The 67414-nt window shown below is 44.4% G+C and overlaps 1 protein-coding gene across 1 annotated transcript; it reads left to right on the top strand.

The window, feature by feature from the left end:
• Window positions 1–12926: 12926 nt before the first annotated feature.
• On the top strand, window positions 12927–65849 carry FNTB (farnesyltransferase, CAAX box, subunit beta). The gene is made up of 12 exons (XM_016223819.2): window positions 12927–13152; window positions 26069–26133; window positions 33603–33675; window positions 35218–35309; window positions 43113–43259; window positions 43359–43442; window positions 47287–47373; window positions 53124–53253; window positions 55850–55982; window positions 59900–60011; window positions 60919–61033; window positions 64387–65849. The coding sequence occupies exons 1-12, from the start codon at window positions 13009–13011 to the stop codon at window positions 64516–64518; spliced, it is 1314 nt and encodes a 437-aa protein (XP_016079305.1). The 5' UTR covers window positions 12927–13008; the 3' UTR covers window positions 64519–65849.
• Window positions 65850–67414: the final 1565 nt, after the last annotated feature.

Below are 67414 nucleotides of genomic sequence, written 5' to 3'. Positions count from 1 at the left end.
GAGTGAGCTCCCACCAGCCCACCTCTACCAAACTCGGCTTTGGGGTCTCATCTTTTCTTTCCAAATCCCGTCCCGAACCCGGGCCCTGCCAACCTGCCAACCCGGCCTTCCCCCCACCGCCAGAACCCGCCCCTGCAGAAGCCTGGAGTGGGGGTGAGGGGCGGCGAGTGGGCCCCGGGGGCTGGTCCTCGCTTGGGTTCATCCCAGGTCGGAAGGCCTTGATCAGGGTCTGGATTCAAATACTTGGACGAAGCCGGGATCTCCAGGAACACGCAAGAGCAAGAGCGTTGCTGGAATTCTCCCTCTCTGCCATCTGGCTTCCCCGTAACCCTGTGTGACTGTGTCTGCTGTCTTCTGTCTTCCCCCATCCCAGTTTTCCTTGAAACAGGGAAAAGTGCTGACCTCCTTCAGCCCAAAACATAGATGATCATAAATACATTTCCAAACCCAAAATCCTTTGGAAGTGTTGTGCAGGCAAAAGTCTCTGTTTGGGGTCTAAGCTGCTTAGGGTAGGTGCTCAGGATGCCAATACATTATTTCAAACCACTGAGTATTTCTGCTAGTGTACATAATGGCACCGAAGAATGAATGGGCCTCTTTCAAGATCTAATTTACTACTGCTGAATGTGTGAGCACTGGAGAGAGGCAAATAAATGTTCTCTGGAGTCTAGAAAATTGCCTATTCCTAAGAATGAGTATTAGGGGAGTCTGGCCCATTAGATCTTTTAAAAGTGATGAAAATGTGTGTGTGTATATGTGTGTGTGCGAGAGAGACTGTTTTCAGGCTGAGTATTAGATGGAGAATGTGTTTTTCAGGAGTAGGTCAAGGAAAGCAGTAAGTCCATTTAATGGAAGAGTTATATTTCAGGCAAAGTGTCAAAATTTATAATAAAGGGGAAAAAAACCTGAACCTGATAGCTACTTTGATTACATTAAAAGCTAAGGAAACTGATCCTGTGGATTCCATTAAGATTTCCAGGTGTGCCCCACTGGATTTTGGCTCAGTGGTTAAAGCATAGGCCCGAGGACTGAAGGGTCCTGGGTTCGATTCCGGCCAAGGGCACGTACCTCCATAGCAGGCTCAATCCCCGGCCTTGGTTGGGGTGCGTGCAGAGGCAACCAATCCATGTGTTTCTCTCACATCAATATTTCTCTCTCTCTCCCCCTTCCACTCTCTCTGAAAAGTAATGGAATAAATATCCTCGGGTGAAGATAAAAAAAAAAAAAAATAGATTTCCAGGTGTGTTTCTCTTCTCTGGATTTACACTGGGGTTTTGGTGCATGCTGAGGGCTCTGCAGTTGGGCATCCTTGGGCTTTGCCCAAGCTCCTCCTCTCACCAGCTATGCAACCTTGAGCATGTTACTGAACCCCTGTGCCTCCGTTTCCTCATCTGTGAAATTAGGATATCCTCACAGGATTGTTGGAAAGATAAAATAATTTGTGGAAAGGACTTAGTATAGTACTTGACACAGTACTCAATAAATGCCAAGGGGGGAAAAAAACCACCTTGTAATGTTTTCCCTGTGCATATGTGGGTGGTAAACATACCCCAGCTGGCCAGGACTCAGGCCTGTCCTGCTGTGATTTTCCTCCACAGGACCACACACACTACTAAGTGCAAGTTCAACTCAGCCTGAGCAAGTCTGGGCACTGCAGTGGCCTTCCCATTGATTGGCACTGTGATGGTAAATGCTCCCCACAGGCCTCCCCGTTGGGACCATCAGTGGCTCTCTGCTTGCCTCTGTCCCTGGAAACAGCAAAGAAGTAACCGGAGGTGAGTTCTTAGTCCAAGAAAGAACTTCACTTTGAAGGAAATGGCTTTCCCTGGGCAAGACAGGAAAGGAAGTGAGGTTTCCTGAACAAATCCAGGGAAATAAATGCCCAGACTCATAAAAAATGGAGGATATTTCATCATGCTGGGCTCATCTCAAATTCAGCAGCTTACACTGCTTAAGAAAGGGGGGAGGGGCACCAGGAGGGCAAGTGGAAGCTCCATGCCCTTTCCCCACACCTTGCCCCAGTGCATTTCTTCTGTCTGGCTGTTCCTGAGTTATATCCTTCTAGAATAAACCAGCGATCTGGTGTATATGTAAAGGAACAGTCTAGAAGTCCAAGCTTCTAGACTTTCCATTATCATCCTGGCTCAGCTACTTAAAAGATGGTTCTGAAGAGCCATCAGACAAAGAACTTCTCTCTTTCTCTTTCTTGTGAGTGCACGTGCACACACATCTCATCTCTGTGAGATGCTGGAACTCAGATTTTGGGACAATGTTAGCAAAAGAACCACATAAACTACTGGAGATAACAAACTTTGCTTTAACCAGGGTCTTTGCAAATGAAATGCCTAATTCCATCATCCCCTTACCTCGGTCACTCAGAGGGACATTTTGGCATCCTCCCCAGTTGAGGTCAACTTGGACTGGGGCAGATTTCAGTGGAATTAGTAGACATCTGAGCATCCAGGTTGCTGGATGTCCCTCCCATAAGAAGCCTCCAAGAATCAGTCTCCCAATTATGTTATTCTGATTCTTTTACCAGGGAGACAAGTGCCTACTTCTGCTCCCTGCCACCCCCAGCCCAGCCACACCGAGCATGCTCCCAGCAAGGGCACTGCTGTGGGATGTGCCATAGCAACAGCTGAATAACTGGAGAGATTAGACGACAGGCAGCTCACTGCTGAGACTCAACACGGTCAGACTGTGGGACTCATTAGCAAAACGCTGCGCTCTTCTAGACTCATGCCCACATTTCCTACTCCAGTGGCTGTAAGCGATGCCCTCACTTTGCAGAAAGATTTCCACCTTATCTTGGGATTATAAGAAACAGGCACTGCCTTCTCAATACAGTCCTCCCTTCACACCCCTTTTCTTCTCTAGTGTATAGAGAAAGGGGGAAAGAGACTCTGAAGTGACAAGGAAGGAGGGGAGAGGGCAAGTGGTCAGAGACTTGTGCGCATTGGGGTTGGGGACCAAAGGAGACAATCCTGATGGTAATTTGTGTTAACACAAAATGTTTCGGGTTGTCCTTGGTGTCCTGGCCACCTTCATGACTGTATTAGTTTGCTTGGGTTGCCATAACAACGTGCCATAGACTGGGTGGCTTACAAAATAGAGACTTATTTTCTCACAGTTTTGGAGGCTAGAAGTCCACAATCAAGGTGTTTGCAGGGTTGGTTTCTTATGAGTCCTCTCTCCTTGTACCTGGGCATCTTCACGGTCACATTTTCTTCATATTCAAATGTTATGTGCCTGTCTGTGTCCTAATCTCTTCTTTTCAGGACCCCAGGCACATTGGATTAGGGCCCACCCATATGATCACACTTTACCTTCATTACCTCTTTAAAGGCCCCAACTCCAAAGATACATTCAGTCACACTCTGAGGTTTTGGGGGTTAGGACTTCAACATAGGAATCTGGGGTGACGGACACAATTCAGCCTGTGACAAGGACGAAACCCAGGAGCCTCGTCAGATATTTCCTGTGCACAGGTAGTTTTTAGAATGATTTAATTCTCTTGGAACAGGAACTGAAAGTTGTGTCTTTCTTGTGGCTTCTTGATGTGTGGTCTGGACTATTGGTGTGGGGGACTTTGTGATGGGAAAGCCTCAGAAGAGAGATACTTTTCTTTATGAGACTTGAGCTGAGAGATGTGACTAGTAACCTCCAACCAAGCAATGTATGCTGTATTAAACTTTTATTGTCAAAATTATGTTTTGGGGGACAAAATAAAACCTGCAGTTAGGAGTCTTTGCACAGTGAGTCATTGTATGTGTTAGTTAAGGTAATGCTAGTTACTCTAATAGATAAAGCCCCTAAATCTCAGGGGTTCACACTGTATTTCCCTCTCATGCAAAGTCTAATGGGCAGCAAGGAGGTGGGAGTGGAGGTGGCTTTGTTCCACACCGTCATTTAGGCACCCAGGGTGGCAGAGACTCTTCAACAAGATTGACATTGTAGGACTCAACTTAAAAGCAAGACACTGATTGCTCTTCATAAGATCCGACATGCAAGAAGGAGGGAGAATGCTCGCCAACCAACAACTGGGAAACACCACACCCCAGGTCCCTTACACATCAAGATTACAGGCTTTCTCTTTTACCTAAGTTTATCCCTAAGACCCCCTCTAAGATTGGCTTGTAGACACCAGGGAGGAGGGGCTCTGTAAGGAAGATGAAACTTTGGGACACAGGACAATGGAGGGGAGAGTTGACCCTGTAGTCATGATCTAGCAAACTTTAAAAAGGAGTGGTAATAATACACATTTGAAAGAGGTCACAATATTTGTCCAGAAAATCATTTGACTCTATAAAGGGATTAAGCCATATGTCCTGTGGAACAAAACCCTGAAGATCTCTTGGTTAATTGAGATTTTTAACTTTCACATCACTGGGCATGAGGTTCTTTTGAATATGAAGGGTTGCCTTAGGCATTGACGTTTTGTTGGCAGAGAGGGGAAGAGAGGAAATAGAGGGTGGACTAGAAGGTTTTAAGGGGCCACGCCTGCATGTGCAGCACATCACTTTTGCCCATGTTCCATTGGCCAGAATTCAGTCACAAGGCCCTGCCTAAATGCAAGGGAGACTGCTGGGTGGCCAGCATTCCTGCCACAGAAATGTGTGGTGGCTCTCAACCCTACCTGTGTATCAGCATCGCTGGTGGAGTTTTGAAAAATTTGTGCGCCTGGGCCCCAGCACCAGAGAATCTGACTCAGTAGGCCTGGACTAGTGCTTGGGAAAATCTGTATTTTTAAAGGTACAGCCCGGCTTGAGAGTCATCAGTATGCTCTGAAGTGTACACTTCTGGCATTGCCTCCCAACAGTTTTAAAAACCATTTCTCAGTGTGAGCAATGCTCTTTAATTGGTTTCAATTTCATATCTGCTGGTAAAATAGCTTTCACCATGATAAACCTCAAACAGGACTAAGAGTCAATACTTTTGTACAGGTTTTCAGTAATAGTGTATATGTAAAGATTAATAATATCAATGTGATTAATTTTATATCGATATATGACATAGTAAAACAATGCATTCTGTTTAATTCATAGATAATTGATAGTTTTATGACAGAATTGTTCTTTGTGCCATTAAATCATTGCATTTGGAAAGCCTTTTTGTTTTTGAGAATTTTTATGAATTTATTTGAGCTAACACTGATGACATATACCAGGGAGCAGGATCTCAAGTGCTCCCCAGAAAGCCATTCTTTTTTTTCTTTTTCTTTTTTTTAAATTTATCTTTATTATTGAAAGTATTACAGGTATTCCATCCCCCCCCCAATTGACCCCCTCCACCTTGCTCCCACCCCCTCCCCAGGCCTTCACCCAGTCATTGTCTGTGTCCATGGGTTATGCATATATGCATATAACTTCTTTGGTTAATCTCTTCCCACCCTCCACTCCCTTCTCTCTTCCCTCTGAAATATGATGGTCTGTTACATGCATCAGTGTCTCTGGATCAATTTAGTTCATCAGATTCTTTTGTTCATTAGCTTCTTCTTAAAGAAGACCCGTCATTATTTCCTGTAGTGCTGGTTTGGTGGTGATGAACTCCTTTAGCTTTTCCTTGCCTGGAAAGCTCTTTATCTGACCTTCATTTCTAAATGACAGCTTTGCTGGGTAGAGTAATTTTGGTTGTAGTTCCATGTTTTTCATCACTTTGAATATTTCTTGCCACTCCCTCTGGCCTGCAAGGTTTCTATTGAGAAATCAGCTGACAGTCATATGGGTGCTCCCTTGTAGGTAACTAACTGCTTTTCTCTTGCTGCTTTTAAGATTCTCTCTTTGTCTTTAACCTTTGGCATTTTAATTATGATGTGTCTTGCTGTGGGCCTCTTTGGGTTCCTCTTGTTTGGGACCCTCTGTTCTTCCTGGACTTGTCTGTTTCTTTCCCCAGGTAGGGAAGTTTTCTGTCATTTTTTCAAATAGGTTTAAATTCCTTGGTGTCTTTCTTCCCCTTCTGGCATCCCAATAATATGAATGTTGGGCCTCTTGAAGTTGTCCCAGAGGCTCCTTATACTATCTTCATATTTCTGGATTCTTTTTTCTTTTTGCTCTTCTGGTTGGGTGTTTTTTGTTTCCTCATGTTCCAAATTGCTGATTTGATTCTCAGTGTACTCTGCTCTACTGTTGATTCCTTGTAAATTATTCATTTCAGTTCCTGTAGCCTTCGTTTCAAATTGGTCCTTTATTATGTCATCGATTTTCTCAATTATTTTCGTCATACTCTTACTAGTATCCTTGAGCATCCTTATAACCATTATTCTGAACTCTGTATCTGTTAGCTTGCTTGGATCTATTTCATTTAGTTCCTCTCCTAGAGATTTCTTCTGTTCTTTCCTTTGTGACATGTTTCTTTGCCTCCACATTTTGGCTGCTTCCAGGTGTTTGTTTCTATGTATTAGGTAGAGTTGCTATGTCTCCTGGAATTTGTAGAGTGGCTTTGTGTAGTAGGTGTCCTGTAGGGTCCAGTGGTTCCACCTCCCCAGTCACCTGAGCTGGGCCTTCTAGGTGCTCCCCTGTGCGGACTGTGCACACTGTCCTGGTATAGTTGAACCTTGGTTGCTGTTGCTGTCATTGGGAGGAAATGACCCCCAGGCCAATCAGCTGTGAGGACCAGCTGCAACTATAGCCAGAGAGCTGTTGTGCTGGAGACAGCCCTATGGAGCAGGGTTTACTTCAGTGGAGCTTTGGTTTTCACCAAGTGCACCCTTTGAGTGTGTCACTTGGATGTAGTAGGGTTGTAATCCAGGATGGTCGAGTCTCACCACCAGGTGCACTGTCTCTGAGGCCTCCTGGTGCCATTCTTTTTTGAGTGATTTGAAACTTTTTGTATTTCTCTTTATGTGCTATACGAAATAAGAATGAAAAAATAAATTTCGCAATTTCCAAATTTTAATTTGATCATTTCAAAATTATTACCAGAGAATATTCATCTTATTGAAAGTATTACTAAACATAAATGCTACATATTAAAAGGCCATCTTTGACCTAGCCAGTTTGGCTCAGTGGTTAGAGCATTGGTCCACGGACTGAAGGGTCCTGGGTTTGAGTCCAGAGAAGGGCATGTACCTCAGTGGCAGGCTCAGTCCCCATGTGGGAGGCAACCAATCAATGTGTCTCTCTCATATCAATGTCTCTCTCTCCCCCTTCCATTTTCTCTGAAAAAGTAATGGAAAAAATATCCTTGGGTAAAGATAAAAAATAAAAATAAAAAGCCACCTTCATTAAATAGATTGAAATTAATTAATCCTGCCCTATTCTACCACTGCATTTGTGTGTGTATTGTATTTTTTTGTTTATATTTATGCACGAATATGACTTTATATATTTATTTATTTATTTTATATATTTATTTTATATTTATGTTGTTTCTGTTTTTATTAGCTAGTGAGCTCCTGAAGGGTAAGGCTAATATTATGTTCATTATCTTCTACAGTATGTTATTCACCAGCAAGCACTCAAATGTTTATTACAATGACTGGAAACCATTCAACTTACTCAGTGCCTATTATGTATGTGCCAGAGAATGAGCAATGAACAATATAAAAAAATCTCTGCCCTGAGAGCTTACATACTGGTGGGGGGAAGACAGATAGTTAGCAATATAAATACCTAAAATATCAGGTCTGTCCACTGGTGATAAGTGCTGTGGAGAAAAACGAAGCAGGGAAGTGGAACAGAGTAGTGCTGCAGGGCGAGGGCATTTCAGTGTCGAGGAAAAGGAATTGGAATTAGACTAAAGAACCTGAGTAAAGACTATCAGAAGTGAGAAGGCAAGCCCTGCCCATAGGTGGGAACAGAGCACGAAAGAGGAAGTAATGACAAGCATAGAAGCTCTGAGGCTGGTGGGAGCCGGGAGGGTGCACAGAACAGCAAGGAGGCTTGTGGGTGGACAGAGAGTGTTAGGAGAACAGGCTCGGTGACTGGGGCCTTCTGGGCCACAGTAAGGACCTTGATTTTGACTCTGAGTGAGATGAGAAGAGGGCTTTGAGCAAAAGGGTGACTTTGCTTACATTGAAAAGGTTCCACTGGTTTTTTGTTTATATTAGGTTAATCGGGGACAAGAGTGGAAACAGCTGAGAGATGGATGTAGGAATCTAAGTAACAGGTGATGGTGACTTGGACCAGGACACCAGCAGTGGGATTGGTAGGCAGTGGTCAGATTCTCGATAAATTTTCAATAAGATGTATGGGGAGGGAGAAAAAGGGAGGCATCAAGGATGTCTCTAAGATATTTGGAGTAAGTAGAAGGATGAAGTTACCATTACTGAGAATGGAAACCAGCAGCTTTGTTGTGGTCATGCGAAGTTGGAGATGCCTATTAGAATCCAAGTGGAAATGCAAGTAGGATATTAGATACAAATTTCAGGTTGGAGAAATCAATGACGGAGTTTTTAACCTACTGGTGGTATATATGTATGTATTTCATTTTCTTTTATTTTTAGAGACTGAGGAAGGGGGAAGGGGCAAGAGAGAGAAACATCAATGTGAGAGGGAAACATTGATCAGCTGCCCCCCTGCAAGCCCCCTACAGGGGATCGGCCCACAACCCGGGCATGTGCCCTGACCGGAATCGAACCTGCAACCTTTTGGTGCATGAGATGACATCCAACCAACTGAGCCAGGGCCTACTGGTGGTATTTAAAACATTGGGACTGTCTAGGATCACAGGCAAATGGCTGTAGACAGAGTGCCCTGGGCTGCTCCAAAGTTAAGGTGTTGGAGAGCTGTAGAAACGGCAAAGGCCAGTGCTAGACACTCCAAGAAGGTATTTCGAGGGGAATGGCATGATTGACCAGGTGAAATGCTGCCAGGATGTCAAGTAAGATGAGATGAGAACCAAGAGCTGACCCTTGGATTTCGCAATATGGAGACTTGACAAGAGCTGATGGGGAAGCCAGGTTGGAACGGGCTCAAGAAACAGCTGGAGGAAAGGAATTGGAAACTAGTAGGGAGGAAATGAGATGAGTAATGGGGAGGTAGTTAGAGGAGGGGTGAAATCAAGAGGGTTAAAAATGTCTTTTTTTTTTTTTTTTTTTTTAGGGTGAAGGGAATGATCAAGTATAGGGACAATTTGATGTTTTAGGAAAGGGAAGGGAAAATTGCTGGAATAAACGCTTTGGATGGAACATGGAAGAAGCTGACCCTGTGTAAGAGCTGGGGAGTCACTGCATCCAGGGGGACAGGAAAGAAATGGACAGCAGAGTGGGAGGCGGCAGATGCTGGTGGAAGAGTAGTTGTGTGGAAGGAAATTAATTATATAGTGGGATAAGCCATTTTTCAAACTTTCCAATATATGCATTGCATTTTTTCACAAGATATTAAAAGAAACAATTCATGCTGACATACGGGCTCCTGTGAGCAAGGGGCAGAGCGGTTTTAAAGCCTACTCTAGGGTCGGAAGCGACCTCTAGTGGTTCATTTAGGCCATTAATTTTTTTCTTGTTTCCTTGCTCTTGATGGAAGTACAAAATAGCACTATCTGTATAATTTTGCATTATTTTAAAAGAAATAATTATAATTCACAATTTAGAAAAATATCAGTAATTTGAGTAAAATAAACCCAAACCATCTACAGTCCAAGCTGGAGTTGCTATGAATTATCATTACTGAGACTTTCTCCTGTAAGTGCACCATTTTCTACCATACTGCCAATATTTATGTTCATTCTGCTTTTTCTTTTTTTAATTCTCACCCAAGGATATATTTATTGATTTTAGAGAGAGAGGGAGGGGGAGAAAGAGAGAGAGGGAAACATCGATATGAATGAGAAACATTGATCAGTTGCCTCCCGTATGCCCCCGCATCCTGGGATCAAGCCCGCCACCTAGGTATGTGCCCTGATTGGGAATTGAACCCGCAGTCTTTTGGTGTTCAGTACAATGCTCCAACCAACTGAGCCACCCGGTCAGGGTTGTTCATTCTGCTTCTTGAATAAATGGTTTCATTAAACCCAGAAGAAGGACAACTGGTGGGCCACTGTCGATCCAGGACTTGAACAATCTTCTCTATGCTACATAAAGTACAAATTCCTCATATTTTCATTCCTTGTTTCACCTGAGTTTTGGTTGTCACTGGGTTTCCTCTGCCTGGGATGACCTGTCACCCTAGGTTAGTTAACTTGTTTCCTCGCGTCAGTCTTTACTGATCTTCCAGATTACCTTCGGTCTTCTCTCTTATGCAGTCTCACAACACCCTGTGCCTCTTTCTTCCTCATGCTATTTCCCTTAACGAAATAGTTCTGTAATTATTGTTTAAGGCCTATTCTTTCTGGTAAATCATGAGACCTGTAAGAGCTGAGACTGTGTCTGGCTTGTTCACCACTGTCTCCTCAGCACTTAGCTCAGTGCCCAGCACATAATGGGTACTCAATAAATATGTACTGAATGAAAAGACACTATATTGCAGGTGACTCTTGCCGTGCCCTTATTAATATCTTTCAGACCCACTGCAGAGGAGACTGCGTTTCATTAGTGGGTTTTTATTTCTTGAATACAATTTGCAATTGCTGTAGGTACACCTGTAATAGATGTAACAATTTGTTACAAAATGCTCCCAGCTACTCTTTCAATAGCTCAATTTAAATTTCTAGCCAGCAGAGCAACTCTTTACAAAGAAAGCTGAATCCTTAAATATGACCTGGACCTTTATCAGACAGTTTTTTTCTAAAACAGAACTAAGGGAAAGACAGTAAGTTGCCAATACAGAGGAAAGTATAGCGTGATCCTAACCCACAGTCTCACTTAGTCTCAGATTTAGTAACATTCTGCCACCTCCGGGACTTAACTTGGCAACAGTATCACTAAAATGGTATAGGGGTTCAGAAGGAGTCACCCCAACATATGCCTCTGTTTTATGAGGGTTATTTTGAGCTAAGATCGACTGAGACCCCGTGGGCTCAAGAGAAACTTCTGTCCCCCTCTCCCTTAACTACCTAGAAGAATTTGAATTAGGGGCCTTGCTCGTAATAAGAGATGATCTTTTTAAAAAATCTATCTATATGGCAGCAAAAACTATGAATTACTGAACATCTGCTCTTCCTATAGTCCTGCAATGGCCCTTTGAAGCCCCAATGCGCCTTACCTCATACTTTGTTCAGAATGCCATGCATGCCTCATTTTAACCGTCTCTGAATCTTATGTATGTGGGGTTCCAGGGTGTACATATGTCATTAAATTTGGTGATTTTCTCTTGTTAATGTGTCTCAACTTAATTATTAGACCAGCTGAAAAACCATGAGTAGAGGAAAGTTTCTGCCTCTTCCACAATAGACATGTGATAGTGTTATCTGCCTGAGGCCTTTAGGCCATCCAGGCCTCATCCTTAGAATCTTTCTCTGATTCTGTTTGACACCAGAGACTGAGTACGGGGTAATGGCTGGTTGTGAAATATACCACCGTTCCCTGAGTCCTAGACACGTGATTGGAAATGAGTGGGTACAGAGTAAAATGCTCTGAGCAGGAAGTTGAACTTGTGTCCAAGCCTATGTGGAAAGTCTGTTATCATCTTAGCTCCTCTCCCTCCTCCCCACCAACAACTGCCCACTGTGCTCGGAATAGTTTAGCTTCTTGGTATTACAATTTTGGTGTAATTTTGATGTGGGCCCTGAAAGATTCTCTTCTATTGTATGTCCAAAGGTAGCAGGGGTTTCCTAATATCACAACTTTGAATTGTTTTTATGGAATTGTATATGATTATCTCCACTCAATAGTTGTTTTTTTATTCTGAATACTTCCAGATTAAATATCAGAATTAATATAAACATGCATATGTATATTTATGGCATGTTCTCTCAAACTTGCTGTTTCTTCCTCTTGAGCTTGTCCCCCATATTGTTCACATGGATGGCTTCTTGTCATCCTTCAGGTCTCAGCTTACATGTCACTTACTTGAAGAGTCTTGACCTGACCACCAATCTAATTAGTCATTTCCTACTTTAATTTCCCTCATAGACCCTGTTTTCCTTAGTATCATGTACCACAAGTCTTCATATATTTACTGTGTTCATTCACTTAATTCTATCTATCCCACTAGACTGTAACGTTTCCAAGGGCAGGGACCTTATTTGTTTTGTTCATCTTTGTATTGCTAGGGCCTAGCACAGTGCCTGACATGTGTAGGTGCTCTACAAAAAACAAATAAATAGCCCTGGCCTGTGTGGCTCAGTTGGTTGGGTGTCCTCCTGTGCACCAGGAGGTTGCCAGTTCTGCAAGCCTGGGTTTCAGGCTCAGTACCCTGTAGGGGGCATGCTGGCAGCAGCCACTCATGTTGTGCTCTCACACTGATGTTTCTCTCTCTCTCTCTCCCTCCTCCCTTCCTCTCTAAAAATCAACAAACTATTCTTTAAAAAACCCCCACAAAACACCTGATAAATAAGTGAACAAATATTGCCTTGGCTGTTTCACTTATCCTTGGTTGTTCCCTCTGCACTGCAACCCCCAAGGGAATAGGAGAAATTTACAATACCCCTTGCCTTCCTCGCTGGGTGCTGAGATGGCAGTTCATTTGTTTAGAAACTGCTGGCTTCTCTTGGGCGGCTGTCACCCAAACGTACACAATAATTCTTAGTAATAATGTAACGGAGGCACTCCGAGAGCTGTCAGAAACGCTTTCAAAGTTATAATTAATGGGTTCTTGGGCATTCGAGACTATGAACTATTGCCATTACAATGAAGTGAGAATTAGCAGAATGTTGAAAAGAAGTGTGTATATTTTTTTGCATAAGGAACCAAGGCATCTTACACCATCTCTCTGAAAGGCAGTTCAGACGTCACATATCCTTTGCGCTCCAGGAAGCTGAGCCTCTTGCAGCAGCAACTCTCACCAGTGGGGGGCGGCAGCATCTCAGTGACTCACTTCCTGAAGACTTGTAGGTAGGAGGAGAGAGATTCGCGTTCAAAACCTTTTTGACTCTATCCGCTCGCCGTAGCGCCTTAAGCCGCTCGAGTTTCAATGCGCGTTGTTGTTGGACGAAGCTGAGTCCTATACACCGCCCGCTGCTCTCCTGATCATGGCTTCTCCGAGTTCCTTCACCTACTACTGCCCTCCAACTTCCTCCCCTGTCTGGTCAGAGCCGCTGTACAGTCTGAGGCCCGAGCACGCGAGGGAGCGGTTGCAGGACGACTCGGTGGAAACAGTCACGTCCAGAGAACAGGTGAGATGACAGGACTAGGCGAGGCGCCCGCGCGGGGGCTTCTGGGAGTGGGAGTCCCATCCTCCGGGCCACCCGTGTGCGGAACTTACCGCGGAACTACAATTCCCACAGTGCAGCGCGGAGCCTCCCTTCTGGGACTCTCTGGGCGCCTGGGCTGGTCTGTGGAGTGGAGCGTTTGTGGGGAGGGGTCGTTTTCAGGGCTGGGCTTGGAGAAAAAGGACAGTACCTGGGTCCCCTCGGCCTTAGGGAGCGAAAGGAGTCGTGCTCTGCGCGTGGAGGTCAGAAGCATCCCAGGCGGGTCAGACAGCCCACTGCCTTCTGCCGGGACTTCGGGAGGTTTGGGGAAGGATCGTGCCCTTTCCCCCACCCTCCGTGTACTTTTGGGACATGGAGTGGAAGAGAAGCGGCCAGAGGTCGTGCGGTTTCACGATCTGTTTAATTTCTGACCTGCAGCGCCAGGTGTGGGGCCTGCCTCGTGGCCGGGCGTTTTATAGTCGTTCAGTCATCTGAGCACAGCCGTGTGCTTGGACACAATGTTAAACGCTGAAAATACAAAGAAATAAAATAGCGCCCGACCAGGAGCATGTCACAGCCTGGTTGGAGGAGACAGGCAGGAAAACAATATAGTTTGGAAAGTGTTAACAATGAAAGTATAAATTTTGGACTATTTGCCATTCACTGACTCCTCGAAGTAGGCTGGGACCTATCGGTTTGAAACGTGTTTAAGGAATGAGTGGGGAACTGGAGTTTTATTCTTCTTTTCATCCCGCAACTGTTACCAAGTAATTGTGGAAATGTTTACCCGTCTGTCACTAGGAGAAGTGCTCAGGGCGATTCTTTTTAGCACTTACAAATAAGCGTCAGGCTGCTTACTAAAATATGACCTTTAGTAAGATCAGTCTCCAGGCTTGACCTCCGCTTTGACCTTCATATCTGAAGTTGGAAGCCTCCATTAAGGTAAAAGTAGTAGTGATAGTTATCCTATTATATATTGTGGCTACAAATACTATTATAAGTTAGTAAGAAAAAACAAAGGCTTGACTACACAGTTATACACATAGTAGCAGAGAGAATATTATACCTGGAGATTTATGCTTCATGGATTTTAGGGTAGGAAAGGAAACCCTTGTCTTTTGACTCTAGCTCCCTAGGTCAGTTTGACCACCGGAGTGTCCTTTTACAGAAGTTTTATGCAAAAGATGGCAAAGAAATCTCCCATGAGTGAAAAACCTTCAGGGTCTTTGCAGTATTCATAAGTGATGAATTTCTGAGTTGATTCAGATCAAGCCTTTTTCTTTGTATCTGACCTAAGCCTTGGGTCACCTTTTATGTAATTTACTGAACTGACCCAGCACAGAAGGCTGTGGATACAATGCGAGTAGAGAAAAGGGAATAGAAATTGGCCTATATGTTTAGAGACTGGAATTAGAGGAGTAAGTAAAAAAGAAAAAGGAACATTATCAGGAGCCTTACTGATCTGCTCTTCCTTTTTCCTATACTTCTCTTTATTTTATTTTATTTTTTTTATTTCAGTAGAGTGCCCCTGCTTAGTTCCTACCAGGAAAACACCATTTATATTCTGAGCACCTAGGCATAAAAGAGTGATGCAGAAATGGATACCATACGGTTCTGGTCTGCAAAAGGGTGGGCCAAGGCCTGGGCCGGGAGAGGAAGCCAGGCTCTGATATGGAACATTGGTATTAATGGGTGCCTTTCAAATGCAGGCCCAACTGTGGGGTATTCCAGCTCACACTTTAAAAGTCCGGGATAAACAGTTCCAGATGGTAGGAAGATAATACGGTATCTTGTTTCCGTGGCTGCCTCACTAATCGTCATAGTGCCTGAAAGGTTAAGGTCGGTGGTGCCCGGGCAGGCTAGGCAGCCATCTCAGACAGTGAATAAAGAAAAATTGAATTTATTTAAGGAAAGGAGATGGGGAGTGGGGATATCCAAAGGGAAAGGCTACATGACACTGAGTTAAAGGATATGGGTTCCATGATGGCAGCAAAAATATATGTAGGATGGTGAAACAAGGAAGAGCAGAGAAGTAACAGGAAAACCTGGGCTGGGCTGCTCTGGCTCCCTGAGGAGTCAGAGAGAGAAGGGGCCTTGGAGACAGGTTCAGGGGCAAGCCTGGGACAGCTGCCGCTGCCCATTGCTACCTTGGTTGCAAGTCTTGTGGGGTCCCCTCGGAGGGAAGAAGGGGGAAAGGGGATGGCACTGGAGTGCTGCCCTGGTGGTGAGCACAGCCTTGCTCCTTTGTCATGATCGTATTTATCTCTTTCTTGCAGATGGAAATCTTAGGGGAGGTCTCAGGAGTGTCTCAATAGAATATTCATCAGCCTTCCCGGTGTGCTCTTTCAGGGTCATGATCTCCACTGATTGGTTGGTGCCAGGGCAGGAGGTCATTAGTCACTATAGCTCGTCCTGAGGCAGCCAGCGTGTCACTTGTCTGGTTTTGCTGCTTTTCTGGGCCTGGAGCTGAAATACAGCTGAGGCCTAGATAAAGGTTGGGGGTGGGGTGGGGTCTAAACCACATGACTAATGATATGAAAAGTCAGTGGTCTGAACCGCATGACCAGTGACATGCTAGGGGAAGATAGGTTACCTGGGGGTGAGGCTCTTGTTTTCCCATTTTTCCCCCTCTGCTAGGCATCCGGTGCTTTCTCCCCTGGCGAGTTTCTGTACCTGGCCCATGGCCCTTGCTCTGCTCAAGTCTGTCTAACTACCTATATGACACATAGAGGTTTGTTCAAGTTCACTTCCCGGGGTGGGGGTTACTTATCTGGTTTCCCTGGACATTGCTTCTCAGCCTCCTTTGCTGGCCCCTCCAGAAAGCAAGACCGGTTGTGTTGTTTGTGGCTCGCTTCCTTTTTTGCACCACCCGCAGTCACTCCATTGCAAATGATCTGTGACTCAGGCCAGTAGGTTAAACTAAAACAGTTGTTTGGTGAAGGTCCTGCTCCTGTTTTTTCTTGTAGTTTGCCCATAAACAGGGGCAAAAGCATCCTCCGCCTGAAATGGCATGATGTCATTTGAAGTGACGGTGAACTCTGAGGGGCATCTAGAAGAATTGTTAGTTCTAGTCCCTGCGCTCAGAATTCTCTTCTCTTAGACGGGGAGGGGAGGGGGGATGCCTGAAGCAATCACAGAATAACTTACAAAAGCATGTAATTCAGTGCTAAATTATGACTGCATTGCATGAGGATTTCAGGGAGTGGAAGCCAGTCTGCTGCAGGCTGAGGCCATCAGGACAACTTCCTTTTGTGGGACTGGGGTTGGGTCGCAAAGGATGGAGTTGGGGGCGGGGGTTGCCATTGCAGGGGAAGAAGCCCTTGTGAAGGAAGACTTACCAGGAATGGATGGAGGGTGCATGTTGGCTGTGGTAGGAAATTGGGTCATCTGGATGGGTGGGGGTGATGGGGGCAGGGCGGGATGAGAGCCAGGCTGAGGAGCTGGTTTGAAGCGATGGGCCTTGGGCCACTGCAGTTCCTGAAGGAGGGTACAGGAAGATGCCCAACCAACTGAGCCATACTGGCCAGAGCTGTAGAAAATGAAGAGACATGGTTAGATCTGCATTTATTTATTGCTGTGACACTTAAGTCTTGAGGACTTGATGCAGTCACTTTATCTCTGGACCCTAGATTCTAATGTAGTCCATCATCAAAAAACACAAACTAACACACATATTAGTTTCTATCATGTGTATAGATGATATACACACATACTGATATATTTATGAGTTTATATTCTATATTTTAAAGACATGTGCCCATATAAGAACATAAATATAAATACAAATATATAGTAGAGTAGGAAAAAGTCTTCTACCTATCTTAGGTTCTCCAGCTGGGGCCCTGTAAATTAGTCTAACCGAAGAAGGTTAACAAGAGAAAAACAGACAGAAATTTATTAACATGTGCCTTATGTAAATACACATGGTAGCACCCATCCGTGAGTAACCCAGAGAGTGGTTAGAACATAGTTTTGTTTTGTTTTTTAAATATATTTTTATTGATTGCAGAGAGAGAGGAAGGGAAAGGGAGAGAGATAGAAACATCCATGATGAGAGTGAGTCATTGATCGGCTGTCTCCTGCACCCCTCTGCTGGGGATCGAGCCCGAAACCTGGGCATGTGCCCTGACCGGGAATCTCCTGGATCATAGGTCGATGCTCAACAGCTGAGCCATGCCTAGTACTTGGTTTTTATATTATCTTAGGCTAAAGCAAAGGAAAAGGTTTGGGGCTTCTAAAGAAGGGGAGATAAATTAGGGGAAGGGAATGGGGAAAAGTATGGTAGGTAGGAGTCCTTTGGTGAGGTTTGTTATGCTGATTTAAGTTGAGTCTTCTCCTTTGATTAGAGTTCTCTACTTCCTGGCACAGAGAGAAAGACGTTTTACAAAAGGAAATTTCCTTTACAAAAGGAGAATTAATGCCCTGTTTTTAGACCCCTTCTTGCATCTCTTGGTTATCTGTGGCCTTTACCTCAAAATAATCCATATGCCAAAGAGGTCTGTTTTGGGAAGGCATCTTCTCGAACCCCTCAATAAGTAGACCCGGACTCCAGCAAACTTAAAAACATTCTGCGTGCCTAGCCTGGGCCCTGTCAGAAGCTGGGGTCAGCTTCTAACAAACTAGTAGACTTCGGCTCTGGACCATTGTGTCCTCTCTTTGCCATGTGCTAAGTGACCCCCTAACCTCATAACTGGAGAAAATGAGAGATGGTCTGTTAGTTTTAATAGTCACGTTGTACATTAAATAGGTGTGGGTGGGCTGGCCTGGGAACCTGTTAGATATAACATTGTTTGATGGGAAAACAAATAAGGTCTAAATAACTGACTTACCAGTGAACTTTCAGAACATCCTTTCTTTGTACTTGTGGCCCACCTGTCTGTAGGATGTGGGGAAGATTGGGTGATAAGGCATCACAAAGCTAAGCACTGTCGGATCTTTTTTAAAAAAAGTTTATAGTTAACAGAAAATACAAATAATAACATAATTAACAGGCATTTTCCTATGACCCAGAATTAGCAGTTGCTAATTTTTTCTTCTGTTTATTTGTTTGAAGGAAAACAATCACAAACATAGCTAGTCTCCCTTAACCCCACCCCCAGTTCAGCTTGCCCCTCACCCCCTCTGGAAGCTGCTTCTGTCCTGAATTGAGTATATATACTTCTACCTCTTCATTTTTAATTCTTTTATGCATCCATAAGCTCTGTATTTATGCACTGTTTTTAAAAATTTACATAAATTGTCACACTGTCATTTGCCTTTTTCTATTTAATGTTTTTCATCTTTATCCAAAGGTGTTTGTACACCTAGTTCATCCTATTCATATTTGAAAGGATATGAAATTTATAAAGATAAATTTCAGAAAAAGATAAAAACCATAACTTAGCCCTAGGCAGTTTGCTCAGTGGTTAGAGCGTTGCCCGTGGACTGAAGGGTCCCGGGTTCGATTCCGGCCAAGGGTGCATACCTTGGTTTCAGGCTCGATCCCAGCCCCGGTCAGGGTGCGTGCGGGAGGCAACCAGTTGATGTGTCTCTCTCACATTGATGTTTCGCGCTCTCTCTCTCTCTCACCCTTCCACTCTCTCTGAAAAGCAATGGAAAAAATATTCTCCTGTGAGGATTAAAAAAAAAAAAAAAATCATAACTTATACAGATAAAAATCAACATGGTTTAAATTTTTATTTTACCCACATTTGAGGGAACCAGGCAGGTGTTATGACCAGTTCAAAGAAAAAGTCAAAAGGCACAAATTTCTGTGGAGTAAAAAAGCTGACTTGCAAATGGTTGCAGAACTGTTTTCTCCATAGTGGGGAAGAAAGTCAATCAAACCTAAACTTAAGGGACAACGTAGAGTTTGCCATCTTACCAGTCACCTACCGTTGACACAGAGGCCTAAAATAGTTCAGAGGCCATGAACAGGGCTAGAACCTGACAGCCTAGAAGACTGTGAGGTAGACAGTGCGTAGTTTCCACTGAAGTAGACTTTTTTCCTACGTTGTTATATACTGTGTTGGGGAAGAAAAATATATAGTTGGGGGAGGGTAATGTTTTAAAGTCCGTCTAGGTTCTTTTGGCTGGTCTAATAATTAAATTGATGTAAGACAAATTAACAGGAGGAAAACAACTTTAACTGTGTACATATTGGAGCCCTACAAAGACTTTGAGACTCAAGGGCAAATGGGGCAATCGAGGCTGGTATTTCCTCCCGAGCTGAGGAGTGGGATAGGGAGGGGCCTGGGGCTTCCAAGGGGAGGAGGGTAATTCACGGGAGAGCCTGTTTTGGTAATTGAATGCTCGCCCTGCCACATAGGAAAAGTTAGCTCTGGTGATAGCTCCCTTTCTGGGCCAGGCTGCCTATCTAAATTCTTTTAGGTGGTGAAGGGTGGGCTAAAAGGTCTTCTTGTGTCTGCTGGGTCTTGGTTGCCTTCAGCTCAAAATAATATACATGGCAAAGTGACACATTTTGGGGTGGCGTCTTCTGCTGTGCTTCGGTGGTGTGTATAATATACCATCGCATGTACTACAGAGCACATAGTAGTTAGGCGGCCTCGCTGTGTGGCGTAGTGTAATATAGTGTAGTAACGTGCAGTGTGTTTTACCCCTATCTTCCCTGCTAATGGACATTTGGGTTGTACCTGAGTGTTACAGTTATTTACAGCATCGCCGTGAGCAGCTTTACACACACCTTCTTGCGCACACATGTAAGACTCTCTCGAGGTGTATCTCTAGCTGAGAGGTAGAATGCCTGGGTTGTAGGGTCTGCGCCCTCAGTGTTATTACCTGCTACCGTGTTGCCCTCCCGCGTGGCTTTAGTGATTTAAGCATTAATTAGTGCTATACTGGAGTTCTGTTTGGCCCACACCCTCTCCAAGACGTAATATTGTCATAGGTCCTAATGTGGGAAAAATAGCATCTTTTACATAAGTTCCAAATATCCTCTCCTAGGCGCTTGTTTGTCTTTAACCTCGCTTACGTTTATGTTCTTATTTTTCTTTGTAGTATGGGCTTTTTGAAGAAATCTTGCTCTATCCCAAGAATATAACCCTAACCCTAACCCTAACCCTTCATTTCAGGCTATTTAAAAAATTTGAAGAGCTACTCCCTTGGGATGAAACCTTCAGGTGACTGTCCTGGAGGCCTTTCTTGTCACAGTGCCTGCAGCACCGTTTCTGAAGTGGGCCAGATGCTTAGGCTGCCATTCTCCTCCCCAGAGAGCCAGATCGCTTCATCAGGACGTGCTCTGTGCCCGTGCCCAAGGGAAACGAACCTGTGGGCCCTTTGCTGTTTATGCAAAAGAAGGTTATCTGTTGTTATATGGCTGTTAATTAGCCTTTGCTTGTACCCAGTTGGTAACTGCCTTGCTTGTGGGGGTTCTCAAGCAGGAAGGAGAAATGAACTAGAATAGAACAGTCTGTTCCTGCCCGGCCAGAGTGGCCCAGCAGTTGAGCATCGGCCTATGATCCAGGAGATCGCAGTTCAGTTCCTGGTCAGGGTACATGCTGGGGTTGTGGGCTCAATCCCCAATCAGGGGTGTGCAGGAGGCAGCCGATCAATGACTCTCTCATTATTGATGTTTCGATCTCTCTCTCCCTCTCCCTCTCCCTTCCTCTCTCTGAAATCAATAAAGGTATATTTATTGGAAAAAAAAAAAAAAGTCTGTTACTTTGGGATGGAAGGAAAGCATGGAAATTCAAGATAAAATGTGAGGCCAGGGAGAGAGAACACGCTTTAGCATCCCTATGTTGAAGCTGCTTTTGTTTGTTGAATTCCGATTTGAGAGCTGTATGGTGTTTAGAGTTCTTCATAACTTTTCTTTGTTTTTTTGATAGTTACCCCTCAGTTCTCTTTAAATTGAGGATTTTGATACATTTTTAAAAGGAATTTAATTATAGATCTTGCTTACAGCTATTATGCAGTTGTTAGGACTACTTCCCTTAATTCTGTCCCAAAAGGCTCCGTTTCTAAATTTACTAAAGTGTTGAAGGTCCCCAAGGCCAACCCTAGGCTTGGTGATTCAGTACAGAGATTCAGAGAACTCAGCATATTGTCATACTCACGGTCATGATTTATTACAGCAGAAAGCTGCAAAGCAAAATCAGCAAAGGGAGAAAGCTCATGGGATGAAGCCTGGAAAAAACAAGGCATAAGCCTCCAAGTCGTCTCCCACTGGAATCCCACAGGACGGGCTTAATTCCTGCAGCATTGAATTGTGAATTGGGACAACACACGTGAAATGTTGTCTACCAGGGAGGCTTGTTAGAGATTTGGTCGTGCCAAACCTATAGAGAAATAATGAAATATATAGAGAATTTTTGAGCCAAACTGTCAACAATTATTGGGAAGCAAAATCTCAACGGATTGAGATAATGCTCCAGAGAATTGCAGTTGTGCACCTCATTTTATACATTACAGTAGAAAGAGAAGATGCAAGTGGGTTACATGAAATCCACTGGTGTCAGATTAGGGAGGTGGGAGAAAGCAAAGAGGGGGACACCTCTGGGATTGAATGAAAATAAAGTGATAGACATATATTTGTTTACATAGGGGAGTACAGGCTAGTTAACAGTAAAAAATTAACATGATAGCTCAGCTGGTGTTGCTAAGTGGTTGAGCATCGACCTAGGATCCAGGAGATGATGGTTTAGTTCCCAGTCAGGGCACATGCCCAGGTTGCAGGCTCCATCCCCAGTAGGGGACGTGCAGGAGGCAGGCGATCAGTGACTCATCATTGATGTTTCTCTCTCTCTCCCTTTTCCTTCCTCTCTCTGAAATCAATAAAAATATATTAAAAAAAAATTAACATGATAAGACAATGAGAGGATTTATGGTCTCTGCCCTGGTGTACTGGTTGTGCCCTGAGGGGTCTGGAAAAAGGGGAGTTATGCTGACATTCCAAAGAAAGGTTATTGTAGGTGCAAAAGACAGTAAGACAGGCTTAGTTAAGGTAAAGATTGACTTTTGTCAGGGAAGAAGCTAGCCTAGGGCATGACTACCTGATATAATCTGCTTTTAGTTAAAAAGTTTTAATTTCAGACCATCCTTTGTGGTTATTTTAGGTCTCTGAGTTTGCAAGGCCGCCACACAGGCCTTCCCTGAGCTTGTCAGGTTATCACGTGTCAGGTTACCTTTTCGTCCGTAGTCACATAGGTACCCTCTGCCTGGCACTTGTCAAAATTCCAGACTTCCAGAAGGAAAGTAGCTGTTTGGCATAAACCACGTTGTTTATGCAGTTCAGGCACAGGGAGCCATTCCTATCAGTTTTGGAAATGGTGGCAACGCTCCTGAAATCCAGGTTCCCAGACACCAGCCAACGTCAACCTTTCAAACCAGTCTTTCTAAGCATTGTAGTCTCAGGCCTGTTATGTTAACTCTTTTATATTCAACCAGTTTTTTTCTTTTCCTTCTGCTATGCAAATCAGAACATTTAAAGAATGCTTGCATCTTCCCAGTAACATATTTACTCAGATCCTTTATATAACATGGCAGGTTATATGGGGAGAGGTGGAGGCCAAAAAGAAAGGATATTGCATGTTTTGGTGATTACTTTAATTCTTTTTTCCCCGGAGGAGCACTTTTTGTTTTTAAACCTTGCCCGAGGATTTGCTTGGGGGGGGGGGGGTGGGGAGAGAGAGAGAGAGAGAGAGAGAGAAACATCAGTTGATTGCCTTCCTTAAGCTCTCTGACTAAGGACTGAATCTGAAACCCAGGTATGTTCCCTGACTGGGAATTGAACTGGCAACCTTTTGGTGCACGGACGATGCTCAACCAACTGAGCCACTCTAGCTGTGCAGTACTTTTTAATTTCTATATTAATCCATCACTATTTGTAAAAAAAAAAAATCAGGCTTATTGCTAAATATTATTTTAAAAGTTGTAATCTAAAAACCATACTGTGTGTTCTTAGGTGATCTTTTTTCTATTAAAAAATATACCAGTTCCCAAAAAATACATAGAATGGTAGCAAATTATTGCAAATCATGTATCCAATAAGGGACTTGTATCTAGAATTTATAAGTACTATTACAATTCAGTAATAAAAGACAAATAACCTAGTTTTAAATGTGAACAAAGTATATGAATAGACATTTCTCCAAAGAAGACATACGAATGGTCAGTAAGCCCCCAAAACGTTCAATATCATTAGCTATCAGGAAAATGTAATCAAAACTGTAATGAGACGCTGTTTCCCACCCAGTTGGATGGCTGTAATCAAAGACACAGATAATAACTAGTGTTGGTGAGGATGCGAAGAAGTTGGGACCCTCACGCACTGCTGGTGGGAATGTAAAATGGTACAACCCTTTGGAAAGCAGCCTGGCAGGTCCTCAAAGAGTTAAACAGAGTTGCCACATGATCTAGCAATTCCACTTCTAGGTATATACCCAAGAGAAGTGAAAACATATGTCCATTGAAAAAGCTTGTACAAGAATGTTTATAGCAGTATTGTTCATCATTGCCAAAAAATGGGAACAACCCAAATGCCTATCAGCTGATGAATGGATAAGCGACCTGCGATATATTCATATAATGGGATACTGCTTGGCAATGAAAAGAAATGAAGTCCTGGCACAACCTGCAACATGGATAAAGTGTGAAACCATTATGCTAGAAAGAAGCCAGTCACCAAGGACCATATATTGTGTGGTTCCATTTATATGAAATATCCAGAATAGGCAAATCTATAAAGATAGAAAGTAGATTAGAGGTTGACAGGAGCTGGCAGGATTGGGGGTGACTGCTAAGAGGTACAGGGTTTCTTTTTGGGGCAGTGAAAATGGTTGAAAATTGATTGGGGTGATGGATGCACAACTCTCTGAAAATACTAAAAGCCATTGTACTGTACACTTTAGATGGGTGAACTGAATAGTATGTGGACTATATCTCAGTAAAGCTATTAGAAAAATACACCGGTGCTTAAGAGAAAGTGAGTTCTTATTTGTCTGTTATTATGGAAAGCTGAGCTGTAATGCGCAGGCGTTTATTAGAATTCATAACTTAGATTTTCAGACCCGAGTCAGCTACTAACACATTGGAATAGCACTTGTTCATTCTGAAGAATGTGATTAGGAAACGTGATTAGGAAAATCCAAAGAGAAATGACACCAGGCTGGGAATATTTTAAGCATTTTCCACTTTGCTGTATGACAGGTCTCTGAGTTTAGAAATAAACCTCCATTTTCCTCATCTAGTACTTGGCTGCTGATGTTGCCCGAGTGGGAACTGAAGGTGGGACTTTTCATGAAGGAGTTCCTAGCTGGAAGCTTTTCTCCTAGGGGTCTATGTGTCCAAATGCTAAGGAGGAGATGGCTCGTCCATTAGCCTTTGAATATTAAGTCATAGGGATTTGAATCAGCTTTTATTGGGTAAAGGAAGTGAGTTTCCTTCCCACTTGCTTGTGTTTCATTCAGAATTCATCAGTTTACTTTGCTGTAAGAGTACATGGTAGGCAAATCTTTACTTAATGATTTACTGACAGATGTTTCTCGCACTGTATAGTTTTCTATCCGTTTCAGCTTACAGTTAAGGGAGGCACGGCTGAGAAATGCAGTCTGTGTTCCATTTAGGCTGGTGCTTTATGTCAGTCCCATGCGAGTGCCTGGAATGGAGAAAGAATGAGGAATCTGGGACAACTTTCGTATTCCTCCTGAGTCAGGTTCTCACGGTGGCCTCCGTCTGTTTGTTGAAGGATTGTACATTCTTAGCCAGATCATCCCTCAAACTCTCATGTTTCAAGACAAATACCAAAGCATATCCCAAAACCACATATAAATGAATTTTAGATTGGCTGTCATTTTAGATGATTCACACCGCTGCTCCCCTTATTACCACAAATCATTCCTGCACACCTGTCGAGGGGACAGGAAGCTCTGGCTCAGTGGGTGTGTCAGAAATAAATAATACATTTAAAAAATTTCCCAGAGAGGACATTATTATATATCTTGAAATCTCAACAAGGACATACCTCACCACAAAGAGTAGGGATGCTGCCCGGCTGGGGTGGCTCAGTGGTTGAGCATCGACCCATGAACCAGGAGGTCACTGGTTCGATTCCTGGTCAGGGCACATGCACGGGTTGAGGGCTCGATCCCAGTGGGGGGCATGCAGGAGGCAGCTGATTGATGATGTTTCTCTTTCGTTGATGTTTCTATCTTTCTATCCCTCTCCCTTTTTCTCTAAAAATCAATAAAAACATTTTTTTTAAAAAGGAGTAGGTGTAGGAATGCCGATGAGGGTGACACCCTGTATCCTGTTAGCCACCCCCTCTCGCGTGACTGTACCCGTTTCTCACAGAAGCTGTGCTGTGCAACCACGTTATGGTGTGTTTTCAGAGGACACAGGTGATCTGGTTTCTTTTGCAACCTGACCCTCTGAGATCCTTCAATTTAGTCCCGTGTGTGACAGATACGTTATTTCTTTGGTGTTTCTACGATTGATGTTCTTGTAAATCCCTTAGGAGATTTTAATACTGCTCAATATGTATTTAAATCTGTATTTAAACAATAAGAAGTATGACTCTTGGCAGGAATTAATTGTGTATTTGAGAATGGCCAATAAAATGAACACCTAAACAACTGCATAGAGCAGGCAAGAATAAATCTTTCAAGCAAAATGTACCTGTCTTCATCTGCTCCCTGAGTAACTGGTGCCAGGGAGCCAAACTGCCATTAGTTTGGATGTTATGGATTAGTTTACTGGAGAAGCTGATTGTGATGCCAGCATGGGCCAGGGAGGGCATTCTGTCTCTCTCTCCTGTCTAAGCCTGTCATCTGCAGAGCCCCTGAATACAGTCTTACAAGCACCAAGCACCGCTAGCGAGTGGGTATTTATGGCAATAGGAAGAAAAAGCTGATAGAGGTCTCACCTGTATTTGTTTTCTCTCTCCCATCTCCTGCATCCTTCCCAGGCAAAAGTAGAAGAAAAGATCCAAGAGGCCTTCAGTTGTTACAAGTTCAACCACCTTATACCAAGGTAAGCTGTGGTTAGGATTTTGAGGGGATTTGGGAGACACCACCTCCTGTGGGAGCCTCTCTTTCCTCCTTGAGCTTAACTAACCTTGGGGGATGAGTCTGCTGGGAGAATGATGTTTCTTGACCTTGTGGCCACTGGCTTATCACCCTAACTCCTTCCTCCACTAGATTGTTGTTCAGAGATGTTCCACTTTCACTGAGCCGTCCGCTGTCATGAGGACACGCCTCGAGGCCTGAACTCTGAGGTCTGAAGGTGGAGAGGGGAAGTTCATGTTTCTCTTGCTTAGTTGTGAGCTGCTGCTCTGGTGTTCAGATGAGAACCCTCAAGTCTTTCTTTTTCATATTACACTTTGAAACAGATGTAGGGTCTGGGGGGTGGCAAACAATGGGTTCTTCTGATGTATGTTATTGTTTGACTAGGAAAATGTGAGGAGTTTGAGTTTCTCCCAGCCTGGCCCTTGTTGGTTGTGCAGCAAATCCCGTGGATGAAACATAAGGCCTTTTGTTTTCTTTGGCACTAAGCAGGTTGAAGTCTTCTAAGCTCTTTGATGTCAGATATTCCAAAAAGGGGGCTATCAGCAGAAACTTCTTACTTCATTGGAACCCTTATTTTATCTTCTTTCTAGTGTTGTAATGTATCACACTAGGATACAGTAGGGTTATTTCATTCCTTTATTAGCATTTCTCTTTTAGTCATAAACTGTTTCTCCGAAACCATCCTGCGTCATATTTCCAGCCATCAGAACGGACTAGTAGTCCAAAACTGTGCGGGGTCATCATTTTATCTTAATGATACAGTACTTTCCCTGGACAACCTCTGAACAAAGTGTAGTTAGGCTGCTGGCTGATTCCCTCTGGGTGGGAAGCTGAGGGTCTGAAGTCCGGCCTGACCACCTCTGTCGTGTCTCCCAACTTCCTGAGACCTCCTAACAGACTGACTCCTGGCAAGTCACTCCCTGGGTTCCTTCTACTCACTGGGACATTACAAATGTTTCTAGCCCGAGTTAACTTTGTGTCTTTCTTGCCACCATTCTATTTTGCCACTATTTCCTTGAAAAATTTTTTTTTCTTTGAGAAAATTAGCCAAGGCAGAAAATAAAGGCAAATTGGATAAAGGGGAAGATAGATGGGAATGTTGCCTTTACCTTCCTTACCTGGGGAAGGAAAGAAGGAAAGTATCCACGGACAAGAGGAGTGTTTCCCCAAACTGCTGAACTAAATCTCTGCATTGACGCAAAGCTCAGGCCTCATTAAATGAATTACTGCTCTTGTCATGAGCCATGGCCAGAGATGAGCAAATAACACCGTTTGTATAAATATTTTGGGGGAAAGGAACTCTCTGCCCAGCACGGGCTGTTTTCTAGAGGTGGTGGGACTAGGTGATGATGAGAGGTGTTAGCAGTCACATCACCGCTGACTCACTGGCTGGGCTCTGAGCCACTGTCTACCGTCTTCAGCTCTCTGTGCACATGTCCTTTGTGTTTCCAAAGGGACCTTGGACCATTTGGCATTTCTTGTTCACTCACCATCGGTGTAGGGCCCTTGGACTTTTCTCTTATTCTTACTGAGCTGTGACGGAGAAGGGAGGTTATGGTCTGGGAGGAGGAAGAGGTTGTTTTTTGGGATGGTGGTGGACAATAGAGGGCTAAAATCCCCTGATTGATAGGTCTTAGGTCAGATGTGGGAGGGAAACAAAAATGTTCCTCTTGGGTTTGGATCCTTTGTGGACATAGAATATATCAGGGCCCTGGGTTTATTTCAGGAATCTGACATTTCCCATTTTATCAGTGTCACTCCTGACACGAGTGTTTTAAAGGATGCTAATGAGCATCTTATTATGCCACACATGCTAATTAATATTAGAGATATTACATTTCGGCTGAATGTCTGAGCATATACATCAACGTGTCAAAATAAGGCTGAAGCCAAACATCACCGTCACAGAACGAACTTATAGAATATAAGAATAAATCTGAAAATTCATCAGAATTTTAAATTATAGTCACAGTTTCAGTATTTAACATTTTAGTAATCAGATTTTAAAAGTCTGACATTGTGTTGTAGGAACAAACCTTTATTGTTGGCTAAAGTGAATATGTAGGTATTAGCAGTAAATCTAGGTGCTGTGGCCTGTTTATTTTTCTGAGGTCACGATGCTGATCAGATGTGAGAGAATCACACACACTCCCAGGGCCACTGGCCACATGCAGGACCAGGGATGCCAGGAGTGATGCTGAGGGAGGCGTTTGCCTATTCAGCCTTCAGAGCCACAGCCAAACAGCAGACCTGGCTGGAATTAACGGCTGAGGCTGGATGTCAGTACAGTCTACATTATTCTCATCCCAGAAATGATTTTACTCTCTCTGTAGGACTGAAACTTGCATCCTGTCCTAGATGAGGTGGTCTGTCCCAAGGAGCTTTTGACTATGCTTTTAACAGTGTTGTTCAGCAGTATCCTGCTTTCCTGGAAAGTTAAATTTTCCTTCCCCATAGTCATTCTCACTGTTCCACACACTTATGAATTGACCCTTTTCCATTTAAAACATACCTTTAGTAAGAAATCTGAAATGCATAAACCAAACACACACATCCCCTGTCTCTTTCCCTCTCTCTCTCTCCCTCTTTCCCTCTGTCCCCCTCGTTGTTTTCTGGAGGAGATGTGGCTAGTGGTCATTGGAAGTGAGAAATACTGACAGTGGCCCTGTGCTAGTAGAGCACTGAAGGTTGTGTTGACAATTGCCCTGAAGTCAAAATACTCTGAGTTAAAGCTCTCAGAGCACTTCTCACACAGGTGCCTGCCATGCATCCATGCTTTTCTACCATTTCTGTGTGTGATGCTACCTTAGAATTCCCCAAATCCTGATCACGTGCAAGATGTAGTTCTTTGCACTGTTATTTTCAAGTCCCTCCTTATAAACTCATCTCCCTTCCTACTCTCCCTCAAGTGACTCATTACTTACTTGCCGGAGGCTTACTTTCTGACTGGAGATGCCACTGGCTTTAGTCTCTTTCAAACCTTCCCAGGAGCCAACAATGGACTGAATCCCTGTCATCTCACCTGTCACAGCCAAAGGCCCGATTCTCAGGGATGGTCCAGGTTTAGGGGAGGAAATATGTTTGCTGTCATCCAGCCTGCCATATTCATTTAAAGTCATGCATTCCCTTACTCCTTCAGCAACAGTATCTAGGGGGTCCCCAAAGGGCCAGACACTGCTGGACTCTGGGAACAGTGAGCAAGGCCGGCCCAGGTCCTGCTCCTGCCAGGCTCTCAGTCTCACTGGGGACGTGGCCATTAGACAAACCAGTGCAAGTATGTAGTTACCAGTGGGATGAGTGTCAAGGAAGAGAATGGGATGCTCAGAGAGAGAGTAAAAGGGAAGATGTAGTTTAGGTTGGGAGTCAGGGAAGGTGTTTTAGTCCGTTCTAGCTGCTATAACAAATTTCCATAGACTGGGTAGCTTGGATAACATTCATTTCTCAGAGTTACGGAGGTTGGGAAGTCCGCAGTGAAGGCACCAGCACATTCAGTTTCTGGTGAGGGCCCACTTGCTGGTCCATAGATGGCCATCTTCTCGCTGTGTCCTCATATGGGGGAAGCCGTGAGGGAGGTCTCTGGGGTCTCTTTTATAAAGGGTACTAATCTCTTCAAGAGAGCTCCGCCCTCATGCCTCAGTCACCTCCCAAAGGCCCCGCCTCCGAGTACCACTACATTGGGGATTAGCATTTCAACATATCAGTTTTGGACAGAAACATTCAGTCTGTAGCAGAGGCCTCTCAGGGAAAAGGCCTCTCCTAGGCTGAGACCTCGAGGGTGAGGAGGAGGTGGCCAGTTTTGGAGGTGGTGGGAGGGGTCCAGACAGAGGGAAAGTGTGAGAGGGAAAGAACAGAGTGCAGAGAAGGCTGAATGACTGGAGCTCAGGAGACGAGGTTGGAGAGAAGTAGTTGGAGGCACATCTGAAGGGTTTTCAAGCCCAGTGGGCTCAGTCATAATAAATACAAGGTACCTTGCTGCCCAGCACGTATATTTCTAAGTTCTTTCCCCAACAGTGGAACTGGACTCCCAATACCCTTAATATATTCACTTATTCGGTGATTCCTCTTGTGGGCCCCAATTTCAGGGCCCCCTGATCCACTTGAGCATGGGCACCTTGCATTCCTCTCCACTGCCCCACTCCTGTGCAGAGCCTCTCTGGTCCTGCTCCACCTAATCGAATGTGCCCTTAGGGCTGAGTTGTTCAGGAAGGAAAGGGAAAGAGCTTTAGCTTTTCTTTTTTACACTTCCTTACAACCTTTCTTCCCTTACAAGCGCCACAAACACCCTTAGATTGTGGGTTTGGTTTCCTGCCACCAGCCCTGTAACCACCCAATCCGTTCAGTACGCTGAAAGTCGTGTAGTCTGGAAAGTGACAATCTGACCACGTCTTTCCTGTGCCTGAAATACTTCGGTGACTACCTTTTAAAAATTGTTTTTCTTTTTTTTGTAACAGCTTTAATGAGATATAATTCATATATTATACAATCTCACCCATTTAAAGTGTACAGTTAAGTGGTTTTTAGTATATTCAGAGTCTTGCAGCCATCACCACAGCTAATTTTAGAATATTTTTATTGCCCCCAGAAAGAAACCCTGAGCCATTGCCCTCCAGTTCCTCCATTTCACTTCCCACCCCCTAGCCCCTGGCAACCACTTAATTTACTTTCTGTGTCTATCAATTTGCCTATTCTAGACATTTCATTTAAACGTAATCATACGATATGTAGTCTTTTTGTGACAGCTTCTTTCACTTAGCGTAGTGTTTTCAAGGGTCATCCATGTTGTAGCACAGCGACCCCTCTGTGCTCTTCAGTTTAAAATCAAGCCCCCCCCCCCCCGATGCATTTATAAGTCCTGTGTGCTCTGCCGCCTCCATACCTGTCTAGTCTGATTCCTCGCTGCTCACTACCTTGTGTTTTGGCTCCCGCTGAACTAACCCCCCTGGAATGTCCACAGTGTGCCCTTCCTGAAACACCCTCTGACGCCTTCATTTTGCCTGGCTAATGCATGCCCTTTGGGTCTCCTTCATTCATGATCCAATGCTGTGTCCTTGAGGAAGTCTGTTCTGTCCCCCTGCCTTCCTGTGTGCTGCCAGAGCCCACCACCGGTCCTGATCGGAGTGTTGGTCCGACAGGCTGTAATCACCTGGCCCATAGCTGGAGGGAGCTGAGGTAGGTCCGCCCCAGTGCCGGGCCCTCACCCCCACAGAGTGGGTGCTCACTGAGTCCTGACCCCGGTACCTCCTTGAAAGAGAAATCGAGTCGGTCCTTTTTTATGATCTGGAATCTACTCTCACCACCCGCTGAACTCTCTTGAAGGTTGCCAGCCACTTAGGTTTGCCCTCTTTCCCCTCAGTCTTGTTGCAGCATTTGCCACTGCTAAATACCTCCGTGCAATTCCCTCCTCCCAAATCGCCTGTGCCCAGCCTGTGCACTTCCCCAGCTTACGTAACTCTCTTTATTCCTCTCCTCTGGCTCCTGTCCTTCTCCAAGGATGTCCTGCCTTCCCCCACTTCTGCACTGAAACTTTCTCTCTGCTCCACTCGTGCAGCTTCACCTGTCACCTGCGTGCAGATAAATGGTTCCCAGTCAGTCTGTGTCACCTGGATCCCTCTCTTGAGTCTCACATGTGTTTCCAACAGTGCAGTTGACACCCTCACCTGTATGCACTTTCAGGGCTTTAAAGCCCACCTGTCCAGAAGCCAGCTTATCATGATCACTTTGCTTGTTCGAGCCCTAAGTACTCTAAGTTCTTCTCATCTGGTTGACTCTTAACAATGGTTCAATAAACAGTGGTTGAATTGATTACCTAGAAAAGAGAAGGGTCATGTCTTTTCCCACCTCATCTAACCAATCTTCTCACCTCTTCTCTCTCCCACTTAGTGCTTTCATTGAGCCCAGTTTGTAAACACATATTGAATACCTACTGCTGTCAGATAGTTTTTCTAAAGCACTGTTCTAGTCATTTTTTTTTTTTTTCTTCTCAGCTCAAACCTGCAGGGCTTCCCTTTGCCTACAAAATTGGGTAGAAATTCCTCAGCTGGACCCGGACCACTGTAAAAAGGGCATCAGCTGCTTTCCGACCATTCCTCTTTCGTTCTTAACATTCAGGCCCAATCCCCCACCTGTCACTCCTCTTGCACACTGTACCTGTGCTGCACAGTAAGTAGCCATTAGCCACCTGCAGCGATTTAAACTTAAATAAAAATTAAACACAATTTACAATTCGGCTGCTCAGTCACACTGGCAGATTTCAAGTGCTCGATAGCCACATGTGGCTAGTGGCTGCCTCGGAGACAGCATGGATGACATTCCCATCCTCACTGAAAGTTCTTTGGGCAGCGCTGGTACCTTTTGTTTCCATTCCTCCCAGCTCCCCTTCTCCCCCGTCTCCTCCCCTCTGGCCATCTCTACCTGTAAAAACCTCTCCCTCTACCAGGGGCTCCCACCCCGCATTCCTCCTCCACACAAGCTACCCCTCCCTTTAGAGCCTTGGTAGGGTTTGATCTGTGTTTCCTTTATGAAACCTACACGTTTCCCCTCATACTGTAGTTCTTATTTCACTTCCAGGACTGAACTGGAAGACTTTTTGAGGTAAAGACTACATTCATGATCTTATTATTGCACAGTGTACTGGGAGTTTCAATAAACAATTGTTGAATTGAATACCTAGAAAAGAACGATTCTTCTATTTCTGAAATTAGTAAGCACGGTGAAATGCCTTGCCATTGCATCCCCCTTCCCTGTGATCACAGGCCGCTCCTGCCGGACGAGGCACAGTGCAGTCCCCATGCCTTGCCTGCCTGTGCCGGGGGCCTGGGCGGCACATTCCACCTGAGAGCCAGTGTTGCCGACACCAGCGCCAAGGAGAGCGGCCGGCTGCGGAACACGAATGGTCCTCTGGCCAGGGCTGTGGGTCAGCACGTAGGAGGCGGAATTTCAGGGAGGGAATAATGGATGGAAAACTGAGGGGCAGGCAGAGTGCAAACTGCAAACCTTAGAGAAGTGACCCCAGAAGAAATGGGTGGAACAATGGAGGCAAACCAAGCCAGGGAAATGGTTTAAATTGCTTACGGGGTGGGGAGCCACAGTTAGACCCTGGAGCAACTTTCTGGGTGGTTTGTCACTGCCTCGCTCTGTGTGTTCATTGTGGCTTTTTACTTAGCCACAGTCACCTGCCATGAAGAAGAGGTTCACATTCAAAACATTTGCCAGCCCAGTTTCAGACACGTTAGGGACATTCAGATGCTGGCCTCTTCTCTGATTTAGCCGACCTTGGAGCTAAAGAAGTTGCTGGTTATCTGTTCATTGACAGGAGTGGGGATGTCCTAAAGCTGAGTGTGTGTGCATGTGTGTGCACGTGTGTGCACGTGTGTTCTGTAGTGGGGTGGAAGCCTAAGCTACCAGAATAGGTTTATGAGCCCTTTGTTTTTCCAGGCTCGTTTTGCAGAGGGAGAAGCACTTCCATTACCTGAAAAGAGGCCTTCGACAGCTGACAGATGCCTATGAGGTAAATACATCGATCAGGAGCATTTTCTATCAAATTATCAGCCAGATAGTTCTTCCTTTTTTCTGTTTGAACATAAAAGACTTATGAGTGTGATCTGTTGTAGGTTCATGCATTGTACATGTGGCTCTGGCAGGAAGTGGGTACACGGGCCCAGGTGCTGCAGGGCTGGGACTCCCACTTCTGAAAGGGCAGAGCTGGGCTCTTCCTGTCCTGCGCTCCTCAGAGCTCAAGTGGCACCCTAGGTGGGGGCAGGCTTTCTTCCTTTGAGATCACAGTGGAAGGGGCCATGCACTTTCTTCTAGACACCCCTTAACCGCTAGCTAAAGGGCAGTTGTTACCCATTCATTCCTAACTCTTTGCCCTATAAGCTGATCTAATTCCTAGGCTGGCCAAAGGATCAGTATATAAATCCCGGAGAGTACTGCTGCAGGCCAAAGCCATAGCAGTGTCTTCCGTCACCACACCAGCTGTCCCCCAGGTGGCAATCTAGTCATAGCACATTTAAGTAGAGGACAGCATGGGCCAACGGGAGGAGCACTGGCTTGGGAGTCCAGAAACCTGATTCTTGTCTCATCCCTCACATTTACTGTCTTTGTAATCTAGAAAAAGTTCATCTCTCTGGACCTCATTTATATACTTGAGATCTGTAAATTGGGGGCAGTAATACTACCTGCCTGCCTGGCCTTGAATGCTCAGTACATGTTATGGCTTGAATTAGGATCTAGTTCTCTTCACTTGTCACCTTTGGAAACCTTTCCCAGTGGCCCCAGGCAGTTAGTCAGCCTCTTCCATATGCTCCCTCAGTATTCTGTTTCTGCCCTTTACAGCATTTAGCCAGGGTGCCCCCCCCCCAAATATATACACACCTTAATAGCTGACAGCTCAGTTTTGAAAATGAAATGTAGTTTAATAAACACTGCCTTTATAATTATTCAAAGTGTGTATACATTTTGGGGGGACACCCTTTATGTACATGTGTTATGTTCCATTTTGTTCCAGAAAGACATGAGGTGACTTGTACTTATGTGTCTAGTGCCTTCTTCCTCTATAGATAACCACACACATTCTATATCCCGAGCATCTCAAGAGTAGGAACAGGATTTTACTCTTATTGTGCCCCCATTATCGAATACGGTACTTGGCACAAAGTAGATAGTTACTAAATATTTGTTTAATCAGCGAATTAGTTAATCCAGGAAACCCTTTCTGGGACTGTACCTCTCCTTGGGTCTACACTGACAGCGTAGCAGCGCTGACCTTCCTAGCCTGTGCGGAGTGCTCTGCTCAGCCTTCCTTAGGGGCCCGTCAGGGAAGGACCCTTTGGGTTCAAGGTAAACTTTGTCCCATTGTCTTTTCTCACATATGGTCATTTCAGCTGCTGGCTAAGGCCACAAGGCAAAGTGTCCTTCATTCACTGATTGTTTGCAGGGTGCCCTCCTCCCCCCCTTGCTAGGCTGCCAGCAGTGAGACAGCGTCTCCTTGTCAGCAGTCTCTTGGAACGACTCTGAATAGGGTGTGTTTTCTCCCCTGTCCCTGTCACAGTGTCTGGATGCCAGCCGCCCGTGGCTCTGCTACTGGATCCTGCACAGCTTGGAACTCCTAGATGAACCCATCCCCCAGATGGTGGCGACAGAGTGAGTCTGGCTGTGGGGACTCTAGGGTGTTCTCTGGAACTGTATTTTGAGTTTGGGGTGCTTTTGGTTTTGTTTCTGTTTTATTTATTTTAAATGAAAAACACAGACTGCTTCAAAGAAACCCATGCTTTTCTTGACCTCCAGTAACTCCCAGAAACTTCTCCACTTTAGAAGCCCATTATAAGCACGTGGGCAGAAAGAGACTTTGAACTCCCAAGAGAAGGATTCTGACTTCTTCTATGGGCTTTTCTTTGGCTCTTGTTCTAGTCTTTGAGAAAAATCTTTATCATCAATTCTGGGATGCATGATCTTGCCAGAAAGTGCATTTGAATAGCTCCTGTGGGGACACAAGTGCCAACTCAATGAACAGAAATGCCTTTGCCTCCCTTAAACACCTCCACAGAAGCCCCTCCCCACCAGTGCCTGGGGCACAGTGCAGCTCCCAGTGGCACTGAGTGTGTTATTGTCTTGGTGGGCAGATACCATGACTCACAATTTTCTTATGATTCGAGATCTAAGCAACTAAGATTCTTCCCAAACTGCCGGTGCAGATGGCATTCTCAGTGTGGTACGTCACCCTGAGAAGCTCATCACAATTTATATCTTAAAGAAGAAGAAACCAGTCATCACCCCAGTCTCAGGGATACCTGGGGGGAGAAAGGGCAGCCAGGAATTGGATCCAGTGTCCCAGTTCTCACTGAGAGAGAGCACGTCCCCTCGGCAGCAACTTGAGTTCCTCCACTCCCCTTGGGGCTCTGGAGGGAGAGGAGTCTGGGAGGGGAGGCCCCCAACCAGGTTCCTTTCCCCACAGCACACAGGGGTGGCTGTACCAGGATGGGTGGAGGCCAGCCATGCCCCTCCCTGGCCACAGTGCCCAGCATGGGTCACATTGTCAGGTCAGAGGAATAGAACCGCACATTGTCTCATTCATTCTGTCTTAACAATAACCTCTCATTCTTGCCTTCCTGGGCAGGGTGTCTTGTGATGAATGTGGATCGGGAAGATAATAAAGAATTAGGCCATTAACCCTTGTGACATATACGATGCTTTCTGAGGGAGAGGAAAAATATGCATTGTCTGCCTCATCAACGCTGCTGCTGCAAGGCTCCCTGCTTCTAGCTCGAAGCAGAGTTGGATGTAGTTCCTGCAGTAACAGGAATTTAATTGTTAAAATAAAGGCCCATGTGTTTTTGAAATACCAGTTGGGGGCTGTGGCTTCTTTGGGAAGTTTCTCCTCCACATATACACAGTCAGGATGTTTGGTAGGGGCATGGGAAAGCCCTATGGGAGAGAAAAAGGAAACGGGGCCATTGCGAGCGTGAAGTACAGATGCCCCCTGGAGGAGAACACAGACCGATCTGAAGTGGGAAGGTCGTGATCAAGGGGCTTCTTGGGTTGGCATCGATTCTGAGTTTTTTCTAGGTTGTTTATAGGTAAGGCTTTTCTGAGGAAATAAGCGTCAGAGCAGCTTGTGTGGCATCTGATTGATAGGAAGAGAGGACCCCTCTAAAGGGCTTTTCACACTGAGTGGAGACAACCTAGTTACAGTAATGGATGCTTTCAAGTATATTTAAAGTTTAAGTAAATTATGGTGCAGTGCGTAAAATGAAACACTGTGCAACCATTTAGAAATTGAAAAGTTGCCCAGGCAGCGTGGCTCAGTGGTCAAGCATCATCCATGAACCAAGAGGTCACTGGTTCAATTCCAGTCAGGGCACATGCCCAGGTTGTGGGCTCCATCCCCAGTAGGGGCGTGCAGGAGGAGCCAGTAGGTGTTTCTCTCATTGATGTTTCTTTCTCTCTATCCCTCTCCCTTTCTCTCTAAAATCAATAAAAACATAATTTAAAAAAAATTGAAAAGTTAGCAGTTGTTAACTAGACTTATTGTGGTGATCATTTGGCAATATATACAAATATCAAAATATTATGTTATACACCTGAAACTAATGTTATACATTGATTATTCCTCAATAAACAATTCTATATAAATGTATATAAAATGTATATATTTATATAGAGATGTTCATGATTTAAGTGCAAAAGGTAGTTTAAAAGATTTCACTTTTATAGATTAAAAATAGAGATGGTTATATGCATAGAAAAACCAGGAGGACATATATATACATGGTAGTCGTTATTTCTGGATAGTGGGGTTAAAGGTGATTTTTTTTATAAACATATTTGCATTTTCTAAAATTTCTACAGTTGAACCTTCATTGTTTTATAATTAAAGAATGTTTTAAGACTGAAAAGCTGATTTCAAGATTGATAGTGAATGACAGAATTTCTGCTCCATGGCTGCCTGAAAAGCTTGCCTGTAGTTCTGTGGAGCACTGACTTAACACACTTTTAAAGAATTACTTGGAGCTCTGGCTGGGTGGCTCAGTTGGTTGGAGCATCGTCCTGCACACCAAAAGGTCATGGGTTCAATTCCCAGTTAGGGTACATACCTAGGTTTCAGGTTCCATCCCCAGTTGGGGAGCATACGGGAGGCAACTGATTGATGTTTCTCTCTCACATCTTTCTCTCTCTTCCTCTCCCTCTAAAAATAAATAAAAACATATCCTCAGTTGAGGATTAAAAAAAAGTTACTTAGATTTCCCTAGCAGGCCGTTAATTCTAGGTGCTGGTAGTATTTGTTATAAACAGAGCTTACAAGGAAAGCAATTTTTAGTAAGATACAGAGAAATCTTAAGGACCTCTATAAAAATATGGGGATTTGTTTTTTTTAGACTACTTGATACAGGATATTGCCTTTTTATTTGTTTTGCACAGGGAAAAGAAATGCTTTGAAAATGTGAACAGATTTTTTTCTTCATACTGATACCAAGGTGACCTAGAGGCTGAGTTTAGCTCCGGAATTTTATTATTTCCTGTGCTCTTTTCTCCCCTCTCCCTCACCTAGTGTGTGTCACACACACACACACACACACACACACACACACACACTCTCTCTCTCTCTCTTTTTCCTGTTTTGTTCACTGTTGTGCTTGTTTGTTTAGGGAACAAAATGCCATGCTGAGGTCCCTCTAGTGGGCAAAATCACTTTTGTTCTCTACTGTGACGGCTGATGAAAGCCAGCAAGGCCAGGTTTTTGCTGCTGGTGTCAGACCTTGCAAGAACAGAATATACATAGGTAGGAATTTAGCGTGCCTCTCTTAAGAGATTGTATCTACAAATGTATACGTGTTTACCTAAAATGAATTAATATTTTGGAACCAGACTCAGTCCATTTGCTTGTTCATGATTTTAGCACCGAAGGAGGCGTCCTTAATGAGAGTCCCATGCTTTGTTACTGAAAGCCGCTCTAAGGACGTGCATGGATAAAATGAAAACTGCAGGGAGACCACGCGTTGTTGAGTTAGGCTTTTGGCTTCTGTAAGATCTAAAAATTGTCTTTAACTTAAAAATCGTTTTAGGACTTTTCTGCTTATAAAGTTTTTCCAAAAATTAAATTTAAATTTTCATGTGTCAGTGTTTTATTATTTAGCTCTTTTGAAGGGTGATTAGTAGCTTCTCCCCTAAATAACTCCTTAAATATTTTTTCCTTTTAATTTTTAAATTTAACTTTTAAATTTAAATATGATTTGTTTCTTTACCTTTTAGTGAGGATACCTTATTTGTCTTCTGGGCTTTTTGTTTTTGGCCGGCAGCACCTGGCATCTAGTGGGTAGAGGCCAGGGATGCTGCTAAATGTCTTCTACAGGACATTCCCACAACCAAGAATTATCCAGCCCAAGAAGTCAATAGTGCCAAGGGGGAGAAACCCTGCTGTAAAATAACCACCTTCAGACTTGACCACACATCCAAACAGCAGCATCCAGAAGATTGCCGGCGCCTTATGCAGAGTCAGAGAGCCTGTCCCCCGCTACAGGCAGCCCTGGCTCCTGGAGCCAACAGCAGAGCCTCCACCTGTTCATTGCTGTATCCACCTGGGAAGGAGTTCTCCTCTCCCTTGTAGTACGGAGCCGAAGCTGTTTTACAGCATGAAATTTGAAAGACTTAGCACTAGAAGAAGCTTGATGTCGACTCATTCGTCTTACATTTGCATCTGCTCCTGAGCCATTTCACTCAGGGCCGCTATTCCAATTTCAAAGCTATAATCTTTGTAACTTTTTCTAGACCTTATGTCGGTCTGTGGTAACCTATTCTGGTGCCGAAGTTTTTCTTACATCTAACCTAAAATCTTGCTGCAGATTTGCTTCAGTTTTTGTTTATTTACCAGCAAGTTTGTATAACTACCCGTTGTATTTTTGAGGTATGTTGCTGGGCAGCTTTCTACTGTGGTTGCCTGTAATATTAAGCCTTTAAATAATTTTTATAGTCACCCATTTTTACAACTCGAATCTGAACTTCCTTTGAGTTTGAAAATGGAGGCTTGAGCCACATGCAATTCTGACCAGTACTGTGCTTATAATGCTTTTAACGGGCACTTTTGTTATTGCTGACAACTCATGGGCCCTAAGCTCCGGTCCTTTTCCTGCTGTGTCCCTCGTCCTTTCCCGCCTTATATTTAATACACTCTGCTCATCCCCGCTCCTGCCATCCCTGTGTGCGCATATTGCTACTTGTCCCCGTTTCATTTGTTTTAATCTTATTGGCTTGTGGTGTGTTTTACGTTATTCCACTTTAATTCTCACCATGGAGGTATTTCCCTGCTCGCTGGTACTATTCACTGAACATGCTTTCAAGTTCTTCATCCAGGTCGGCGACAGCGATGTTCAGAATCAGCCACATCAGACCCGACCTCAGCCACCACCTCAGAGCCTGAGTAACCTCCTTATGAGGCTCACCGTAAATCCTTGATACTCTTGCTTTGAAATTGAGCCTCTTGCTTTGAACTTGATCCTCTTATATGTTTTATATACTCTTCAATAGTTGAATGATAGAGCTGTGGTATCCACATAGAACTTTCTACGATAGTGGAAATGTTCTGTATTTTGTGGTAGCCACTAGTGACGTGTAGCTATTGAGCAGTTGCCAAGTGGCTTGTGTGACCAAGGAGCTAAATTTAAGGTTTAATTTAATTAAAAATTTTAAATAGCCTCATGTGGCTAGTGTCCACCTATTGGACAGTGCAGATCTATCACATTGCTACCCAAAATGTGGTCCTCAGACCAGCAGCATTGCCGTCACCTGGGAGCTGGCTAGAAATGCAGAACCTCAGGCCCATCTGGCATTACTGAATTAGATCCCCAGGTGATTTCTATGCACTCTCAAGCTTGAGAAGTGCTAATGCTTGGCTGTACCTTGGAGTCAAATGGGGAGCTTTTAAAAATATTGTTGCCTGGGTCCTGACTGCAGTGATTCTGATTTAATTAGTATTAGGTCTGGCCTGGGCACTGGGATTTGTTAAGAGCATCCCCCATGTGATTCCAATGGCCCAGCAAAAATTTGTGGAGCTCATATGTTGTGTGTATCCAGATCACCTGGGAATTCCATAAAAATATAAAGGCCCAGGCTCTCTCTTGCTTCAGCAAGCCTGCGTCTGTGCATTCTTTACCAGCTGTCCAATGATTCTGATACACATACTTTGGGTTGGAAAATCCCAGATCTAGAAGATAGTTTCCCACTTCATTGGTAATTGTCATGTAATCTGGAATGAAATGCCTTGCTGATTTGAAAGCAAATGAATCCACTAGACCTTTTAGTCATGGGTCTAAATGAATGATTTATGCATGAATACTTGTTTTTCACAAAGTGTTAGTTGGTGAATTTCTGGTTTCTAAGATCAGTTTTTCTCTTCCTTTTGATAGATAGAAGTGTCATTCACATTTTGGTTTTCAGAATTGCTAAGACTTCTGCTGATGACAGCTGGTTGCTTCATGGTCAGTTTGCCAGTTCCTTAGGGTGCAAGCCTCTGGATCAGAATGTTCCATAATGCAGAAGTGTGAGAATCAAGGAAAGCCCAACCCCCTGTGCCCAGCACAGCCCCAGGGACAGTCAGATGCAGCACGTCAGCTGATGGAGGTTGGCATGGAGGGACGATTTAGAGGTGTCTGGAACATTCTGATCCCAGCTCATTCCAGACTTTAGGCTGTAGGGTCAGGAGGGCTGCATTTGGCAGTGTTCTATCTTTGGAGTTGGGAAAGGGGATGGATAACTAGCTGACTCTTTTTGTTCTCTTTAATGTGCTTAGTTTTCTATCAGCTAAAACCTTTTGTGACATAGCTCACTTTTTATATGTCAGTGCAGCTGTCCCTTGTTAGGACCTGTGTTTATTAGCTGTTTGTTTCTGGGATAAAAATTAAGGATGGTTTGGAAAATATGTTAGAAACAAACTCATTTTCTCTATAAAAAGTAATTGCTATTAAAAACATGCCATAAAACTGTCTTCCTCCTCTGATTACCAGCTTCAATTTCAATCCTCGTGTTTCTTACAGTAAAATTTTAGGCGCAAAGAGAATTTAATGTGTATGGTTTTTGACCTGTGACGATTTCAGGACCCCAGTAGCAAGTCAGCAGCATATTGCTGTCCTGGCCCAGATAATGGGAGCTCTGAAATCAAATATGTTGTGGAAAAGCAGTAATAAGCTGGGTTTTAGTGGAGATTAACTAGACTATGTGGTCTCTCTGGCAGCCATAGATAAGGAAGAATGAGATGAAAGAGCCCAGAAGGAGGCTCCCTGAGCACTAGAAGGACACAGATTTGTTCTCTTAAACGGGGGCCCGTCCTCATAGGAAGCTGCGATCCCAGCTGCATCGTGGGGAACCAACTTAATAACCAGGACTATCCTGGGCACCCCTTCCCCGTGAATTTCAGAGGACCTTGGTTGAATAGAGGCTTCCTGGGTCTCACCTGAAGCAAAAATGTAACTTCTGGGCAAACCGATGCCAGGTTTGGAGGCAGGGCTTGGAGGCCCACCCTCACTAACAGCTTTCCTCAGTGAGGAAACTGGAGCCTGTGGGATTAGTGTGAAAACTCTTCTGAACCCAGAGACTAGGGTGCGGTCTGTGACCCTAGTCAGGGGTACACAATAGGGTTCCACCATCGAGGTGAGCATGGTTCTCCTGGCCATGGCGGCAGACTCCATAAATGCCTCTTTCTTGTCGGTTCACAGAATAAAAATCAGTAGCCCACTGGGCTTAGGTGGTAATGGGCGTGAGGAGGCATCTCTTTAAGTATTGTTGGCAGGCCTCCGTGGTGGATCGCAACCTGGCGGTTAGTGTGGGGAGAGGCAGTTGGGCACAGAATGAAAAGATGGGGAGGATTTGGTCAGGAAGCACGACAGTGCCCCCAGCTCTGCAAAAGGCTATTTGTTTCTGCCTCGCCTATGTTCTTGTTTCATGACTAGGCCAGTACTTAAATGTGAAACTCAGATGGGAAGGCATACAGTACTGATGATAGCAGGGTAGAGAGTCAGGCCTTTTGCAGGGGTTAACTTTTTTTTTTTTTAATCCTTACCTGAGGAGATGTTAGAGAGAAGAAGGGAGGGAGCGAGAAAGGAAAGGAAAGAGAGAGAGAGAGGGAGAGAGAGAGGCATCAATATGAGAGAGAAACATTGATCGGTTGCCTTCTGTATGTGCCCTGACTGGGGACCAAACCTGCAACCCAGGCATGTGCCCTGACCTGGAATCTAACCGGCAGCCTTTAGGTGCACAGGACGACCCTCAACCGAGTCACTCTGGCTGGGCAGCGGTCAACTATTTTTAATATATATTCAATAGGTGGGAGGAGAACTTTTTTTTCTTCCCCTTTTGAGGGAGAGGGGGAGCATTTGGAAAGGCATGGACTCTGGTGGAATTTGGTGTTTTGAAATGAATGCTCTCTGACTTTGCTTTTCCCTTTGGCTGTATACCTAGTGTGTGTCATTTCCTGGAGCTGTGTCAAAGCCCAGACGGTGGCTTTGGAGGGGGCCCTGGCCAGTACCCACACCTCGCACCCACCTATGCAGCAGTCAATGCACTGTGCATCATTGGCACCGAGGAGGCCTATGACGTCATTAACAGGTACAGCCAAAGCCAGCGGTGATGGAGATGCAGAGGGCTCCTCCCTGCTGACACTGCGCTGACCATTGCCGTCTCCTGCCTCTCCCACTCCTTTTTCAGAGAGAAGCTCCTGCAGTATTTATATTCTCTGAAGCAACCTGATGGCTCTTTCCTCATGCATGTTGGAGGTGAGGTGGATGTGAGGTGAGTGGGGTTTTTCTCAGGCTGCTGCACCAGTAGGTTCTAGAGCTCACCTGCCACTAGAGATGCCAAACCCAAGGACCAACATGCTGAAGCTGCTGCTTTGTCACAGAATGACACGTAGAGTGATGTGCTGGGGACACAGTATCACAGTCATTGCGGAGATGTCCTGTGTGATGGTCACTAGACTTCTTTTCTGTAAATATGAACATATAATCAAGACAGAAACAAAATCAATTGCTCTTGTTTTAAAAGTTAAGAATATATTTATTTGATATAAAATGACATACCATAATATATAATAACCATATAGTGTCATATAATCTTTCATCTCTCTGGGATGGGAAGGGAGAAGAAAGCCCAGCAGGGACTTAGTGAATATTTCCTGAATGGATTTGATGAAACCATGAGCCTGTTTAACACCTGCGTGAGGGTGCTTTGGGAGTGCAGTGAAATAGACTTGCATTAACTGATTGGAACCAGTTGGTGCAAAATTATTATTTAACTCAAGAATTGCTGATGTACCTCGCAAGTAGCTTACTCACCTGGCAGACGATTGCTCAGGAAGCATATAGAGAATTCACTGAATAAGTCACTTCTCAGTGGCAGCTGATCATTGAGATTTTATACCAAATTCTTATTCCTTAGTCTGAGAAATATATTTTTATGAGATTTCTGTATCAAAGCCATGTTGTTGCCTATTTGTAAGTGTGTTTGCTCCTATATGAGTTGATTCATATTCTGGCCTAACCATTGATTTGAAGGTATAAGGGAAGAAAAACCCATGGCAATCGTGGAGTATAAAATACATTGCAGAGAAAAGTAGGCAGCTGGGCTGCAGAGGCCTTAGGTAAAGGATTTTCTTCTATCTCTGACCTGTCTGTTCCAACCAAAAAATGAGTATAGGTATCTGCCAGAGAAGCTGTCTTTTCTATTCTGGACACTTCTGACACTGGATGTGTGTTTTTCCCTCATGTTAAACAGTTCTGACACTAACTACCCAGAGTTAGGACAGATACCGCAGGTTAAGGACTCGGTCCCACAAGAATGCCGCTAGTTCAGATGCCAGTCACCAGTAGTGTGTCCCCAGGTTACCCACACTCCTGCCTGACTTGGCTGCAGATTGGGGGTTCCTGTGATGCCCTCCTCAGCTTCAATAATTTGCTAGAATGGCTCACAGAACTCAGGGAACCACTTTACTATTGTTGGTTCATTCTAAAGGATACTATAAAGGATACAAATTAGCAGCCAGATGAAGAGGTATATAAGGCAAGTTCTGGAATGTTCCAGAGCTCAGGAACTTCTGTCCCCATAAAGTCGGGGTGTGCCATGCCTCCGGCAGGCACATGATGCATTTATCAACCCAGAAGCTCCCTGAACCCCTCATTTAGGGCTTTTGTGGGGGTTCCATTATGTAGGCATGATTGATGAAGTCATTGGCCATTGGCAATTAACCCAATCTCCAGCCCATTTCCCCTGGAGAGTGGGGCTGAAAGTTCCAACCTTCAAACACATAGTTCCTTCCTCTGGAAACCAGCCTCCATCCTCTAGGAGTCACCTCAGGTATGGTTGAGTGGAGCTTGTTATAAATTTCAAAACACTGTCCTATCACACATATAACTCAGAATATTCCAGGGGGCATAGGATCTCTGTGCCAGGAACTGGGGAGAAGACCAAATATCTGTTTATTATATCACAATGTCTCATATCTGTTGTTAAAAGATAAACTGAGGCACATTAAAGATTTTTATCAGGCAGATTACCTAACTAGTGCTGACCAGGCCATTCCTGATCGGCTGGTTTAAGGTGCCATTTCTGGGAGAGCTGAAGCTGTAACTAAGTATTGGTTTTGCATAAGTGACTCCATTTTGGGCCTCTTACCTTGTTTCTAACACTGTATAGGCCAACAAAGCCAATATAACTATCGAGGAAAAGCAATATAGTATCGTGTAGATGCTTCTTAAGGAAAAGTTAAAAGATAATTTTTTCTTTCAAGGTCACTACATTTTGATTCCGGTTCTGTAGATATTCCAACCAAATATGCAGTCTTGAAGTTTAGCTTTTTAAAACTTCCTGAGATTATTAGGCAAAAGCCAACAAACCCTGGCAAGATTGCTTTGGCATTTTATCACATATGTAGGTGACAGGGCATAGAGTGTGTTCCAGAAAGAAGTTCCGTGCTGCTCAAGTTTAGAGGGCCGAGGGGGCAGTGGGAGAATGGGGGCTGGAAGGACCGGCGGGGAACAGATGAGGGTCCCCCAAATCTTACGAAGCCCAGCGTTAATTTAAGGGCGGTGGGAAGCCACTGACAGGTTTCAAGCAGGGAGTGATGTGATCTGACTGGATGTGATGTGATCTGTATATTATGAGTTCCCCAGGTGTAATGAACAGATTGTAGTATTTTAGCAAAAGTCTTCTGGTTTCAGGGCTGGAGGGAGGAAGGCCAGACAGGAGATTGGTCCAGGTCATGGTGACTTGGATTTGGGTGATAGCAGAGTGGATGGAGAGCAGGGGACAGATTGGAGAGACGTGGTGACTGGATGGAGGGAGAGGGGAAGAAACTGCACCAAAAAGAAGTATTTTGTTCCCTCCCCGCGTCAGCGTGAGAGCTGGGGCTCGGCAGCGGCTCCTGGCAGCCCGTCCCCGCCCCTCCATTGGGGAGGACACACTACATTTTTGGCCACCTCCCTACCTCAGAGGTTACATTAGGATTCAAGAGCAAATACTTGCGAACCCCTTTGAGGGGCTCGAGACCTGAAGGACGTTAGATCAGACCTTCGAAGTTAGCTCCTGGGAGGCGGTAACATTTGGCGCATGGGACTGTCGCGTGGGCCCGATGCCTCCGGGAGCACCCGGCCTCCGCGCGCCTTCGGCCAGCCGAGCGGCTGAAAAAGATGCTCGCGGGGGACAGTGCTGCGGCTCCTGCAGGGATTTCCTTGGAACAGACGCCTCCCTAAGTTTGGCCTAGTGTTATGAATAATATGGAGACTAGCATCTCCTTGTTCCTCCCTCTTATAGTTTCTTAGGAGGCCTTAGAGAGGATTTGTTAGCAAAGTGAGAATTTTTGTCTTCAACCTAAAATGGAGCTGAGATGCTGGCTATTTGAAAAGATTGTAGGAGGGAAGGAAAGACCATCTGAAATACATGTGTCCTGAGGACGGTGAGGGCTGGCAGAATTATTCCAAATAAAGTAGGACATTAAAAAATAAAAAGGCGTGTTCTTTTTCTTTTAAAAGTGTGTGTGTACCTGTGTGTGTGTGTGCGTGTGTGTACTGGTGGGCGCTTGAAATCAAAGTTTTTTCTCCTTCTAGAGGCCTAAGGAATGTATCTGAGTGGGCTCATCCATTCCTCTCTGATCCAAGCAGCCATGAAGGTCTGGTGGCCTGTTTTGCAATGTGCTCTTTGCAGGAAAAAAATACAGTTCAGCTTTAGTGTGTCCGTGCCACAAACAGATGGAAATCCTGGCTCTAAAACAGTACTGACATCTGAATGAGGGAGCGGATCAGAAGTGCCCGAATGACACCATGGAATTTTGGAGCTAAATTCACTTTTGACATAAACTGATATGGCTGTTATTTCCTCTGATGTAGATGTGACCATGTGGAGGTAGGGAGAATAGAATGTCATGTTCTTTCACTGGGACCATGCTGTGAGCAACTCGATCCAAATAAAATGTCAAACCTCTCAGTTGGAGACCCAGGAGGACTGACCCTGTGCCAAGAGTGAGGACAGGAGGTGATTACAGCTTACCAGGCAAAGAGAGCAATCTGCCCAAGAAGCTCAGTGAGCCTTATTTAGGCTCTTCCTTAAACCTTAACACTTTTCCCTCTATTTTCTGTCCTTGCAGAAGTGCGTACTGTGCCACCTCGGTAGCTTCTTTGACCAACATCATCACTCCAGACCTCTTTGAGGGCACTGCTGAATGGATAGCAAGGTGAGAGAAGCTGGGATGTGTCTTGGCCTCTAGGATAGCAGGTGGTCAAAGATTTCTGGAAAAATAAATAATATGAAAAAGGACTGAAAGAGAAAATAAAATTATAAGAGATGTATTAGGGTTGTAGCATTGTGCATTTCTAAGTTACTTTATTTATTTATTATTAATTTATTTTTTTAAAATATATCTTTATTGATTTCAGAGAGAGGAAAGGAGAGGGAGAGAGAGAGACAGAAACATCAATGATGAGAGAGTCATTGATCGAGCCCGCAACCCGGGCATGTGCCCTGACCAGGAATCAAACCCTGATCGCCTGGATCCTAGGTCGATGCTCAACCGCTGAGCCACGCCCGGCCGGGCTCTAAGTTACTTTAAAGGTTTCCTTTTTCCCAAACTTTCTTTAATGTTTTATTCCAGTTTAGGTTGGCAAAGATAAAAAACTTTGTTAGACTGCGGTAATAGTGGGAGTTTAAATGGATTTATCCAGTTTGGAGAGCAATTTGGTAATATCTCAAAGTAGCCCTTGCTGATGACCAGTAATTCCACTCCTGCAGAAACTCTCACACAGATGCATGAGAGAGACAAACACAGGACTTGTTTATAATAGCACAAAGCTGGAAACAGGTTGAATGTTCATAAGCACAAGATGGATCAGTAAGTTTTGGTATAGGCACATGGGAATATAGCCATAATATAGCCATTAAAATGGATGAACGAGAGCTGCATGTATCAACATGGACAAATCTCAAAAACTGTTGAGTAAAAAAGGGGGATGTTAAAACATGCCAATCAGGATATTTACTTAAAAATTTAAAATATGGCCTGGCCAGGCGTGGCTCGGCAATTGAGCATCGACCTGGGATCTGGGAGGTGGCAGTTCGGTGCCCGGTCAGGGCTCATGCCCTGGTTGTGGGCTCGATCCCCAGTTGGGGGCGTGCTGGAGGCAACCGATCAGTGGCTCTCATCATTGATGTTTCCCTCTCTCTCTCCCTCTCCCTTCTTCTCTCTGAAATCAATAAAGATATATTTTTTTAAAAATTAAAATATGCAAACAATTCTATATTGTTTATGGAAAGAATCACACGTAATAATATAAAAACATGCATGGGAAAGATAAACACCAAATTCAGGATGGTGGTTACATCTGGGGATAGAGCAAAGGAAATGAGGCCAGGGAAGGTCTACACATCTCCACAGAAGACTTCAACTGCAATTGTTTATTTCTTTTTTTGTTTTGTTTTTGTAATCCTCACCCAAGGATATTTTTTCCACTGATTTTCAGAGAGAGTAGAAAGGAGAGAGGGAGGTAGATAGATAGAGAGAACATCGATGTGAGAGATACACATTGATTGGTTGCCTCCTGCACACGCCCTAACCAGGGCTGGAGGTTGAACCCGCAGCCCAGGTACATGCCATTGACCGGGGAATCGAACCTGAGACCCTGCAGTGTGCAGACTGACTCTCTAACCACGGAGCCACACCGGCCCAGGCTGTAATTCTTTCTTTCTTTCTTTTTATTTAAAAAAAAAATATCTTTATTGATTTCAGAGAGAGTAAGGGAGAGGGAGAGAGAGAGATAGAAACATCAACGATGAGAGAGTCATTGATCAGCCTCCTCCTGCACACCCCACATTGGGGATTGAGCCCGCAACCCGGGCATGGGCCCTGACCGGGAATCGAACCTCGATCGCCTGGATCCTAGGTCGATGCTCAACTGCTGAGCCACGCTGGCCGGGCTAATTATTTATTTCTTTAAAATAGTTTTTAAAAACCCTGATATGTACATAGTTAAATTAAAGGTAGGTATTAGATACATGTATGTTCTATATATTATTTCCTATACTTTCCTGGATGCTTCAAATATTTCATCATTAAAAAAAAAAAGAAAACACAAAGTATAGTAGATACATATGGATATTATAGAAAGATACCCGAACTGTATTGTTTTATTTTTTACAGTTTTATTTTTATCAAAGTACTACTACTTATTACTATGAAATATAATTTACAGCTAAACCTGATGATATACTATGATCATATTTATTTTTTTGTATAACTTCTATTTTCTTAGAATTAATCATTACCTCTTTTTTAAAATGTTTGTATCATGAATTCATCCCCAAGCTTTCTGCCAGAGCTATAAATTACTCTCAGTACAGTCAAACACTTCAGGTCATGTATCAATTCTCTTGTGTGTGTGTGTATTTGTGTGTGCGCGCGTGCATGTATGTATCTTGAGTTATCCCACCTAGAGCCCTCTGCCCTCCTGCTTCTGCCTGGACAGATTGCTCTCAGCTTGCCTCACAGCAGGCCTCCAGAAGCTTCCTTTCAGCATGACATTCACTTCACTTCTCTGCTTTGTTGAAGCCCTGTCCTCCCTTCCCTTGGTCTACTAACATTTTATTTAAAAAATTTTTTATTAATTTTAAAAAATATATCTTTATTGATTTCAGAGAGAGAAATGGAGAGGGAGAGAGAGAGAGAGAAACATCAATGATGAGAGAGTCATTGATCAGCTGCCTCCTGCACGCCCCGACTGGGGATCGAGCCTGCAACCCGAGCATATGTCCTGACCAGGAATCAAATGCCCGGGCTGGGCTTACTAACTCATTTTAATGAAGCACATATTCCAATAAATCTTCCAAAACAGCAGTTGGGTGATACATTTAAAGTTAATTTAATTTAATTAATTTATTTTTAAATATTTTAATTTTTTTTTTTTTTTTTTTTTAAGAGAGAGAGGAAGGGAGAGGGACACAGAGAGAGAAACATTGATGCTAGGGTGAAACATTGATTAGCTGCCTCTAGCACAGCCCCCTCCCCCACTGGGAATCAAGCCTGCACCCAGGCATGTACCCTGACCCGGAATCGAATTGGCAACCTGTTGGTGCGTGGGACAATGCTCAGCCAACTGAGCCACACTGGCCAGGGCTCCTGTGTTTGCTCTTTTAATACCATCCTATAAGTAGGGTTGGTCTTCTAATTTTTCAAACATTCTTTGCCAATTTTTCATTTCTTAATCTTTCTTATGCACTTTCTGAGAGATTCCTTTATCTTTTATCTTCTAATTCTTCTGTTGTTTTATTTTTGCAGTTCTATTTAAAATTTTCCAGAGCTTATTTTATCTTCACTTATAACAAAGAATGCTTCTTTCTTACATACTCTCCTGTTCTTGTTTTAGGAATATTTTATACCAACAGTATTTTTATTTTGTATTATGTTTTATCTAGAAACAACTTCTAAGAAGTTTACTTCTGCTTCCTGCGTTATTTCCTCCAATTTATTTTTGTTTGGGACTATCTCTTTATTATTGGAGACTTCACTCACATGTCTGGTGTTAGGAGTCAAGTGCTAAAATCTGATGGGGAGCTAAGTGTGCCAGGCAGGCTAGGATCCAGCCATTCACTGGGGAATTCTCATATATCAGTATCTGTAGGGGCTTTTTCTTGGTCGTGTGAGTTTCCCTCAAGAAGAATCTTCCAGACTCCTGGTTGGGGTATGAAGTTGGCTCCAGCTTTGTGAAACATTAGCAGGGAAAGAGGTTGGGAGTGTTTACGTTCAGATTGTGGACTAACTTAACTCCCTGCTTAGTACAGATTCTTGCTCTCAGATGTCCTGGATGTCCTGGAATTCAGGTCTCCTGAAACCACCCTTCTTCTGCTGGGTTTCAGTACTTTTGCTGGGTACCTGGAGGTCTAACTGATTCTTATATAAATTTGCAACCAATCAACTTGGTTCAAATGCATCCCACTCGTGGCGGCTCCTTGTGTCTCCAGTCCCTGGGCCTTTCGGTGGAGCGGATCACCTTGCTTTCTGCAGCTTCCCTCCCCTCCCCGTGCTGGTTTAGGTCTCTATTCTTTGGTCATTTACTTCTGTCTCCTCTTTTCTAGCTTTCAGAATTTATCTCCTGCCTATTCATAGTCTCTCCTATTCTCTTATCCCTTTTAAAATTTCATTTTTGGGGGCTCTTGTGTTCAATCCTTTATGTTTAGCGAGAGGACACTCCCAAAGAATTTTACCAAGTTGCTTCCACGCATGTGCAAACAAAGGGAGGGAAAGTGGAGTGTATATATATATATATATATATATATATATATATATGCATATTTGTGTATGCACGGGTGCATGCGTGTGCGTGTGTACAGAGAGAGAGAGACTGAGACACAGAAACCGACAGTGGCCACTGCTAGTGAGAGGGACTAGGAGGCCAGGGTGGGCAGGAGACCTACTTTTCATTGTTTATTTTTAAACTGTTTGAGTTTTTTTAATTAAAAAAAATTTTTTAAGGTAAGTTAAGATAAAAATTTTAAGATGTCCCTTGCATATGTATTCTTTACTCATTAGAACTTTCAAACTTGAGCTGTTTCTATGCGTCGCATAGCCAAATGTATGGGAAAGAAATTGGAGTGTGTGTTGGGTGGCAGTGGGGTTGGGGGACAGATGATGCTCAGAATCTGTGCAGGGAATGGTAGCCAGTGTTTCACTCTGCACTGCGAGGTCTGCACTGTGACCTGCCTGGGCCTGTGGCTTCTCTGAAAAGGAGCCGCGAGCTCCCAGCCGCCCGGCCTCAGGGCGAGGTGCCTGGAAGACAGGAGGAATCCTGCTGCCTCTCTCGCATCCGGACGACCTGTCAGCTCTTGGATTAAGTGCTCATCCCCCTGTGCACTGTACCGCAGCCAGGATTGTGAGGCAGACTCACCTGTAGGGAGCTTGACTCTATGTACATACTTCGAGATCATTGGAAGAAAGTCTCCATTGTTACATGAAAATACACTGAAAAGAAAATTTCTTTATTTCACAGAAAAAAAACATGTTTCTTACGGTAAAGGAAAAAGAAAATCTAAACTACTTGTAATCCACTACCAACAATTCTTGTGTATATCTTTCCACAATTCCAGAATAATATTACAGTATATTATCATTTTATAACTTTTTCATGTACTATATCTGGAACATCTTTAAATAGACTTCTGTAGCATTTGAAATGACTGTGTAGTATTCTGCTGTATAGATAGATATACCAGGATTTATATAACTAGTCCCTTACTGTTGAGGGTCTGTGTTTCACATCTTTCACTGTTATGAATGGGAATATACTGAACACTCTTAGAATCTGATCTTTGGAAACACTCTTATTTTATTGGATTAATTCCTAGAAATGACTCTATATTTCTGGGTCAAAGATTATGCATATCTTAATGACTAGCAAATATACTCTTAATACATAGTCTAACCTCAAATAATAATTGTAATAATAATAAATGAGTAATTTGAATATATAGGAAATTATAATTAAAAAAAATAAGTTTATTTTGAACAGTTATAAAGGTATACATGTTTACTATAGCCACTCTTGAAAATACAGGAAACTAAAGAGGAAAAATATTAGCAATAGACCTTTACTAAAAGATAACCAGAATTAGCAATTATTTTTCAATTGTATTTTAACCTGATGGTTATCATACTATATGTTTGATTTTATAACTTTTTTCCCAAAAAGTAATGATTTGAGGTACTATGTTTGTTACATAACTAGACTCTTTCTGAGCTGCTTTTTTTGGGGGGGCGGGGAAGGCATTTCCAAAAGTTAATGAGGTGGCATCTTTCTATTCATAGTTGTGGTTTATGCCTTAATGTGAGCGGACACATTCTTTGCCATCCAGGGTCCTACATTTGCGCCCGTCCACTCAGCCCTGCCACTCATTGGTTGACACTTACCCCTTAATCTCCTTTTCCCAATCTCCTCCTAGGTGTCAGAATTGGGAAGGTGGAATTGGCGGGGTGCCAGGGATGGAAGCCCACGGAGGCTATACTTTCTGTGGCCTGGCTGCACTGGTCATCCTCAAGAAGGAACGGACCTTAAACCTGAAGAACTTGCTGGTGAGTGTCTGTTGATCGGCTTCCTCCTAGGCCCACAGGCCCCGGGCGATGTGACTACTGGACAGGCTTTGGGAGGGTCTGGCTGTCGGAGGGGCTCACAGTTCCTGCCTATGGCTCCTGAAGCAGAAGTGCTGTAATGCAGCTTTAGGTAGAGTTGCTGGAGTGCTCACACTGTCTGAGAAAGTGGAAGCAGTAGTGCTTTCAGTTTCAGCGCCCTTCTTGCCTTTCTATCTTCCTGCCCTGAACTTTCTACATAGTGTGTTAGGCCAACTCCAGAGTTTTCTTGAGTCCCTCAGACATCTGGTATGAGCCAGAGTACCTTCCTCAGACTTCCAAGAAAAACGTAGTTTCAGTCTCTTAAAATTAGGGGTTCTCATGTGTCTTAGCATATCCTTAGAGAAAAAGTTATGAGAAGAGCTTCGGGGCATCTTGAAGTCAAGCTTTTATTACCTACCACACTATGTGAACATTCAGTAACCAAATTTAAATTTGCTGGGCAGAGCTGGGTAACTGCTTTGAGCAGGTGGCCCAAACATTTACATCTGGACTCCAAGCTCCTGAATGAACTCAGAAAATTGTCAGCTTCAAGGAGTCACTAGATGATAGTTCAATTATCATTGGAGACCTAGTGCACAAACATACACACACCCACAGCCGCCCAGGACATGTCTTTGGGAAGCATTTTACTCCCTGATCATGGCCTTAAAGCAAACCAGCTGCAACTGACAGTCATTTTTTTCTCCCAAAGTTCATAGGTCAGGCTCCTATCAAAGGAATTGTCCTGAGACCCATCGTGAGCTTCCCAGAGAGTTTCTGTTATACTCTGTAGAGATATGACTAGCAGCATTTGTCTTCATCCTTAGGAAGCCTCCTGTAGCAGACTCTTTTCCAAGGTTGTTAAAGGCCTGAAGGTTCACACTGAAATGGCCAACTTTGTACACTGGACTCTGAAATCCACTAAAACCTGATTACTAACAAAGCATGAAACACAGAACTTCCATTTCTCAGGCAGAAATAAAGAATATAATTAGCAAATGCCTATTACAAAGACAGTATTCAGGATTTGAACCCTGTCTCTACCACTATCTAGCCATGTGACTTTGGAAAAATTGTCTAATCTCTTTCAGCTTCAGCTCCCCCCCCCCCCCCCATAAGGTAGAGATAATAGTTCCTTGAAAGTTAAAGGAGAGAACATATATAAACAGCCTGGCACATGGGAGGTGCTCAGTAAATGTTAATGTCCTTCTTACCCAAATTACTCCATTTACTTTGGGAGAACTAGGGCCCATATCCGATGGATTTTATATAGTCAATAGGATGAACCCCTGGACTTAGGCACTGGGAAAAATTAATTAGCCTGGCTTAAAAACAATCTGTGGGGTAAGTGAAATGAAAAATGGGCTTCCTGCGACGGTGTCTGTTATCTCTTTTCTTGAGTAATGTGTAGCTCACTTTCACTAAATGGCATCGTCCCTAAAGCACTGTTTCATTTAAGACTGACTGGGGATATACCAGTGCCTACATCTGCAGTGCAATTTTTGTGTGTGTGTCTTTCATTTAAGTATTTGGGATTTTGACTCTCTAGGTGGGTGTTGCCTTAAACAGGAATATCATCTAAATTCTACAACGATTAACTTTAAGGAGGACTGGGACCCAGCCCCATACTTCCCCTTCCCCCTTTGTAGCTACTTTCAGGAACTCGGTCTAGTGAGAATCTAGGTACAGGGGAAATACCCTGCTGTGTACCAGGCAGCTCTGAAGTCCGTGGCTGGTGGCTGCTACGCCTTGCCGGGCTGGGAGGGAAATGGAAATATTATCTGCTCAGCCAGTTGGTTTGTAGGGGCCCAACCCGTGACTATCTTGATCTTAGTTGTAGAGTGTGTTTAGGAAACTTGGAGATAAGGGAGGAATGGTAATAGCATGTGACCACTAAGTGAACATCAAGAGCCATTTTGCAGGTCCCAAGTAAAAGATTTCCTTCTGTCAGTCAGCTGGGTTCCCTGGAGAGGCTAGACCCGAGAGCCATCACCAGTCATGGGACTACTGGCACCTGCATTCTGTCCTGCGAGTGGCTTGCTTAGAGACCTGGGATGCGTTTCCTCAGGAGCCAAGTAAAAGTCAGGAATAGTTTGAGAAAATCTGATGAGATGTGGCATAAAATTCCATTCACCTGCTTTTAATAAACTTCCCTGAGCAGGGAAAGTGATTAGAAATGAGCTCCTGGTGGTCTTGCCTTAAATTTCCTAGTGACGCCCTGTTTATTAAGAGACATTTGCAGGTCTCCTTACAAGCCAGCTTGGCCTCTCTTCTCTCAGCACCGGAACCCATTTGGAACCCGGGAAAAGGTGGTTAATTGTGTCAGGCTCTGAACAGAGATCAGTCCTGCTTGCCTTGAAAGGGTCGGCTTAACCGCTCCACTCAAGGCCTGAGGTCTGAGCGGAAAGAGGTAAGAAGCCAAAGCACCAGAACTGTGAACACCAGGCAGCCGGGAGGCGGGAGCCCTCCCTCCCCAGACTGGCCTCTGGAGAGCATATCTTGCTGGACTTTGTGTCTCTTTTAACCGACAACTGCCTCTCCCTTTTCGTCTCATTCCCAGCAATGGGTGACAGGCCGGCAGATGCGGTTTGAAGGTGGATTTCAGGGCCGCTGCAACAAGCTGGTGGATGGCTGCTACTCCTTCTGGCAGGCTGGGCTGCTGCCCCTCCTGCACCGGGCGCTGCACGCTCAAGGTGAGCCCGAGCTGTGGGCGGGGCTACAGGATTCCCCTGGGCTGCTGACCAAGTCAGAGAGCCAGAGTGCATTTCCAGAGGGGTTGAAATAGCTCTGTCTGTCCTGGATTTGAGTTCCCAGTGTGAAACCTCGTCTTGGGCATGCACATGCCGGCTCAGGTAGGAATTTGTTCCAATGGTTTAGGGGTCATGGCTGCTTCAAACTGGCTGTGGCTAGAAGGAGGAGGGTGCCTGTCCTGGGCCCCACGGTGAACTGTCACCTCAGCTGGGTGTGAAGCCACAGTTTCCAGTGCAGTGCTCTGTATTGGTCATATCAGAACCGAAAACCCACGCTGGGCACGTGGTCACAGCAGTGACTGACAAGGCAGCTGCGTAAAGGGGCAGAGAAGCGGAACCCACCGAGAAAAGATGCCCCGTGTCTGTCTGGTTATGTAATTGCCACCCTCAGAAATGTCGTATTTTTAAATGTTGGAGAATCCGAAATGCAGGTTTGTTGCATTTCTGTGTTCTTTTCTGTGGTGTCTCCAATGGGAGTGCAAAGCCAAAGCAGTTAGACAGCAAGCAAAGTGTCTGGGAGCCTTCCCTTCTGACCTCTTGAAATCTCAGGCCATCTGCTGACTCCTGAATTATCTTTCCCATTTATTTTGTGTGAGAACAGGATGTCCCTGAGGAAGCAGTGGGAGAGGGAGGCATGGCTGCTCTGCTGGGTGCTGATCTGTTCTTGGAGTGAGATCCCTTGGCCCAGGGGAAAGCTTTTCTTTGGATTTTGTAGTTGGGCGATCAATTGCTCAACTGTAGAAGATGAGATTCTTTTCCACTGCCCACCCCCACCCCTAACACACACGCACGCACACACACACACTTCTCTCCTTGTTTGGCTGTTCTTTCTGAGCCCCTTTCTTTAGTTTCTTAATTTAATTTGAGTTGTGGCCACTTTTGAGACTGAATTGAAGTAAACAGAGCCTCTGTCCTGTCCTCCCATTTGCTCTGTCTCAGTCTGTCCTGAGAGTCCTTGGCCTGGGCCCCTGGGCATTCAGTCTCCTGATTCTGGAGCCTGCATGGCCTCTGGCTTGACCACTGTAGTGGGGGAGTCAGGATTTCCCCCAGGGTCCAGCGTTTTTGAAGCAGAAATAACATGAGGTTTTAGTGATCTTTTTATTGGAACTGGTGAGATTGGGCCCCTGGTAAAACCGTCAGCCTTTCACAGACCTTTCCCTGGCAGGGGTAGGATGCAGTCGTCCTGCCATTGCCAGGAAAACTCAGAGACAGAGCTGTAACCGGAGCACCTCCTGCCAAAGTCTTCAAGGGGGGCCCTGGTTGACATTTTGTTTATTGTAGCACAAGTTCTGGAGGACTAGTCACATTCAAAGCTTTGCCTGTGGAAAGGCTGCCTGTGAACTGGTGCTTCCAGCTTTTTTCACTGCCTGGGAGAAGGCCCGAGCTAGGCTTGACACTCGGCCGGTGGTTCCTCAGAAACTGGGGACTTGGACCAGGCAGGGTCTGGGAAGAAGGGACATGTTTTTTGTTGTTGTTTTTAATTTATTGATTGATTTTTTTAGAGAGAGAAACATCAATTTGTTGTTCTACTTATTTATGCATTTATTGGTTATTCCTTGTATGTGCCCTGACTGGAGATCGAACCTGCAACCTTGGCGTATTGGGATGACTGAGCTACCTGGCCAGGGCCAAAAGGGACATGTTTTGAACAGTGGACAAAATAGTGACATTGGGAGTCAAAAGGAGATGTAATGTAGAAAGATATTTAGAATATACTGTGCTCAAAGTTAGGTTTCAAAGCAGAATGTACATAATTCCAGTTTTAGTGAAGAGCTGACTCCAAAAAATTAATAGAAGATATCTGGGTTGTGAAATGATGGGCGATGTTTGTTTTCTTTCTTTTTACTTTGTATTTTCTAGTTTTTCTATAATTACTATGCACTTCTTATATAAAGAAAAACAACAAAAATTCTTTTACAAGAGAAGGGAAATTATATAAACAAAACAAAGCAAGGAGGGAAAAATATTTGTGACACATGACAAAGGGCTCATTTCTTTTTTTTTTTTTAATATATCTTTATTGATTTCAGAGAAAGGAAGGGAGAGGGAGAGAGAGAGAGAAACATCAATGATGAGAGTCATTGATCGGCTGCCTCCTGCACGCCCCCGACTGTGCTCACGGTGGGGAAAGAAGAAAGAGTGGAGTGATTATAACAGTGTGAGTGCCGCAGTGAGCACGTGCCTCGTGGCGTGAGCCGGAGAGCGGGGACCCGAGAGCGGCTCCTTCCCCAGGCTCGGCCCCTGTGCGCCTCTTCTAGAGCGAGCGTGACTCGGTGTTGAAGATGGGTGGTTTCTGTACATGACCCCCAAGTGTCCATTGCGCCACATCTAGTGTTCAAACCAGTAAATAGCAATCACTTTCCAACCGCCCCCATCTCCTCCTCTCTCATTTAAGAAATTTGAAAACTATTTTTTTCTGTATATTCTACATATGTAAATACCCCACAATTAAATACTTTGCTTACATATTCTCTTTATATACTGCACTTTGTAAACAATGACAAATTTTTACCATAGAAGATTCTATACTCATATATAGGAGAGTTTTGGCCCATTGCCTATATTAATGCAGTTACCTTGTACATTCACTTAATGAAATACTATGTGGCTCTTCAGAATGTTGGTTATGAAGGTTATGTAGCAGAACAGGAACGTTTACATCTATGGTGTTAAATGAAAAACTTAAGATACAAAAGTATAATAACTATATAGAAAATTGCTTGGAAACATACAAAAAGACTGAAAGAAAGAAAATACAGCTTTCAATTGCTATTTACAGATTGTTTGCTGTCTTTGTAGCCCAGGTATCAAATTATCAAACAGACCAAGGACTTAATGCACATCCTATATGTGTATTTTTTTAAAAGATGTTTTTATTGATTTTTAGAGATAGAAGAAGGGAAAGGGGGAGAGAGAGAAACATCAATCCACTGCCTCTGCACACACCCCACTGGGGATCAAGCCCACAACTTGGGCACGTGCCCTGACCAGGAATCAAATAGGCAACCTTTTGGTGCACGGGACGATGCCCAGCCAACTGAGCCACACTGGCCAGGGCCTATATGTGTATTTTTGAAAATCAATTCCAATGTAAATGTCTGTGCACATCTGTCTCTCAGTGATTCATCCCTCTTCCCCACTTGGGGGCCACTTGATAACCATGTGACCCCCGGAATTCTCTGATGATACTGCTCGAACTTCAGAGTAAAGAAGCCCAGTTGCTTGACAGTCCTTCAGGATTATTGCCAGAACTGCCAATTTCTACTTGGGCTACCATATCACATGATGCAGGAGGGCAGTTCCTAGCAGTGCTTCTCAGGAACATTTTTCAGCAAAGAGAAAAGTTGGAGAATTACCTTTAGAGATAGATTAAATTCAGGCTTAGAAAAGTAGAATAAACAGACATGATCACTCCTGTTAAGAGTTCTCTTAGCTATTTAGAGTCCGGTTAACAGGTTTCAGAGATGAGCTAGAGGGAATGTCTTAGAAGCCCAGACTGAGGCGTTGAGGACCAAGTCAGGAGCAGTAAGAGAGGTCAGTCTGGAAAGCCAAGCTCGACCATGGCTGCCACAGATGTGGCTGAAGACGGTCATCTTAGGTAACGGCTGCACTGCAAGCAAAGCAGAAGCCACTCTGCACTGCTGCTCTTTGATTCACATCAAGGTTCAGGAGAAGGGACATGTCATGGGACTTGGGTAAAGATATCAACTGTCTCAAGATTGTAACTTTCAACAGTTGTCTAAGAAGAATCGAGGGAAACCTTGACTGTTCCCATTGGGTGATAAAATGCAAAGAAGTCATGGGCGCTGTGCTGGACTTCTGCTGGCCTGGGCCTGCACTGACTCTTTGCCTTTCTGCAGGAGACCCTGCCCTCAGCATGAGCCACTGGATGTTCCACCAGCAGGCGCTGCAGGAGTACATCCTCATGTGCTGCCAGTGCCCCGCAGGGGGCCTTCTGGACAAGCCTGGCAAGTGAGTGCCTTCCCTCCGGGAGGGAGATGGAGAGGGGACCGAGGGTGTGACTCGGGGCTGGTGCCCACCTTTGAAAGGAGGGTGTTCCTTTCCATCCTGTTGCTTACTGCCAGTGTGGCGTGGGGAGAAGCACCCCAATTCTGGAGTGCCCCCATTGAGTGCCATCAATCCTGGCAGCTCCAGTGCCCATCCTTTCCCCCAGCTTACATGCACCCCCTCTCCAGGCAGGCAGATTGCTGGGTTGGTCGTTTTTCCTCTTTTTTCTTTTAACCAAACTGATTAAAATAGAACAGGATCCAGGATTTTAAAACCCTTGAGTACTGTAAACAGAGACTATAATCACAACCATTACGGAATAGCTTAAATACCTTCAGGTGCCAAAGAAAAGAAAAAGGGAAATCAAATAAGTTCTGTTCCCTTTGCTTCTCACCCACCATGAGGGCACACGTACACACACACGCACATGTGCACACGTGCAATGCACACGCCCCTGCTGCTGTCAGCATCCAGGGGAGAAGGCCCAGCTGAAGGCCAGTCCCCAGCAATTTATCAGAAAGAATTTGGCCCACTTCTAGACATTTTGGTGGGGTTTTTTTGTTTGTTTTTGTTTTTTAGAAAAATATATTAATTTAGCACTAGCACTACCCAAGAGAGTCCTTTCTGGAAGACAGCTGGAGGGACTGACTCTAAAATGACAGTGTCTACCATCTGGCAGTGCTGAAGGATGGGGCTTTCAAAATGCAGCTGGGGAAAACCGGGTGCCCTGGGTCTGTGTGGGGAGGGCAGGGCGGCACTGTGAGTGTGTGGCCTCTTGAGTCTGTGTGGTCGCTTTGTTGTTGAAGGTGCTGGGGGTGGGGAGGCCATGGGGAGCAGAGGAGCACCTGCTCAGAGCTGCCCTGTCCTGCAGGTCTCGGGACTTCTACCACACCTGCTATTGCCTGAGCGGCCTGTCAATAGCCCAGCACTTCGGGAGTGGAGCCATGCTGCACGATGTGGTCCTGGGTGTGCCTGAAAATGCTCTGGTAAGGCAGATATGGGCACCTAACACCCCTTCTCCACAGGGTCCCCAGGAAAGAGCCAGATCTGCACGACTGGCCCTGTATCTCCTGTGTGGACAGGCTGGTGGGCTGGCGTCACCACCCTCCCTCGGTTTACAGCCCATTTGTGAGGATGTGACTGTGGAGGAAACATGCCTGGAGGCAAAAGCAAGGTCCTTGGTGGGGGTCCCAATCTGTGACAGGTTTTGTGCCTTTATCTCAGAGTCTAGGGCCTGGACCATTTATCACTAGTTTCCTCTCCAAGGAGCTTCTCAGAGGCAGTGGGTTTCTGCCCTGGCAGCCTCGCAGCGCTCACTGTGTGGCTGGCTGTGTTTCCGGAGCTCTCAGCTTGCGTGCCATCTCTCCAGAGAAGCCTTCTCAGCCCACCCTTCATAAATGAGATCGCCCAAAATGCTCTGCCACGGTGCCTTGTTTGTGCCCCTCATAGTACTCAACACAATTTGTTTAACTTGTTTTTGTCTCCTGTCCTCAAAAACTATCAGCCTCATGCAGGCAGGACATTCATCCAGCCCTGGAGCAGCCTGGCTGCAGGAGATGCTCCTGAGCCTGGGACACGAGTCCAACTAAGACTGTCCACAGCCATCAGATAATGGGGCCCATGCAGATTGTCATGAAATATTTTCCACAGAAGCACAAATGGCCAGTAGATGGATGAAAATCAGAGTAACAGCCACCAGCTTTTTCAAGTCTTAACATTTTTCCACATTTTCCTCCCATGCACCCCTCTTCTATTCTTCTTCCCTCCTTCCTGGCGTAACCCTGTCCTAAATTTGACATTTATCTTGCCTGCAGATGTTTTTGTGCTATTATTTCAAATGCATGATTCATTAACAATAGAGTTGTCTTGTATGTTTTCAAACTTTTATAACAGTATCTACTGTGCCACCTCCTCTGCATTGCTTTTCTCACTGGTCGTTATACTGTTGAGGTTTATCTGTGTTCATATGCGTTGCTCTAGTCTGTTCATTTTAACTTGTATGGTCTTCCCTTGTATACATGTATCCCAACTTATTTTTCTAGTCTCCTGTCAGTTGACATTGAGCTGGTTTCAGTTTTTGCTGTGACAGTGTTGCAGTGAACGTTGTGATGTTAGAATTTCTCTAGGAGGGGCTTGCTGGGATGCAGAAGACCCACACCGCCACCTTCCTAGGTGGCACTGAGCCTCCCCCAGTGGCTGTGCTGTTTTACACTCACCGAGCACGGAGCTGCTCCACAGTCAGACGTTTCCTTTCCGCCAGTTTGATAGATGTGAAATGGTATCAGTTTTGCTTTGCATTTCCCTGGCCACCAGCGAGTTTGAGCATCTTTCCAAATGTTATGTCCTTTTGTGTAAGGTTTGCTCTTATGTATTTGTGGGAGCCCTCTGTATGTCCTTGATACTGATCCTTTGTCAGTGGTGTGTGTGTGGTGAATCTCTTCCAGTTTGTGACTTGTCTTTTCACTTTGTTTTTTAGTGTTTTTTGTTGAATAGAAGATTTTAATTTTAAAGGGGAAAATTTTATTTGCCTTTTTGGTTTTTGAGGGTTTTTTGTGTGTGGGGGTGGGTAGTTAACTAAGACATGTTTTCCTATGCTGAGGTCATAAATATATTTCCTTCTAGACATTTTAAACTTTTGCTTTCTGCATCTGTTTTTTCCTCCTGTAATCTATTATAGTATGTTTAATTAATAAAGATTCTCATATTAACCATACATTCTCGGGATAAGCCCTTCTTGGTCATAGTCATGTGAATGTGTGTATATGTTTTTTAATACACCGCTGGATTCAGTTTGCTAATGTTTTTGGCTAGTATTTTTATTTAGGATTTTTTCATGTATGTATGTTAATGAAATTGACCTAAATTTTTGTTTCATTGTGCTTTTCCAGTTTGTTTCAGGATATTATAGCCTTATAAAATTAGATGGGTATCTCCCCTCACCCCTTCTCTTCAGTCTTTGAAAAAGTTTGTGTAGGTTAGAGACTATCTGTTTCTTGTAGGTTTGATAACACTTGCCTGAGAAACCATCTAGCCTGGTGTTTTTGGGGGTGGGGTGGGGAATGATGGTAGCAGAATAAGCAATTGTTATTATTGATTTAATTTATTTATATAGGTTTTAAAGAAATTCTTCTTGAGTCAGTTTTGAAAATTTATATTCTGTAAAGTCATTCAGTTTATCTGAAGTTTTATATGTCTGGCATGAACTTGCTCATAGTATTCTCTTAAAAATTTTAAAGTCTCTCCTGCAGTGATGTCCCTTTCTTCATTCTCTCAGGGTGGAAAAGAGTCCTGAGTGCTGGCCTAGGCTTGTGCTCTGTCCCAGATCTAGTTTCCTCTGGGTCTCTGTGATGTAGCGGAATAATACAAAGGAATTTAAATATGGCCTCACACCTTTACTGCGGAATAGGGTTGTGGTTATTTTTCTTTATTATAAATGTAAATACATGTTCATTATTTTAATAATTAAAATATATATAAAAGTTTAAATAAGAAAGTTAAAAACAACTATATCACTATATCCCTCTTCCTATTTTGTTTCATGTCCAATTTTTGCCTATCTATATACATCACATCTATAAACACATTTTTATTTTTACATATGTTTATTTTTTAACTGCATATTTTAAATTAAAATATAAACATAAAAGACTGGTAAACATTTTTCAGAAAAATGGCATTTTCCCAAGTGGTGTACCTAAAAGTTCCTTACCCTGAATTGCACACACTATAACTAACTCAGAATTACAAACAAATTTTTAAAAAATAAGTTTGGAATAATATTGTGCATATTATTCCCCCCCACACTTAATATGTTATAAGCATTTGCCCATAGCATTAAATATTTGAAAGCATGTTTCTTACTGGCTATATAATATTCCTTTGTGTCCCATGTACCATGAAATGTTTTTACCAAAACCCTGTTGTTGAACATGGGCCTTGTGTGATAAATGTGTGTGCATCTCTGATGATTCCTTATGCTATATTCTTTTTTTTTTTTCTTATGCTATATTCTTTAAAAAAAATTTTTTTTAATATGTTTTTTTATTGGCTTCGAGAGAGAGGGAGAGGAAAAGAGAGGGTGAGACAGAGAGAAACATAGATGTGAGAGAGAAACATCAATCAGCTGCCTCCTGCATGCACCAGGAGTGGGGACCAAGCCCTCCAACTTGGGCATGTGCCCTGACCGGGAATTGAACCAGTGACCTTTCGGTGCATGGGGTGATGCCCAACCAACTGAGCCACACCAGCCAGGGCCATATGCTAAATTCTTACAAGTGCATTTAACAGGTCAAATTTCCAAGAACTGTCGGAGATTAATTGGCATCTGTTCTCTTTGCAGCAGCCCACTCACCCCGTGTACAACATTGGACCGGACAAGGTGATCCAGGCCACCATGCACTTTCTGCAGAAGCCAGTCCCAGGCTTTGAGGAGCATGAGGAGGAGGCAACAGCAGAGTCTTCCACTGACTAGAGGACGTAGTGTCCGAGTGTCTGTGTTCACCGCAGCTCAGTGTCTGTCCGTTCAGACCAAGGTTTCTAGTTCTGATAACACTGCACTCTGTGCTGCACAGCCTTGGCCACTCTGGAGCTGCCATTGCCCTTTCTTATCAAACAGAACAAAACCAATGGCTCTGGGTTTGGAGAACACAGTGGCATGGTTTTAAAAAAATTCTTTCCACTCCTGACAAACCAAAAATGTATCAGCACGTGCGGCATCTAAACCAATTTGGGGCCTGGCCAGAGTTGGTTGGGGAGCAGTGCATGCTGGGAAGAAGCAGCCCCTCCCCGCCAGCTCTCCAGCCCGGACATTCCTATTGAAATGAATGACGTCCTTGAGTATTACAGCATCTACTGCTGCGACTCCCACTTGCACGCCACCATGAAGTCACCAGGAAGGTGCCCTCCTATGGGTGAATAAATCTGCTCTGTGACAAGGGAGGGGCTTTGGGTCCCACCAAAATGAATTTTCCAGAAAAACAAACCATGGTGGGGCTTCACTAGGAGGTGCCCAAGGCTCTCTCCTCCCTCCCTGGTCATTTGCAATGGAAGAAAGCGGGGTCCCTCCTCCTGCACACTGGAGAACTGAGCCACACATTTCTCAAAGGCCACGCTTGGTACAGGGGCGGATTTGCTTCAGCCCCGGTGTGGGAAACCAATTATGAGTGGAAAATGAACCTCTAATTTAACTCTGTGCCAGAGGAAGCAGCCCCAGGGCCCACGCCCTCACCCCAGCCCATCATGTACCGTGAAAAACCCCTCTGACGGCCTCAAGGAGGCGCCTGCAGTCCATGGCCATTCTGCGTGTTTCCATCTTCCTTCCACCAGAGTCCCAGCCCACCCTCCTCAAAGTGTTGTCTTCTCTCGCCCAGAATATTAACACTACTAAGTCTTTCACCTTAATTTCTGACTCAGGATTTCTTCACATCCTGCCCACTCCAGGCTCAGAGAAATAAAACCAAGTGCTAGACGAGCTGGCTGCTTGAGGCAGTAGCCACATGAACCTGGCTGTGGCAGGGCTGAGAGCTGACCGGTGTGTTCAGCCCCTGCCGCTCACACGGAACACTTTCTAGGTCAGTCGGGTGTTGATCTGGGTCATATGTCTACTGCTGCAGTCACAGCAAGCTCCATGTTGCTGACCAGGCTTTCCTGTAGGCGCCATGGGCTGTGGGCAGCCAAGAGCTCAGAGATGGGGCACGAGGCGCTTCTCAAAAACTCTGGCCATTTGCTGCCTCTAATTCCCTATTGCTTTGGCGTATTGGACTATGTATTACCTCCTTGAAATAATAAAAGAATAACATTTTCTATGATGTCTCTCATTTGTGACTGGGACCAAGAAAATTCCTTCAGAATGTCCACTGTTAGGTTATTGAAGGTTGTTGGCAAGCGCCAGTCTCCCCGTTAGCGAGAGTCCACGCCACGTGCTCTAGTGATCACAGAGAGGCCTGACTTGGGTTCCGCCCTCAAGTACCTTCTCCAGCTGAGGACACAGTGGGCCTGACAAGGAGTGGGAAAGGCTACGTTTTCCAAGTTCCCTGGAGCAGTTCAGTTTACTTTTGTCCCAGACTCTGCACACTACGTTTCATGTCTCTCTGGGTGTCTGCTTCCTTGACCTTGCTATAAGCAGGGACTGTGCTCCTGAGTCCTAAAGCGGGCACTCCGCGATGAGTGGTGCGCGCATGTCCTGGCCAGAGGCAGGGGAGCTGTCAGAGGGACAGGTGAGAATCCCTGGTCACCCAGCTTTCGTCCTTACCTGGTGAGAGACTCTTTCCCAAGGGAGACCACGAAGGTGGGTGCCCTGTGGCCTGACCCTCCTTGATGGATGAGAAGAGGGTGTCCTCCGAGGTAGAGCATAAACCAGATCCACATGCTGGAACGTAATTCCTGCCGTGCAAGAAAAGGTTTGGGCTACAGAGCAACGCACTGAAATGCCATCACCCCCATCGCTACAACAAAATTGCCAAACCTTGGTGGAATTCTACAATTCCACTCCTAAGTGCTGTCTATGCGTTATATCAGTAGCCTTGTAAAAACTTAATAAAAATTAATAAACAGAAACCTCATTTAAAGTGGAGTGACCAGAAGAGGGAGCTCTCATGCCCTACGTGGAGCACAAAGTGCAAGGGGGAAACTAGCAGCCCTTTCCCCTCTATAAAAGAGCTTCCTCTTCTTTGTTTTAGTCAACTTGACGAGCAGGTGCTCCCCTTGGTCGTGTGCACAGGACTGCAATTCCTTCTTGTTCCAGAATAAACCCATTTTGCTGGAGAAATATCTGGCTTTTTGTTTACAATCAACAGCCCCAAGGTATTCTGAGATTAATTGCAGTAGTAATTGGTGTGGTGAAGAGACCAAAGGGATTGCTCAATTTGAGCTGGCTTTATACTAAGGGGGGAGGATTTGAGCTGGGTCCCAAAGGGTGGATAAGTTTGGCCAAGTAGAGAAGAGAGGGCCATTTACTAGTATTCTTATCTTACTGGCCTATCCACAAGACTTCCTTTCTGCTCCCAGTTGAGTCTGGAGGGTTTCCTGACTTGAACAGCATTCAAAGTAGGTCCTTGAGGTAAATTCCCAGATTTATCACGTGGATCCTTAAGTAGAAGGCACTTACTCAAGGTAGGCTACCCCAAATAAATATGTCCCCCATCAACATAGAAATATAAAACTATTACAGATCTCTATATCCAGATGAGCCCCAACTACCCCCTTGGATCCATCTCAGACCCATGTTGAGTGCTGTGTAAGTCAGGAAGCCTGCCAGACCCTACTGGGAGCAGAAAGAGAGCCTTATAGATAAGCCAGTCTAAACTCCACTAAGATAACAATAATACAGGACCAATGAACAGTATTCCTAAACTGCCTGCTCTTCATGG

This window comes from Miniopterus natalensis, chromosome 1, assembly GCF_054644295.1.
Source record: "Miniopterus natalensis isolate mMinNat1 chromosome 1, mMinNat1.hap1, whole genome shotgun sequence".
Taxonomy (NCBI): Eukaryota; Metazoa; Chordata; class Mammalia; order Chiroptera; family Miniopteridae; genus Miniopterus; species Miniopterus natalensis.
This window is presented reverse-complemented; position numbering and strand designations above follow the sequence as displayed.

Coding starts and splice junctions, on each gene's coding strand:
- FNTB (XM_016223819.2), top strand. CDS start 13,009: ATGGCTTCTCCGAGTTCCTTCACCTACTACTGCCCTCCAACTTCCTCC. Junction 35,310..43,112: donor CCCCAGATGGTGGCGACAGA/GTGAGTCTGGCT, acceptor CTGTATACCTAG/TGTGTGTCATTTCCTGGAGC. Junction 53,254..55,849: donor TAAACCTGAAGAACTTGCTG/GTGAGTGTCTGT, acceptor TCTCATTCCCAG/CAATGGGTGACAGGCCGGCA.